Genomic DNA, 52,993 nt, shown 5'->3' on the forward strand with positions numbered 1-52,993 from the left:
GTCCAGTGCTACATGCTTAAATAATGATCAAAATAAAGCCATAGTATTATGGTAAATCCCAGTTCTACCTGATGAGGGAGACAGACACCATAAAAAGTGTGTGATTCTGTCATGAAATTAGTATAGCAACTTATATCAATAGATGTAGGCGTATATGTTCATCGATAAATAATTTCACGTAATTTGTATTTTTTCACTCAATTTTAATTACTTTTTAATTGAGAATACATCCTTTTTTAAATAAATACACGTAATTGACTTGTAAATCATTGACTTGATGTAATACCAAAGTCTTATTGCATAGCCACTGAGTGGCGGCATAAAAGTGTGGAATGCGTTTTAAAACACTCAAACTCTAATCTCAGCACTATAGCCTAGTTTACACTGACTGAAACTAATATCAGACTGTGGGCCTGTGAAACACCTGGTTATTTTGTAGGTCTCTGGGGCACTGGACATCTCAATCCCGTTGACCAGTATCACATAGACCTAGCTATAGAAAAAGTATTTCATATTTTATTGTCTTGCGCCGTATGACATAGCATACATGACAGTCAGAAATATAGACAACATAAGACATACTGACAAAGCACAACATACACAATATATGGGTACTATGTATGACTCAACTGTAATGACATTGTCCTAAAACGCGCTATAGTATGAGCAACCAGTACCGCGTGCTAAGCGCGTCGAGCAGGTGCTTATTGGAGCAAAGTCGCATGCGCGCTGTGATGGAGATGGTGTTAACATGGACACGGGAGAACTTCGCCCAAGCTGTCAGGTGCTTGAGTAATGGAGCTGTTTTATTGTAAAGGATACTCTTCCAAGGTCTGACCCCATTCGCAGAGAATTGAAAATGATATCCCAGGTCAATTGCCTCGAATAAATACAATGGATCCACATGAATAGATGTTTGGTACACTTCTACTTTGCTGTGGAAGATTATGCTGCTATTTGCACTGCATGCGCCTAATATTGAAAATATAAACACCTATCTCTCTCTCTGTGTGTTTGTGTTTGAGAGAGAGAGAGAGAGAGAGAGAGAGAGAGAGAGAGAGAGAGAGAGAGAGAGAGAGAGAGAGAGAGAGAGAGAGAGAGAGAGAAAAGTGAGAGGGAATGACAAAAATAGGGTTAAGTCGGGGTGGATACTGCAGTTGCCTATATCATTTTGTGAAATGCACCTCCTAGGCTTTCACCTTAGTCCGATTTCTCGAGATATAGGTCCAAAATCCAAATGTAGAACCTAACACTGCAATCGATTCAGTTTATGACCAATATTGGACAATGAAACGAAGCGAGGTAGGCGTAACATGAATTAGGTGTTTGGAGGCTTCTAAATGAATGACAAATTAAGCATGACGCATGCGTAAAAAGCGCAGTAGGCCGACATTCATCCTCTCCTCTAATTTTCTACGGTAAAAGGCATAAGCAAAGCATTAAGTGTGACATATTTTATATTATATATGATTACTATAAACACACTGTAATTACATTAATATGCCAATTCTCCATTCTTGTAGGCCTGTTGTGTTGTATTTGTTTTGGTTGTGCCCGTTCTCTCTCCATTTCCAGAAAACCACACATCTAGCAATGGTCTGGTTAATCTCAGGTGTCAAAAAGGTTGCCGTAACTATTCTCCACTCACATGTTCCATATCTGGTTGAATAATATCGTCACCGTACACCAAGGTAGGCTTCATCAGGTCAGAGTCCACAGTATACAAAAGGTCAGTGCTATCCGAGGTTCTTGGGACGTCTCTACCCCCCCACTGAAGTTGAAATTAAAAATCTTTAAGGTAAGGGTTAAGGTTTGGTAAGGGTTAACGTTATGTTAAGGGTAGAGTTACGGTTAGGTTGAGGACTTAGACTTTGGACGTCCCAATGATCCCCAATAGCATTGACACTGTTCAAAGTAATCATCCTGCAGTACTTTGTCATGTAGTTGTGTAGTTTGTGTAGTGTTCACTAGGTGGCGTTACGTCTTGCATATCAACGTAAGAATCCTGTTCAACATTAGCCTATAGCAGACGCACTGCCGCCTTCCGTGCAATAAAATCCATTAAAGATATCGAAGGCGCCAGGTGAGCAATAGACAGAGCAATTGAGATTCTGTGTCATGTTTACTCATATTCCCTAGCGCCACTGTCGTTACTTATTAACCATACAATTTACAAATAAAGATATGAAGTTAATAAACTCATGATTCTAGGAGCAATGGAGAGCGCAATCAAGTTATTTTACATTCTTTAGGGTTCACGTTGGCCGAAATAAACAATTAGTCAATAGGCTACTCAGCAGGCCCATAAAACACACGCGCACAATGACTCGCTCTGGCGCGGTCTTGCGTCCAGGAAGGAATTCCAGGTATCATAGCTGAGGTTGAGAGTATCCCAGTGCCTTCTCTCAGGTTATCTTAATAACATTTTTCAACTCTTTGATCATTGTCTCGACGCCTCTATCCCTAAATGCTAAAGTGAACCAAGTGTGGAAAGAGAAAGACTGGCTATGCCAGACTGCATGATAGAGAAGGAGCAACACAAATTTAGTTTGAGCAATTACATCACTTTATATTTATCCACAGAGTTTACATCATGGTTTAAATAATAGCATGTAGGCCTAAAGAAACGGACACACGGAAGCGTATCGAGACTGCATTTTACTATTTTATTGACACTTTCAAGAACACATCGTTGGTGTTGTAGACTAGACAAAAACCGAATACAACATAACCCAATGACAACTTTAGAAACACAAAAGGAACCTTCATATTTCAATAAGATGCAGCATTTTTACTATCAGGCCGCAAAGCATTTTTAAACAGAGAATTCGTCCAATTTGACACACACCTAGACGAATGTTTTTTTTTTCTTTTCAGAAAGCTGTTGATGTGTGCTCTCGCTGTCATTCGTCTGAACAGTAGCACTTAACACACAGAGACAACAGGTAGGCTAGAGGTACAATGGCACATGTGTGTCCGCTAAAACAACTAGCTCTGTGGATATTTGAGGTACAGGTAAATCCGTATTCAGGGGGATATAAAATGCAGATGGAAAAACAAGGGTAATAGCCCACGAACTATCTTTACACAGGTATCGACAATAAATTAAGGACAGATCCCTAAAATCAAACTACTCCGTTGTATTTACACGCAATATCAATATGAAATAATTACATAAATATTTGTATATATCACTATTTACATTTATAATCAACATTACCTTTTCAATTGTATTTCAGATTCCCTTTGCCAGTTGAATACTTATGTTGGATTCGGCATGCGAAATTAGGACAGTCTCAACCACTCGCACATGAAGTTTATAACCTCGGTTCTGTTTTGGCATACTTCAAACAAGTGCCAGCATATGGATTTTCGCAGCATAATCCTGCGTTTATAATTTGACAAACAGAGACATTCGTTCGTAAAATCAATAACCGAAGACCAATTGATTGATTCCTTAGAAAAAAAGGGAGGGAGCAATTTTTTCTCTCTCTCCTCCAGATTGGTTTTAAGATCAGCCTGAAGCATTCCTTTAGCCTTATTCGTAATCATTTGAATTTGGTCGTGAAAATAAATCATAACAACAAACTGACAGTCATAAAATAGACATGTAGCGTTTTGTAGGGCATGCAAAGTGTCACCTACCCCCGATAAGCATAATGATATGCTTCAAATAGTTATGCAGTTAATACATCAAACACAGCAGTCTTTATAAGATAAAGAGAAGTGAATTCAAATCATTATAACCAATTCAGAGTGCACGTTAAATCAAACAAATGTCGTTACCTCAGCAACTCGACGTAAAACAAACGTATACATAGGACATCACACAGCAGCAACTTATCAAAGATCTGTGAGTATTATCCATGTCAACCTTTCAGTTTCAATACTTGTATGGTATTCAAATAACAGGAACATTTCAAACGTGTTGTTTAATTTAACAAAAGAGAAATAGACATATGAGATGTGTATTTAACCAAAGTGCATTTCAAAATCTAAACTGTTCAATAGGTCAGTTTTCTAAACCCGCATTCGCTAGAAGGGTGTCGTCATACTCATCCTCATCGTCCTTATATGATCATCATAACAACAACAAAAACAACAACACTAAAATCTAAGGGGACACGCTTCGTGACCTGTCCTGTATGGAATCAAGTCCGCTGACCAAACGCTGAATGCTCTGCAACTCGTTCATGGAATCTTTCCCAGAGCACATTTTTGGGGACAGGGAGACCGAGCCGGATGACCTGCTGGTGACCTCCGAGGTGGAGTCCAGGGTGGCGGAGACGGGGCTCGTGGCCATGCCGTCCCCTTTCAGCTCCGCCGCACTGCTCGCCATGGAGGGGATGGCTGTGGTGAGCAGACTGCTGTCCGGAACGCTCATAGGGATGGAGTAAGGGCTGTACCTGAGACGGGGGCGCACTGCGTTCAGGAAGGGGTGTCGGTGAACAGAGGAGGCTGCGGAGTTGGCTGCCGCGGCTGCTGCCATGTACGTGTAAGGGTAAGGGAACAGGCCCCCAAATGGAGACATGGCCAGGCCCTGGGGAGAGAGGAGGGGAATGATATGAATAGAACTATGCACAAATTTAACAGGCGCTAGTCACCATAATAACACAGCAAAACAGGAAAAATATGCTACATTTAAATTGTTCACAATGGACACTTAAATTGTTCACAATGTACACTGTCTATGTAGGCCTATATATTGAATTGAGGTCATGTAGTGACGGAGTGTGAATAATGAATTCAGCAGACACGTGAGCTTCACGGGAAATGTTATGTGGCTGTGTAAACCTCCTTTCACTTTTCTCATAAAGCGATTTTCATGATTATGCTTTTCTGTGTCTATGCGTACTGATTTTATACATAGATGGGTGTAAACCCATTACCAATACATTTTCTTGAATTTAGCCTTAAATATGGAATATATAACGATATCCACGCGTAAAACCATGAAAACATTACGAGAATCAAATTGACAAAATATTTAGATTTTTTTTGTGTTGTCGGGTTTTGTGTAGCTTTGCAAATAGTTAATGAATTGTGAATGCAAATAAACATTCTTTATATATGATGTTGCTCATAAAATAGCAATTTAAAAGAAACTATTTCTGCAACACATGTGTTTTGAAACTAGATGGAAACAGCAAATCTGTTATGTATTTAGGAGAAGTTGTTTTCCCTCCCAGAACCAGTGAAGAACTAAGCACATCTCATTCGCCATGTTCCTCTAAAACACAGACTTAATTAATGAGTTCATATCAACACTAGCCTAAAACTTTTGTTGTAAGGCCTAGGTGGTCTCTGCCTAAATCCCAGCATATGCTGTAAACAATTCAGTCAAATAATATCCACACCTTCCTAAAATCTAAATAAAACTTGAATCCATGTAAAACACATTCGGTTATTATTTAGGCTATAACACAACTGTCTACAATAGGCTATGCTCGCCCCTGTTGTGGTTTTGAACACTATAAGGAATAAACTAGGCTATTAAAACTAAATGGAAATTATACTATTTTTCTTCTACACCATGTTGACATTTCCACATAAAGTAATGGGGACAAGGACACCTAAGATGAAATAGGCCACAGTCCAGTATATGCGTCAAAATGTAACGAAAAACTCAGGAGCACATAGCATGTGTTTTACACAGGCATTAATGTACTGCTGGTGGTAATAAAACAGGTTTTACCTGTGATGCCAAGACATGTTGCTGCAGATGAAAAGGCAGTCCATGAGCTCCCGTCAGGCTTTGCGAGGGTGACGCCATACTGGCCGTGTCCATGGTACTAACCCCTGCAGAGGACACCGCTGCCAGTAAGGGGCCCATGCCCGCGGCCATATTCGAGAACGCGCCTCCCATGTTGAACTGACTGGGGTGCAAAAGAAAGGGATGCGCGCCCCCCAAGTGATTGAAAAACTGTTGTCCCGCGAAACCCGGTGGAAATCCAAAATGATGCATATGACTCTGACTTAAGTGCGGACTGCTTTCAGTTTGAACAGTCAAAGGCATATAGTTCTCCTTGCTTAAAGACCTGCACTCGTCCGCTTTGGGCTGGTCCCGGTTTGGACTCTTGAAGTCTTCTCCGGACCGAGTCGTGCTGGAGATCACCGTGATGGGGCTCTGTCGTGAGTCCGCTTGGCTTTTCTCAGTCCTCCGGGCGCTTTCCCGAGACTGGCCGTTAGAATCACTGCCACCAAATTGATGGCCTTTAGTCTGGCTTGCCCCACGATCCTTCCCATCCTCCGTAGTGGTTGAGATCTTACTGGAGTCCGGCCCATCCTTTAGGTTTCCATTGCTTTCATCGTCGCTGTCTTCATCACTCTCGCAGAAATCTATCAGGAATGAGTCAAAAGTTAGTGATACATGATAAATTATGATCAAAGTTAATCAGGAATCATTTAGTTTTTGGTTTTATTCTCCTAAATTCTCATATAGCCAACTTTATTACATTTTCTTCATGACTTTCGATGCCATATTAATAAAAAAATGAAAATAAACATGTACAACTAGATATATAATCAGTATCGTCAAAATTATGTCTCATATAAATAAATATGCCAAGATTTGAATCCATGCTCGTTTGGAGGATCGCTGTCAATGAGATGTAATTATCTGTAGGATACTGTACGCTAATCATGGTAAGAAGGACTAGGCCTAAATGCTTTAGGCTACGTAGGCTAGTGTTCATAATGTATTGAGAAACATTGAAATCCATAGGCTACAGATGTATTTTTAGTTTTAAATTAACCTTCAGCATATGATCAAGTCCTTCAAATTTTCCTCATTTTAACCGATGGCATGTTTTCACAATTCTAACGATTTTTGTAATTCAGTTAACTGACTACGCCTACATCTCGAAAGTTTATTTTATAATAAATAAAATAAAATAAAATATATCCAGTATATCATTCTGGCAGTTGTATGATTCATTTTATTGCTAAATGCTTAGCACGAGAGACCCATCATGTGAATGGGAATGACAAGAATGAGCCTACATAAAAGTTAGGCTACATAGTTTGTATGTTAATGTTGGTGCTGGACAAAATTATATAATTTGTCGTGCAATTATTCAACACAACAGGTCTACTGATATCCAAAGACATCCAACTGAATTCAAACTGAATCCAAAATGTAGCAAATTGGAAAATATTTCACAGCACACTTTTTTTTTTTTTTACAAGCATAGGTTATTGTAGGTGTCTATGCTATGTGGGTCTGTGGGATGCGGAACGTGTAGGCCTAGTTCTGAATCTTAACCCAAGCAGAGGCTGTGGGCTCCATTACCTTTCAGGTTGGGAGGCCCCACGGTAGACACTGCGGGAGACGAGGCCTGGTCGAAACATTTTAATGAGGCCTGCTCGCCGGAGGAGTCGTCGGATGTTCCGTTCTCTTTTTTCTGCTGCTCCTCATATGAGCGAATTGACTGCAGGGCCAGCTGTTTCCTACATTATACAGACAGGTTATTGGTCATCACTACTATTATTTTGTAATAAAAAAACGATCTATAAGAAAACGGATCATTTATTCAAGGCATAGGACATGGCTTGCCTATAAATCAATATATATGTCTGTTCGAATAAATCATGCTATTCAAACCCACTGTAGACCACTAATAACCCACCACCCAAACCATTTTCTTGTATTATGTTGTCAAAACGGTAAAGAAAAGCTTTTGAAGAGCTAACTATCAATAACTCCACACTATTTCTAAAGTAGGAGTTTCAAAATTGTATTTTGCTCTTTAGACCTCTGCACTCGTAGAACCATAACAATGTAAATACAACATGATAAGCTATGTATATTACCTCTGCCAACTCATTAATAAAACGTGAACTTACATAGCATACTTTTAGGTTGAAGGGGTTGTGCAATTGCAAAGACAGTCGTACCGCTTTTTGGAATTCACTAAGATCACTGTCAGCCATTGCTTCTATAAAATCCGACATCAGAAATCGTCAAATGTTTGTTGCGCAGTTAGGGAATAGTTTAAAATTATCCTTACCTCTTCTCTCGTCTTCCATTGCCAGTGTCACGGAATCCTTTGGCAAAGGGATTATGGTCGATTTTCAATTGTGTAATCTGAAAGAAATCAAAGTTATAAATATTTGTAGGTAGCTGCCGGTAACCTAGTGGTTAGAGCGTTGGGCCAGTAACCGAAAGGTTACGAGATCGAATCCCCGAGCTGACAAGGTCAAATCTGTCGTTCTGCCCCTGAACAAGGCAATTAACCCACTAGGCCGTCATTTTAAATAAGCATTTCTTCTTAACTGACCTGCCTAATTAAATATATAATAAATGTTTGTAGACGTGGGTAAATTTAGTGACATTTATCCTCGATTTCTATTCTTAAAGTTCAACAGTTAACCCTAATTGTTGCTGCATCTCAGTGCAATCATTTTTTTAAATTTAGAAATTGTATATTTGAGCCATCATCTGAATGGTTGGAAATTCGTTGATAATTGATTCTCAAACTTGTGACGAGCTTAAGGTCTGATGCTATTAGAGACCATTTTATTTTCCACACACACACACACACACACACACACACACACACACACACACACACACACACACACACACACACACACACACACACACACACACACACACACACACACACACACACACACACACACACACGCACGCACGCACGCACGCACGCACGCACGCACGCACACACGCACGTGCAATGCATACTGGATGTCAACCTCGCAGAGCGCATTATTTCCCCCCACTCACTTCCTCTCGCTTTCCACCCCTCCCAAGTGCACATTTTGGCACGATTGACAATATTCCTCAACTCATGTGGCTGCCAAACATTAACTGCATTTTTGCTTGACCCAAGTGCCCAGAGGTAACACTTAGCTAACATTTCTCCCTTATATCAAAGAGCCAACATAAGAGATGATTTTGATTAGCGGTGTATCACATGTGGAATTAAATGTTACCACCAGCGCAGCCTGTTAAAATCAAAATGCTCTTTTCTCTGAGTAACTGCACATTCTGTTCCCCTCTCTTTCTCTTTCTCACACTCTACCTCCCCCATTCTCCGAATGTCTCGCAAACACACACACACACACACACACACACACACACACACACACACACACACACACACACACACACACACACACACACACACACACACACACACACACACACACACACACACACACACACACACACACACACACACACACACACACACACACACACACACACACAGTCTGGGTCGTTGCCAAATCCTTTCCATGTGATTAAATATAATGAAGTATTATGTATTACATACATTCCTGAGAATTCTGACCCAATTGCTTTTGTAGGAAACACGGCATGAGATGAGGTTTACATTTATCTAACACGATAGCTTGTAAGCCCAACACTCAAACAAGATGAAACAAATCTTTCATATTTTATGATGGCAAATGACACAGTGCTAGCATTGGCTATGTATAAACTGTTTGACTAAAAATTGATGAAAAATAAATATCCAACAAATTTCATGAAAATAAACGAAGAAAGTGTGTTTCTGCCTACCTTGTCATTTTGATAGGCAGTTACAGCAATGAAATCCGTTTCTGGGAAAACGTAAGTCCTGAACGTGCTATAGGGCAGTTTGAGAATGTCGTTGGCTCTCACGATGTGAAATCTGGGCTGATATTTGTGCATGGAATTCAGGATGGTCTGGAACAGGAAAGAATTCTGGATTTAAAAAAAGATAAGCACACACGGATTTCTAACTTTTGATGAAGATTAGCCATTTTTGTAGCTTACTCAATCGTAGTTCAGGCCTAGCCTAATTGATGCAATGGGCTGTATTGGAAAGTTCTCATTTATATAGGCCGAAGCAGTTGGGGAAAAAGTTGGAGAAACATGTTGCAGTGAAAATATTAAAACCTCATTCATGATGGACACAAACCTATTCAATTGAAATTAGGCCTGTATATTTTGGTGAAGCCTTTTCAGCCCTGGACTCCATATGACCACAGAGAGTCAACGTTAACGGGCTTATTAATATTAGGCTACTAATAATAATACCTCTGATAATACTAATAACAATCATGATAACAACAATACATGCTAAAAATGTCGAGAAGCATGCAAATAAGAAAAAAACATACATTAGATGAACTTACAAATCCATGCTTGTCGGAGATGTTATTCGTTAGCTTGAGTTTGTGAAAATTGACGACTTTTGACATCCACTGCTCGCCAGTAGCCGGACTGTCCGGGTGAATGTACATCCTCTTTGGCATTTCGGGGTCGGCCTTCCCTGCCACCATCCAACGCGAGTTGTGAAATTTATACCTGCAGTCATCGGCTGCAACAATATCCATCAACAGAATGTACTTTGCTTTCTTGTCCAAGCCTGTGCATCTCACTTTGAACGGAGGGAACATTCGCCTGTGAAATGGAATGAGAAAATCACTTAAAAACAGTGGCCTACCTTACACTGTGACTGAATATTGTCAACCTATGTTCATACATACATATGGAGCAGCTATCTTTACATTGCTATTATACTGGTTATGATAATGAAAATGTAACACTGCCAATACTCAAATATTGCACATTTTACATTTACTTGTAAGCCTTTACGTATATGCGTCAGCCATACGATTTAGTGCATGAAGAAATTATTAATCTAACAGAGGCTGTGCGAGAACATAAAACACCCACAAACATCTGCCACCTAGAAATCATTTTTAAAAATCGCATAATATGTACAGCATGCATTGTGTAAATGTATTTGTACGGCCTACTATTTGTTTGGTGTGATAATAACATTTGTTATTACACTTTGGTATAATAGGCATATAGACATACATGTTTCCGTTTCATAGCCTAGTATTGTGGGCTGATTTTAGATTTACAAACGTGGACAAATTGTTTTATAGAGTACATTTTAGAATTGCTCACAGTTGTATTGTGTCATAAGAAGTTAAAATGTAACAGCCTTTTGTGTTGTATATTTTTATAGTTTGGGTTGGGTTTTATTTTATCTCGTGTTGAGATTACATGACCATGCAATGTGGCCATACAGATTCTGTCGATAGGACAAAGTTAGGCTATTCTATTCAGTAGCCTACACGTAGCCTATAACCCCCCTAGTTTGAAATCAAAACGTTGGCCACCATTCGCGGAGGTCCAGTTCCAAGCACCCATCATTAAATCAATTCACTCGAGAGGCATGCCATCGTATTGATGATCAGAATGATCTCCATAATAACAAGATGCATACTGATGTATTTCGACTGCAGAATACAAATATGTCTTATTCGAACACATCAAAGTTGAGCTCACCTTCCGGATTTCGTGATAACCATTTCAGTGCCTCGCTTGTGGAACGTTTCCCAAAGTTCCTTTGCTTCCAGGTGAACTTTCGGATCGTCTTCGACCTCTTCTTCAGGCTCCAGAGTCTTCAGAGGCCTCAGATGGGCTGCGGCTGCCTGGTGCCCCAGCGAGGAGAAGTGGAGGCCGGACTCGGCGGCGCCCATCAGCTGGTCCATGATAGGCTTCCCCAGGGCGCCCGGGAGAGAGAGGGAGCCGTTGTGAGGTAGCGCCAGGGCCGGGAAAAATGGAGGATGGTGACCCAACATTGCACTCATGGCAAATTCCGGACCCCGGTGAGGTAAAAACGGATGGTATGCCATACTCGTTCCTTGTATGACTGGATCTCTCATCAGGAAGCTCATCCAAGTCCAGGCAGGTACCAAATATATGGATGTATTTAGTTGAATACTATAGTCAGTCTATGCAGATTTCTTGACGAGCAAAACTGTCTCAAATGGAGAAGTCTTGAGAAGTCCACTGTCACCACTGCAGAAATAAGCATCCACTTGTGTTCGGCTGGATGGTATGAATGATCTTTACTGTCGTTCTATGAGTTCCAACAAAGTGTCTGCAATGAGAAATGAACAAATGCACTCCATTAGTCTTCAATTGTGTTGAGATAAAGATTTTCTTCCGAGATTGACGGGCGTTGAGCACTTTGCTATGCGTTGTCTTGCGAACAATTTTCGAATTAAACCAACACGGGTGAGTAACTATGCTTTAATTGACTGCTGCCTTATTTTCTTGCTGTTGTCTAGGCTACAATATCGGCATTCCTCTTCAAATGAATTCGCTTTCATTGGCTTCAGTCCTCCTGCAAAAGCGATGTGTTGAAATATTTCGATAGCGCAGAATAATTCCTCTGTCTTTACTTGTTCCAGACATGCACCCTCACACGCACGCACACTATTTCTTCGTCTCTCTTTCACGCACACACACATTTCAGTAAAGACTTATGCAGAGAAAGGAGTCGTTTGACGGCAGAGAGGTGGTAAGGTCCCAGCACCAAGATATTCCTAGCGCTTCTGTGTCCCATAGGCTTCAAACTGTATGGATGTGTTGCATGTTACGAGAAGCTGGGCTCTGTTGATTGGCTCTTTCACGCTTTTGGACCAATTGTGTGGCTTCGTAGGCGTGGTTTTAACAGGTCGGGTGGAGGGGACAGACTTCAGACTTATAAAAAGGTGTTTGGAAACTCAAATGCTGCTGTGAAAAACCACTGCCTAAGTCAATATTGTGTGAATATGTCAACATCATTAGAACTAGTGCGATCACTCGGTCTGTGGGACCCTGCAAAGGAAAAGTAGCCAGTCTCAGTTGCTTTGTCCGTAAGATAGTACTGTCTTGTGTGCAGTCAGAGCGGCAGGGTTGGCCCCGTCATCAAAATATTGACTGACAAAATGTTTGTGCGAAGTCGTGGACGCTTTATTTAGACTATATGGAGTGAATGAATATACATAATTTATCGTCGCTGATTTGATCATTTGGAATTGATTTGATGAACAGAAATCGTCCGTTGTCCGTTGTTCTTCGTTGTAGCGATCTACAACACCGGAAAGGAATGTTTGAGCAACACGACAAGCTACCATTATCAGCACCATATTTATGAAATATTATAGTGAATTTTGACCGGTTGTCGCGCGATGACCCGATGTCCAGTTAGCATAGGCTATACAATGTTAATAATATGACAATACGTTACATAAACGATCATGTTCATGTTTGCTGACACTTCATTGCATATAATATTTATTGTTGATTCAATCTGTCACATTGGCCTACAGTGATGCGTTTGATAGTCAATTTTGTCATCATTAAGCATCACTCGACATTAACTCTCCGAATTGCAGTATTCATTTTACCTTGAATGTGAAGAGATGACAGGGTCATTCCGTGTGCTGAATGCATGGCGCCGGTAGTGTGTGGTTTTGTCTGTGCTTTACACACTTTAAGGCATGAATAAAGCGTGAATAAAACTCTCTCTCTCTTTCGCGCACACACACACACACACACACACACACACACACACACACACACACACACACACACACACACACACACACACACACACACACACACACACACACACACACACACACACACACACACACACACACACACACACACACACACACACACACACTGATATAACAATATTTCGAAAATAAAACCCACTGAAAACGTTGTTGGTGGTGATAATATGTTGGTGATATTGGATCACTTATCAAGACGGGTTGGTTTTATCTGGTCATTCAAGAGACATTAAGCACATTAAGCGCAAGTCTAGACAGCTGCACCAGCCAAATATTTAAGGATTCATTTACAAGTAAACTACAGAGGGAGTGGCAGTGGTCAGCCATATTGACCGAACATTGACCAAATAACATCCCATCCAATCGTAGGCCTACAAGGTTGAACTATAGGGACTTGCCAATCTTCTGAGCTATGATTTTGAACTAGTACTATCCAATATTTCATGAACGTTCTTTATCCTTTAACCAAACGATTGTTAGTGGGGAAACGCACTTATTTATACTGTCAATTTGACTGAGCAATCTAAGACAGAGGCTGGTGACATGGTCCTTTGAGTAGACTATTTGATGGTATGAGTGCATGGGTAGTTAGTTGCATGAGGCATAGTGTATTGCGTGTCTGAATGCCCCCCATACCCAATAGTCTTACCAGCACTTGGTGACAGGAGAGTTGTGGTCCCTACAATGTAAAGGGACTGCCATGAATTTGACAGTAATTTACAGGCAGCTCAGTGGCAAGTACAGTTATGTATTTTACAGTACAGTACACCCGCTGTATAATACATACAGTATCAAAGCAAGCACTGTGTAATGACACATAGTACAATACCATCAAATTGACTGTACTATACTGTAAAAAAGTAAATGCTACTGTAATCGGAATTGGGTATGGAAAGGGATTGGTGCAAGCAGATTGGCTGCTAGGTAAAGTGTTAAAACACATTACAGCACATGAATTCATATTTGGTGTTTTATATCACTTGCACTTCTAGAGGCCTAAACAAAAGGCTTCCAAACTGACGACAGCTACAGGGCAAAACAGACCAAAATGACATGGCAAAATGTTAAACCATTTAAAGATTTGCTGCCACATCCTGTCCCCTATACATTATATTTGATGCTGCACTATAACCACATAAGAGATAAATTGGTGCAACAAATATAGCCTCTTACAAGGTGTGCCACAGAATATGTTAATGAGCCAGAAACAACAATACCATGCACCCACTAGTGGTCAATAGGTTTTTGGCGCTCTAAAGATAGGGTACGGTACTGTATTCTGTGGGGTTGAATTACAGTACCATTTGAAATCCAGCAATATTCCCACAATTCACCATCATCTACAGTATGCTGCAGTAAAACGTTTCAGAATGTTTGACTGTTGATGATACCTAAAATGACTGTATAAATTACAGTTTTCTGCAACAGTGTAGGGTTATCCTCATTTTCAGTTTGTAAATAGTTTCCTTGTGTTGTATTTATGAAGTTAATCTTAAACATTTGAATGCAATTATTAGGGACAACCAGTTTGCAGTTTCGCTGTCCAGTTCTTCATACTTTATGTGTGAGTGTAGCTTAGTTATTGCCAATGAATATTTATTTTGTCAGCTGCTATGTCAGAGCAGGGAAACTGTCCCCAAGCTATCCTTTGTGTCTCTATGACTAATTAGGGGAGGGCAGCATATATTGTGTATTGTAAGGTGTCAATATTTATTGATATTTGCTGGACTAACTAATGAGATAACTGCTGACACAATAGGCCTAAATACAATTTAGCATTGATCAAACTATAGGCCTATGGTTACTAAGCTATGGCAAACTCTTCCCTCCAGTCATCTTAGCCTGAACATGCTGTTCACTTATTAAAAGGGCACATACAGTAGGTCTATAGTCCTCTTTGTGTTTGTGAGGTCAGGCCTGTGCCGATTACATGCTTATTCTTCTATATCCTCTACAGGATCAGAGTCCCCCCTGCGGGATGGTTGAGCTAACGTAGGCTAATGTGATTAGCATGAGGTTGTAAGTAACAAGAACATTTCCCGGGACATAGACATATCTGATATTTACAGAAAGCTTACATTCTTGTTAATCTAATTACACTGTCCAATTTACAGTAGCTATTACATTGAAAGAATACCATGTTGTTGTTTGAGAAGAGTGCACAGTTATGAACTTGAAAATGTATCAATAAACCAATTAGGCATATTTGGGCAGACTTGATACAACATTTTGAATAGAAATACAATGATTCATTGGATCAGTCTAGAACTTTGCACATATACTGCTGCCATCTAGTGGTCAAAATTGAAATTGTGCATAACCTGGAATAATAAATTGTGAAATTTCTCTTGCATTTCAAAGATGATCGGAAAAAAAACACTTTTTTTTCTTTGTAATATCTTTTGCCAGATCTAATGTGTTATATTCTCCTACATTCATTTCACATTTCCACAAACTTCAAAGTGTTTCCTTTCAAATGGTATCAAGAATGTGCATATCCTTGCTTCAGGTCCTGAGCTACAGGCAGTTAGATTTGGCTATGTCATTTTAACGAAAATTGAAAAAAAGGGTCCAGTCCCTAAGAGGTCACTCACCCCTATTAGCAGCACATTTCAATTTAGTGTAAGATGTCACCAAATAGGAAGCATTGTTGACAGAGTGGCACCCTTTCATTCTTTGTGGCCACCAGGCTTAATTAGCTAAGCAGCCCTGAGAGAGCGGTCAATACACTATATAAAGTTTTACAGGGTTAGGGCTATTAGGGACTCCCAAGTGTCAATACAAATGCATACCTAACACAACTGATTGATGAGGTGGTGTTGTCAATGTTTTCATATCTAGAGTGATAATGTATATCACAATCAAAAAGTTATATATTTGTTTAATAGGCTCCGAAATCCCATTCTGTTTGTTTCCGGTCTGTGTAGTAGACAAGGGATACTAAGTAGTTTGGGCCTATTAAATACAAAGGTGACTTGTTTATATGCCCTACTGTTGATCAATAGTGTGTTTGTTATAGTATAGGCATAGACAATGTTGTTTTAAGAAATAATATTTAGAGAAAATAACTGTTTTTGTTTCGAGAGACGAGTCAATGAATCATGTATATCTATTTATCAATGTTTATAATTAATGTTATCTATGCTGGACAAAACCAGAAATTTTGTTGGTACAAGTAATGCCCACAAACTATCAAGTAGTGTTTTCTCTCACTTGATACACACTGTCCTTTCCCTAGGTGTTCTGTACAGTCAGAAAAACTAAAGACTGGATATATGTCAGTAATACCTACAGAGACTAAAGCTATAGCTCACTGGAGCAATGTAATGTATATTGTTTGTATGTTTATCAAGTCAAACTTTTTAGTCTTTCTGAGAATTGATTATGGGGGTCCCGTGTTTCATGTTTTCCATCTTTATTTGCAGATTGTAAATGATAAATGGGATGAGACTTTATGGCACTACCTGAGAGTGGAGTATGTCAAATCAAATCAAATCACATTTTATTGGTCACATGCACATATTTAGCAGATGTTATTGCAGGTGTAGTGAAATGCTTGTGTTCCTCGCTCCAACGGTGAATAAAATATCTAACAATTCACAACAATACACACAAATCTAAAAGTAAAATAATGGAATTAAGAAATATATAAATATTAGGACGAGCAATGTTGGAGTGGCATTGACTAAAATACAGTAGAGTACAGTATATACATATGAAATGAGTAAAACAGTATGTAAACATTATCAAAGTAACTAGTATTCCATTATTAAAGTCACCAGTGATTCCATTCCTCTAAGGTGCAGGGTTGAGTAATGACAACGTTGTTGTTCTTTTGGAACATTTAGACACAACTTCACATGATAGGGACAAGTTTAGTCAATTAAGTTGTGCAATGCTTGAAGTTAATATGTGGCAATATACATTTGTCGTACCTGTTCTTTAGGTATTTCAATGACACCATAGTTAACATGTATTATTTACCCCAAAGGTGTAAGTAATATCACTGTTTTCAAATTGATTCATGTGGACCATTGATCCAAATGCAGAGGTTGCGAAATGCCCTTTCCAAAATCAGCACCATACTCAGTCAATTTTCTTGAAACATGATAAGCTCTCACCTGTCGATGATTCTGGCCTGTCACTCATTTTTATGCAAGTCAACCCTTGCTCTCTTCTATTATTGCAGGAACTTGTTACCGATTTTGATGAAAAACATTTGAGTTAATTAGGGGGATGTGTTTAATGACTGCATGTCAAAGTAATGGATTTACTTCAGTTCAGAGAGCAATAGAAAATGGCACTGGGAATACCTGTGCTCTTCTGACTGATGACGTCCATCTGCAGTGAGCTTTACTCTTAACCTTGACTTACAACTTCATATTTACTAAATGTTGTAAATTCGCCAATGTAAGTCAAGTCAAATATGAGATAAAACACATTTCTGTCCAGCTACTGAAGTATGAGAGGTTGTAGTTGAAATGTCTGGCAGCATTTACTGATATTGAGGCAATATTACGAGAGCATGAACTCACTAACTGCTTACTAAACCGCTTATCTTCAGGTAATAAGTACCACAAAACATTACACATGCCCTTTGAATCCTTGGCTAATGTTTGCAAAACAGCAATGGATGCTGGTTTCTGACTGAATGGTTTGCAGTAATAGTGAAATATACTTTAAGTAGTGAAAATAGTATGTTAGTAGGCTATACTCCACTGTAGCTGTGCAGTACATTCCAGTGGTAAATGACTCAGATGTGGGCCATTCATGTGAAACACCTTATTTTGTCTTATTTGCCACCTTTTCTACTGAAAAGGTTGCTCCTGTTGATAGAATCACATTCAGTATTACAAACAATCCACAATAAGAGAGTGTATAAAAGACAGCAATCCGCAGGTCATTTGCCCGCTTTAGAAATAACATCTATTTCTCACCACAGGTTTTTATTACTGATCAATTCATTGATACATTTATAAGTAGTAGGATGTGTTATCTGTTCTGACAAACCTTTTCTATTTTTGTACGTATGTATTGTATATAGTTTGTTTGCGGTGTGGTTTTCATATAAGCCCTTGGGCTTGTAAATAATATAGAACTATGTTTCTAGACAAGAGGAACAAGAGGAACATTTGCACAGACTAAGCTTTTTTTTGTTGATGGGGAGTGCATTGTTTTTGAGTATGGTTCCCTGCTGCTGCATGGGACAAGGAAGGCCTATTGGGGATATCTTCTGTCCATTTAGTTCTCTGCCATGGCAATAGGCATTGCACATGATTGTGTGGCTTTATAGTACCTCTGGACCCTACAGGGCCCTTCCATTGAATATTTAACCAAGACTCTCTGTCTTTAGGTTGAGGGCGGCATAAAGCTTGCAATCCTACAGAAATAATCTTACGATTGGGTTAGGGTGGGTACTCTCAACAGGTTAAGTGGGATAAGAGTGTGGCTCATGTCAAAACGCTGGCCCCCCCATAGTTCTGGAAAATGTGCAATGGGGTCAGATTGTATTACATTGTTTTGGAATTTACATGGAGATAGAGACCTTTGAAATGGAAAACAATAGGCAGAAAGGCAAGCACCATGTAGTCTGAGGGGCTAAGGGGACTATAGCGGATTTCCATGGTTTGCTTGAATATAGTAGAATAGGTCTTCATGCTCTGGAATCAACCATTCTGAGTAATGAATATTTACTTGAGTATTGAGTTCTCTCCCTGTCGTTGGGTAGATATCAAGTACATTGCTGAGCATTAAATCCAATCCAGTGCCTTAAACATGCATCCTAGTGGTCACAATTTCCCTCCTGAAACACCAGACAGCTCTTTTACTAACTCATGTATTCAGTAATCACTTACTAACATGATTACTGTTTTTTTGATCTAGAACCCACTATCTTGTCAGCCTTAAAAGGTTGTGGAGAGGACTTTGTCGTCCCACCCAGGAGCTTTGGGTTGAGTCTAGCCGTCCAGGAGCTTTGGGTTGAGTCTAGCCGTCCAGGAGCTTTGGGTTGAGTCTAGCCGTCCAGGAGCTTTGGGTTGAGTCTAGCCGTCCAGGAGCTTTGGGTTGAGTCTAGCCGTCCAGGAGCTTTGGGTTGAGTCTAGCCGTCAAGGAGCTTTGGGTTGAGTCTAGACGTCCAGGAGCTTTGGGCTGAGTCTAGACGTCCCTGAGTCTAGTCGTCCAGGAGCTTTGGGTTGAGTCTAGCGGTCCATGTCTCCGGTGCACTATGCATACCTTCTCAGAGGGTTTTTCTGCTTCATTATGAGGAGAATTCTCCTGTAGCTCCCCAGGCTGTTGGGCTGAGCCCCTTAATCCATCCCATTCAACATGGGCTTCAGGGGCAACTGGATGAACTCAAAATGGCTACAATAGCTGTTGTTTTTTTGGTCTGAAAATTGTGATTTATTTTAGGTGTACAGCAGAGCAGAGTTCTTGGGAATATGTGCTGTTGGATATCATCCAAGCAAGGCCAAATGGATGACAATATGAAGGATACACTTTTTTTTAATTTTTAGGAAACTATGTGGATTTAAGAATATTGTATTCTAGAATGAATACTGTGGTTTAACTTTCTGATTTATGAGTATGTTATAAATTATTTGGTGACAGGCTCAAGTGTAAGATATTTTCAAATGTATTATGAGATGAAATGGTTGATTAACTATGTTATGACACAAAATGAGCAATGGTGAGCTGTAGAGTAATTTTAAGACATTATATGTTTTTCCCCAGAGAAATAGATGCAATCTTACATCAAATGTGTTCCAAATCTGTGTTTTTATACAATTCAACTGTCTATTTTATTTCATTTAAAAAAGTGGGAATCACCACGATGTTTATTTTTCTGATATAGCCTAACATAGGCTTACCTACATCACCGCGATTCAAAATCGATAAAAACTAAATATTGACGAAGTCCTCACGAAATGAAAGGCTGAACTAGAGAGTCTATAAAACATTTAATAACACAATATTTTTGATCTAATGGCATAAACACATTTTGGAGGAAAAAGTTAATTCATTTCAACAAGTTTTAGTTATTTTTGTATTTAGAGTGTAGTAGGCTAATTTTAAATAACTAAATTACCTGTTGGAAAAACTTGCTGTGAAGCAAGTCCTTTATGTTTTTAATGTTTTAAAGCTTCGTCAGAAAAAAGGGTGAAAACCTATGGGCTTACATCTCGTGCTTTTAGTGTGAGTTTTAGTGTTCATTGCGCATTCAACCGTTTGCAGTGGGGCTCTCTCTCCCCAACACCCACCAACCGTAAAGGATATAGGCTCCAACACACGTTATTCATTTAGGATATTTATATTAAAAAACAATAATGTAGGGACATGATTGGCTAGACGTGATTTTGAGTAGAGAGTTTGCAGTTTAATCCAAATGTTTTGGAAGTTGCCTGCCAGTTCCCTTGCCTCTGCTACAAGGTGAATTAACGGGTTTGGCAGCAGCGGGAACAACATTCTAAACTACACGGCGAACTAAAACGGTTGAGTGCGGTCAATTGAATCTATCACTTGCTCCTCTGTGATTTGGATAGATTCCTCTCCAAACCATTCAGCCAAAATGCCTTCTGGATGTTTATTGGTAATTCCTCTGGGCATCCCGCCTCAGGTTAGGCCTATATCACCCAAGAACAAACATACCGTTTATATTCTCACCCTTTATATTCTCATTCTTCCTATTTTAGCAACATCTATGAATTTGTATAGCCTAAATTGGCTAACAGTGGTTCAATACCCAATACTGAAAAATACTCAATACTCAATACTGAAAAATGCTATATATGATGGGTTTTAATAAAAGCGTTATGCTCATCTTAATAATGAAGAAGCCTAATAAAAGAAAGCATATGCTACACGCCTGTACTCATATCTCTATCTGTATAAGGAACTCAGAACCTTATGCCACATATAGATTCAAGTTATGGAAGCGCTTTAAAGTTTTTGAAGCGCTGCTGGCATGCAGGGTTAATTCCTGTGCTTATAAAACTTTTGAAAACGTAAACTATCTAGCAGTCTTTACATGCTTTCGTTTATGTGTTTGCCATATCTTCAGTAATTTAAGCGACAGTTACTTCCACTTGAGATGATAATCTTTTTTGACATTTACAAACAGCAACTCACAAGTTATAATTGAATAATATACCTATCTAGGCCTATTGAATGTGTTTACATTTCATTTAGAATTCGGTCTATGTTAGTGCAAACACTGACATGACTCGTGTACAATTTGGGGATTTGGGGATTTGAGTGACATGATCCTAAAGTCAGATTCATACACCACTTTAGTGACTATATGTCCATGCATGCTTCATGCTAACAATCCACCCCCCCCGACAAACATAACTGTTTAAACACGTACAATTCTTCCATAAATAACACCATTTATTTTACAATCAAAATGGTTGTTTTCTCGTTTGTATCCTAAAATGGCCTAATGATTTGTTCGTTTCAAGTCATAGAACATTACTTTAATAAAAGTCACATTGCAGCCGGATTTTCCATTGGCTCCCTGCATATTATAGGCTATTTTTACTTGGTGTTTCCACATTTAAAGTTGTCAGAGTCTTGTGACATTTGAAACATGCGGCTGGCCATATTTACAAAGGCAGACAATACAACTGAACGATAAGTAGGATGCGATCAGAAGTTGTGCTTTGCCTTATTGAAGTACCCACAGATGTTTTGCATAAAGACATTTTTGGTGTAATGAGGGGGAGTGTTTGAACGTCAACTGAACCTGGTTGGACGAGCATCTACTGTAACATCAAATAGAATAGGAGGGGTAGGGTCTCCATTAACTGTTGCAAAGGTTGAAAAAAAAGATTGGCTGGGGGAAAAATGTGACTGAATTTTAAGTGAACTGTTATGGTGATATCATTGGTTGTCATGCACACCTAAACAGTTAATAACAACGTGATTACAAAATACACATTCAAAAGTTATACTTGGGCACACAATTGCAAGCATGCATTAACACCACGTGCTTACAAGCATGCACATTCCTTAACAATTTAAGCAATTGCCATTGTCAGATAAGTTTAAGCCACTATAGGCTATTTAAAACAAGGATAGAAAAGTATTGTAAATACAACTATGGGCCTACTTTAACACCTGTTGTAGGCCTCCTGTCCTGTTCCAATTTGATAGTGAAACCTGTAACGTTCCCAGGCCTTTGTATTTGTGTGCTGTTGTGCAGATAAGCAAACATTCAGTTCTGTGCTAAAATGTCAGTGTGTGTATTCTGATGCATACAAGACACATGCACACAAACCATTCAACCAACCAATTAAAATCCGTTTAGGAAAAATCTTAGGTTTCAAACCGTGGCACTAAAAAGCCTGTAACCTTTACGCACCAGGGTCATCCGCCTAATAAGATCCATAGCCCATAGTGAAGCCACAGGCCTTCACAAATGTTCCTGGCGACCTACTTGGGCCCCTTGGACCTTTGACATAAATCGCAAATTAATTGGTCACTGTATTAAGAATAAGGTGGGATTCCAGTTAATTAGTCGAGAAATGAGGAAGATTGAACTTTAGGCCTATATGATTTGTTCCCTGCCCCTCGTTTGTTAGTAGGGATTTGGGGTGGATCAGCTTTTGTGCGCAACAAATTAGAAGTGAGTAGCTTGGTGCCGATGTACAGTGTCGTTTAGTGAACTGGCGACAGCTCGGATTCATGGGAAAAACTTAAAGGAGACCCGCATTATCAGGACCTCATTATCTCATGTCTGAAACCATCTTTTGGGAACAATCCCTAATCAAGAGTGGCACAGACCTACTTTGCTGAGCACTGGGTGAAATGGGGCTTTTCTCTCTCTCCTCTCTCTCTCTCTCTCTCTCTCTCTCTCTCTCTCTCTCTCTCTCTCTCTCTCTCTCTCTCTCTCTCTCTCTCTCTCTCTCTCTCTCTCTCTCTCTCTCTCTCTCAATTCAAGGGGCTTCTCTCTCTCTCTCTCAATTCAAGGGGCTTTATTGGCATGGGAAACATATGTTTACATTGCCAAAGCAAGTGAAATGGATAAACACAAGTCAAATAAACAATAAAACGTGAACAGTAAATATTACACTAACTCAAGTTCCTCTCTCTGCCCATGGTGCAACAATATAAAGAAGGTTGCAGTTAGAAGATCAACACTTTTGAGCCAAGCATTAAAAGTAACACAATTGAATGATCATGCTTTATCAGCCTGGTCTCATAGACATAACATAGTAAATGTAAATCCGGGACACTCAATTACTATGATATGTTACATTTGGTAAGGTTACATGAGACAGAAGGTTACTTATGGCAAAAACGAAAGTAGGGGGGCTTTGAGATTATGTGGGTGGATAACGTGAATGTCCAGCAACCTAATGGTTGCGTGTTCAAATCTCATCACAGACAACTTTAGCATTTTAACTACTTACAACTTTTTAAAATCTACTTTGCAACTACTTTGCATGTTACCTAACCCTTCCCATTACCCTAACCTTAACCTAAATACTTACCATAACCTTAAACCTAACCTATCCTAGCTAACGTCAGCCACCTAGCTAATGTTAGTGTTTTCCAACTAGCTAACATTAGCCACAACAAATTGGAATTCAGAACATATCATACGTTTTGCAAATTCGGAACATATTGTATGAATTGCAATTCCTTACATTTGTAAATCGTAACATATCATACAAAATGGATGATGGACATTAATACATACCATACGAAACATAACATCTCATACTGATTAGAGGGCCCGGATTTACATTTACTATGTTTTGTCTACCCCTGAGTCCAGGTTGGCTTTATTCATGTGTCGTGTTTGTGTTTGAGTGCTAGAGTTATCATCAAGGGTGAGATATAATGTAGCAACAACAATGTTATGCCCTAAAGTGGAGCCATTTGCAGATGTTTATTTAACTCTTAGTTTATTTATTTACATATTCACTTATTATATTACTGTGGAGATTGGTCTAATCACCCTTGAATGGGGAGACTCATTTTGTAGATGGTGGTTTAAATAATAGAAAACTATTTTGCAAGTTACCATTTCTCTCCAAATTTCCAAACGAATAGTTGTTGGTCCATAATAAATTCCCGTGGAACTGATTGTGCTTGTTTAGGCTTATATGAACTTTAATAAACTTTGCTCATGGACAATACATCGCTAATAAAATATCAATTGGCTTGCTAATGTCTATGTTATCAAGATAACAACCATAAATATTAGTTTGAAGCAGCTATGCAGTGAATACTCCAACTTAAAAAATCAATAACTCCCAACACGTCTGAAAAATTATGAACTTCCAAGTATGCAGTATCATGTTGTCCTTCTTGGTACAGGGAAAGAAAGGTGGTTCATTTGATTGGCCATAAATCATTTCGTTACCTTCAGGTGAGTGTCACAGGGAGTGTAAAGTAAAGATTGGCAGAGAGATTTACACCATGTCTCCTCAAATAGACAGCCATATAGCCTATAGAGATGGCCGGTGGAGCCAGGTTGTCTGGGCTCTGCAAGACACCTCCCCTCGAGTCTGGATTAAACGTCACCATAAAAAATGACTATCAACGCGCGCACTGTAAACCAATGATTATGCTGGGTGCCTGGCGCTCCACTACCATGTTTAAAGGCAAGTTATTTAAATGGAGCAGCACAAATCGCAGAGCGCCGGCGACCAGTGTTCTCTCTTCCTTGTGCTTGTCGGTCCACCCCACCGCTGACATGTGTGCACTAACCTTCTCTCATTTTGCTGGGCAGCGGCCGGCTCGCCCTGCTGCGGTGTAAATAGTAGAGAGTGTTTGATGTTATAGCTATGGGTTTAGGAGTCTCCAGTCTGTTGCGGGTCACTTTTTTCAATAGAAATCTCTGCGAGACAGAGTAACTTCTTGACAAACCTGTTATTTCTGGGCTTTTAACTTCGCAAAGCAGCTTTCTGATATGAAAAGTAATAGCCATGTTCAGCTGTTGAATATTCATAAATAATCTAATAACTAAACTCGTATAACTAAACTCGTACGGGCCAGTACATCATTGGGGCCAAGCTTCCTGTCATCCAGGACTCCTATACCAGGTGTTGTCAGAGGAAGGCCCTAAAAATGGTCAGAATCCAGCCACGCGTGTCATAGACTGTTCTCTCTGCTACCGCATGGCAAGCGGTACCGGAGCGCCAAGTCTAGGTCCAAGAGGCTCCTGAATAGCTTCTACCCCCAAGCCATAAGACTCCTGAACAGCTAATCAAATGGCTACCCAGACTATTTGCACCCCCCTACCTACATGTACATATTACCTCAATTACATCGACACCGGTGCCCCCTGTATATAGCTCCGCTATTGTTATTTACTGCTGCTCTTTAATTATTTGTTATTCTTATCTCTTACTTCTATTTTTAATTGTTTTAGGTATTTTCTTAAAACTGCATTATTGGTTAAGGGCTTGTAAGTAAGCATTTCACTGTAAGGTCTACTACACCTGTTGTATTCAGCGCACGTGACAAATACAATTTGATCTGATTTATTTGATTTGTATCGGCATTAACATACATCTTAACGGGTAGTAACCTAACTGAGAGGAATCAATGCCATTTCATTTAGAATCATTTTGGTTCATCAGACATAGGCCAACACACAGCAACAGTTATTGGGTGACACATTTTCAGCAAAAAAAATGAATTTTGCATCATCATGAAATTTATCCCGTGAGACTAATACCTCAATCATCCGGGCATAGGTTAGAGCCTAACAGGAGAATAAATGTATCAGGGTATTTTGGTGGAATCGACAATATAGGCTATCACTGCAGGATGACGAACTAATAGGCTACTCGAGATTACACGTTTCTCTCTAAAAAACGTCGAAAATACATATACATAATATGTATATAAATATATGTCGTAGGCCTATAGGTAGCGTTATAATTTGTAACTCAAAGTCATCTAGCCCAGTCAGCATTTCACTTACGTTTGTCCACAGTTTTACCTATTTAGCCTACTTTATGTCCTCACTGACATAAATGATGAATCCCTGCACATAGGGTCTAGGCTCTGGACTAATATGTATGTAGGCTAGGGATGTTACAACATGTTAGTGCATCCTACCATGACTACAAAATGGTTGTAACGCCTCCCTTACGATTTCTTTTCAGGAGGTAAATGCTCCGTGCAGGGGCGGCTCCCAAATCCTTCAACCTGGTGAAAACAATTAGCGGGATTATAGAGGACGTGGCTTGATCATTAGGTCATTACGATGCCCTGATGTTAATCCTTAGGGAGATCACTATTTGCTAACACTACACATTTAGTCACAGCCCTCATACACCCACACAGAAGCGTCCCAAGGCTCAACCCTCACACACAAACACAAGCGCCCCAATGCTCAAATGTTCTGGCTTTTCTTTGAGTATAATGTTTCACTGTAAATTACGTGATCACCATCATTAATTCATAAGAATACATGATTATAATGAATTGAAATTGAAATAATTATTAATCAATACTGTTGTTACAATGCAGTTATTCTAAAGGATGTGGATGTTATTCTAAAGATCAACCTTTTGGGGCCAATCTTACTTTAGTCTGTAGGCCTACATCATGACTGATGACTCATGACTTTTGTCTGTAGGTCTACATCATGACTGATGACTCATGACTTTTGTCTGTAGGTCTACATCATGACTGATGACTCATTACTTTTGTCTGTAGGTCTACATCATGACTGATGACTCATGACTTTTGTCTGTAGGTCTACATCATGACTGATGACTCATTACTTTTGTCTGTAGGTCTACATCATGACTGATGACTCATGACTTTTGTCTGTAGACCGACATCATGACTGATGACACATTACTTTTGTCTGTAGGTCTACATCATGACTGATGACTCATGACTTTTGTCTGTAGGCCTACATCATGACTGATGACTCATGACTTTTGTCTGTAGGTCTACATCATGACTGATGACTCATGACTTTTGTCTGTAGGCCGACATCATGACTGATGACTCATGACTTTTGTCTGTAGGCCGACATCATGACTGATGACTCATGACTTTTGTCTGTAGGCCGACATCATGACTGATGACTCATGACTTTTGTCTGTAGGTCTACTGATGGATCGCAGGTTCAGGCCCCAGTTTTTTGACCTTGTTGGAGATCTGACGACGTGCCCTTGAGCAGGGCGTCGACGTGCCCTTGAGCAGAGTGTTGATCCTGGTTGCTTCTGTGTGTCAGTGATAGCATCATACTTTGAGAATGTTTTTCAGATTGGGAGACTAGTCAGGATCGAGGGAATGATGAACGGAGCAAAGTACAGAGAGATCCTTGATGAAAACCGGCTCTAGAGCGCTCAGGACCTCAGACTGGGGCGAAGGTTCACCTTCCAACAGGAGAACAACCCTAAGCACACAGCCAAGACAACGCAGGAGTTTCTTTTGGACAAGTCTCTGAATGTCCTTTAGTGGTCCAGCCAGAGGCCGGACTTGAACCCAACCTAACATCTTTGGAGGTCTGGCAGTTGGGAACTTGGGCTGGTGGCTGATGGATCGCTGGTTCAGGTCCCAGTTTTTTGACCTTGTTGGAGATCTGACGACGTGCCCTTGAGCAGGGCGTCGACGTGCCCTTGAGCAGAGTGTTGACCCTGGTTGCTTCTGTGTGTCGCTCTGGATGGGAGGCTGTTAGATGACTAATGTGATGTAGTTGTTGAGCGGCTTCACTACAAGTGTATTGTATATTTTAAACATTTAATTAAAAGAAAGAAAACGTCTCTGGAGAGACCTGAACATAGCTGTACAGTGACGCTCCCCATCCAACTTGACAGAGCTTGAGAGGATCTGGAGAGAAGAATGGGAGAAACTCCCCAAATACAGGCGTGACAAGCTTGTGGCGTCATACCCAAGAAGACTTGAGGCTGTAATCACTGCCAAAGGTGCTTCAACAATGTTCTGAATAAAGGGTCTGAAAACCTTTGTGAATACTTATGTGATATTGCCGTTTTTAAATAAATACATTTGCAAACATTTCTAAAAAAACGATTTTTGCTTTATAATTATGGGCTATTGTGTGTAGATTGATGAGAAAAAAGTTACAATTGAATCCATTTTAGAATAAGGCTGTAACTTAACAAAATTGGGAAATAGTCAAGGGGTTTGAATACTTTCTGAATGTACTGCAGGCTCTAGGATATAGGAAAATCAATGTTTTTTTTTTTTGTGGTTTTTACTATGTTTTACGACTTTGAATGGATTAGTGTTTTTAGCTGACCCATTTATTGATGTCGTTCAATGATATCGTTGACTCATAGACTTTCCCTGCGTGTGTGATAGTGTCATAGTCTGCTTATGCTGTTAAGGTTCCAGTCCAAACCTGTATTCATTGAAGTTATATCCATCCATATGTCAGTCATGTGCATTTGTATTTGTATTTTGTATAAAATCACACTCATGTATGCATCACAGAGCTTTATGTAGTTTGTTTAGTTTAAAAAAGAGTTAAACATGATCTTTTTTTCTATGCATTCGCAGTGGTCCTGCTATTTCATTCTTATTTTATACACTCTTAAGTGCATGTTTTGACATGCTGAGAAAATTATTGATAGGGTTGCTGATTTAGTAGATCCACAATTATCAGTCATTATTGATAATGGAAGAGTTTTTAGTTGAACATGCATTTTGTGGCATAGCTAATTCATGTAAAGTCAGGGCATGTAAATTCTGCAGACTCCAACATGTATTCTATTTTGAAATGCTGAGAGAATGACTAAAATGATCTAAAAACGTCAGCCATAATTTGATTCACTCTGAGAGGTTTTCTTACCGTCATTCATTCATTCATTTCCCCTTTTCCTTTCTCTGCCATAGGGGGATTTGTATACATAACTGGGAAATTACAAAAGGAAGTGTTCCATCTAGGGCAGCCCATCAGGGAATACAGACAAGGAGACTGAGAGGGAGCACAAAGAGAGCAGTGATTTCCAAAATGGTTCTGCCGTTGAATGACAATGGCCAGGCCCTTCTGCTGCAGATAAAAACATTCAGAAAAAGGGGAGAAATCAGCCAATTTGATTTGTTGTTGAATCTGACAGGGAGGGACATCAATACTAAATACATTTTGGCTTGTCAGATTTCGAGGCCTTCACGTATTCTATTATGGCCGAAGGCAGAGATAGAGAAAGAGAGCGAAGACATCTTATCAAGAGTGTCCTGCAATCACTGGACCTCCACTAAGGAATCTTAGGTCCAAGACACTGTGAATATATGCACTGCAGCTTATCATATTTGTTTCATACAGAAGACATATTTCAAATTTCTTAAGGATGTACTGACAGAGTATATTGCGCTTTAACAAGTGGGAAAGTTAAAAAAAACTGTGACACGTGTAAAGTTAGAGAACTGATAAAGCAGTTATAGATTATATATGAACTAAATCAGAAACATTTGGAGTCTCTTTTATCCATAAGAGTCACTTACACCCACTTCCTAAATAAGACATGATTGTGTGTGTGTGTGTTTGTTATGTCAATACTCCTAATCTTCAGTTCTCCTCATAATGGATGATAGGCCTACATTCTATTTTAATTGGCAAATGAATGCAATAGATTTGATCAGTTAAAGGATTTGTTTTGTGCTTCCCCTTGAAATTAGTATTTTCTTTCTACAACACAGACATGGTCGGCTTGACAGGCCCTTTTCATTATGTGTATCGCATATTTATTAAGCTTGCTGGGTGATCTGGCCTCATAGGCCTACATTACACCAATATAATAGAAGAGGTTTGCAATGAGATGACCGTAATCTAAACGTATAACATTTACATTTTCTATAATTCATTGATGTCGAAGGTGTTCTTCACATCGATGTTCGTGACATCCTGTCAAAATCTACCCTAACCTATACTTTCCCCTCATCTATCTCGGACGGGAGGATTTCTATAAATAATTCTCCACTGATAGCCAGCACTGATGCCTACACGAACAAATCTCTCAGTTACAGCCATCTTGGGAGAAAGCCAGGTCAAAAGCATACTTACATAATAAACAAATACAGGGTTTGACTTGTTCCAGTTTCAGAGAGGAATGTATTTGGAAGCAGGCAGTGAAACGGCATCGCTATAGTAGGTTGTACTATAGTCTTGAGGTCAGGGGTAGGCAGGGGCAGACTGGGACCAGAAATCGACCCTGGCATTTCTAACACACTGGCCCATTTTCTCCTCGAGGTCCCCACACCGGCACATTGTTTTCCTTGAGGCCTCCTTGCCTGACGACTCACCCTGAATTGAATTCAGGTGCTCTATTGATTGCTACATACATTCAGTCTGAAACTGCTACGCTAGAAGTTGTTTGTGTGACTTCGAATTGAGGGGTGTTGTACAAAACAAATGAATCAGTGACTGGATCATCTCTAATAAATATAACCAACCAGAGTATCAACGTTGATAACATCATCATGTATGCCGGCTCTGGCCCAACCCATTGGTTTCTGGGACCAATCAGAATAGTCAGAATGTGTTTGCATTCTAGAAATCGTCAGAAAGGGAAGAAAATCCAGAATCTTTGTGGAGAAGAAATGTCAGTTGGCTGGAGCAATGTGGATGGGTAGCCAGGCAAGAGGCCCAATCATTAGCCAGATAACGATCAAGTTAGACAGGCCCACTAGGCTAAAAATGAACAAGCCCATATGGCATTTGCCTGAAATGCAAGATGGCCTGTCGGCTCCTGGGGGTAAGTTATTCACTTCTTGCATTGAGTAATATTTGAATGTAGCATGTATGTGGGTGGATGGTCTTTCCCATACCATCTTTGCGTAATTTCAATAGTTACTGTACTTAGTTTGTCTGGTTATATCCTGGCTTCTCTGAAATTATTTGTTTTTTATTTTATAGCATTTAGTTGGCAAATTCTGTTACATTTTCAAATATGTGGGACATAGTTTTGTGTATGTAAGGAACAGGGTGTCATATTGAAAATATTAGAAAGAAAAACATTTGGAAACCAAAAACCCCCTTTCATGTGATTGCTGTCATTTTGTGTTATTTTTATGCACACATCTATCAGAAAGATGAACAACATTTGAACTGAACAAAAGGATCTTGAATTTGTATCAATGATATCAATGATATCTTAAAACCATGTGGTTTGTAGCCTTAAGCCTAAACCACTGTATAGAAACTATAATCTCTGGTAAATTTAAGACATTACTTTGTTTTTAATATATGGGACATGTGGATGTTCTGGTCTGGTGCATCTTAACAGATGTTTCAGTGTTAGAGTGTTACATAAACCACATGGTCAGTGTGACCAGAAATCTGATCCAGACATGATTCTTCTGGCGTGGCCCTTGGGGTGAAGTGGCTGGGTGGGTGTGTGCTGTCTGTGTGGATGAGTGGGGGTTACGGACATGGTCGTTTGCCATTTATCTCCTCTGTGTGTCTGCTGTAAGACCAGCTACATGAAATATTCAAGGTCCAGTGAAAATTGATCCTCTGATATGGAGTCAGGTTTTTTTTCTTCTCTATCTCTCTCCGGCCATCTCCCCCCCGGAGCCTTCCAGGAGCTGCCAGTAGAAGCTAAAGATATCACAGGATGACCAAGTTCAGGGCCCTCCAGGAGAATTGATCTCTGCTGTGGTTGTGAGCAATGGGATATCAAGGCCCACAGCAACATATTAAAGCCACTCTCTGATTGGATACTGCATAGACATTCTGACCACCAACCCAGAGCGTTCTAGCCTCTTTTCTCCTGATTGAAACATGTAAATAAATACATGTAAACATAGAGACCTTAGGGAAATTTCCACATCCTACCTTTTGGTGATTATTGTAGTCCTGTGTAGCTCAGTTGGTAGAGCATGGCGCTTGTAACACCAGGGTAGTGGGTTCGATCCCCGGGACCATCCCATACGTAGAATGTATGCACACATGACTGTAAGTTGCTTTGGATAAAAGCGTCTGCTAAATGGCATATATTATTATATTATTATTATTATTAATAATATCAATTGTTTGCCATGTGCAACTGTTTTGAATTTCTAGCAACATATGGCATAGACATATTTACTTTGACAATTCTTTATACCTACATTTTGTCATCTTTATAGCTCTCTTTTGTCAAATGTTTGTAATCTTCTTAGGTATAATTTGTTTCATATATATATATTTTTTAAAGTTACTGTATATTATTGTGATATTTGATTTTTTCCTTCTTGTCCAGTTCTGACACGATACACAACACAGCATTTGACCCAAAGGCTCAGAGCCACAGGCCGTCATGCAAGTATATATATATACACACACACACCAAACTCATACAAACCATGCACACACACGCACGCACGCACGCACGCACGCACGCACCACACACACACACACACACACACACACACACACACACACACACACACACACACACACACACACACACACACACACACACACACACACACACACACACACACACACACACACACACACACACACACACACACACACACACACACACACACACACACACAGTCATCACTTCAGGTAACACCTCACCTCTAATCAAAGGTCTACAAAGGTCTACAGTACACACACCCCACTCTCATTAAAAACAACACACACAGGCACACACATTGTATCAGCAAACCACCCGAATACCATTGTGTCACCTACCCAGAGCGCAGTTGTTAGGTGCTCCCCTAAATGTCTGCAGCACTTCACCTCACCTTCTGAATGTGCGAGGCACTGCACCCTGACTAAATGAAAACCAATCTGAGGAAACCAGGAACAATCATAGGCAGGCTCCAGCGGGCTGCCATAAAAAAGGGCTGCTCCTCGCCTTCAGCCCACTCTATGGATCAATGGGCGGACTGGGAAGCCTCTACAGTATACCCTCCACTGCACCACTGCACCAGGAAACAAGCCAATAACAAAAGATGGGAAAACCCTCACACACTGTACAGAGGATATTTGAACGGTAATGGCAATTTTTTATTACTCACTCATACAAACTGGGCAAGGATGCAAGCAAGGCTTACATTTTTGGGATGATTAATGTTTCCATACCGTGGATCATACTCCAAACTATCTTTAACCCCCACTCCCCAGCCCTGCAGCCACTCTCCAAGCAGCCCCTGGATGGGAGCAGGGGGACGTATGGGCTGGGCTGTGATCGGTGCAAACATGCAGCAGCAGACAAACAAATCATGTTACATCTCTGCTGCCGCTGCTGGCAGCGAGCTCAAAGGAGCTCCAGAGCTTCGCCAGGGAGGAGGGCGCACTGAGTCTTCCCAGGGAGGGGGTAGGGCAGACTGCGTATGGCTCTTCCACGGACACCTCTGCCCCTCCTGGAAGGAATGCAACACAGCCTCCTGTGGGAGGGAGAGCTAGAGAGAGTGAGAGGGGAGGAAGGAGGAGGGGGTGAGAGGGAGGAGGGGGTGTGAGGGAGGAAGAGAAGTAAAGTGAGAGAAGGAGAGTGAGAAAGAGGAAGAGGGAGCAAGGCAGAAAGAGAGGGAGAGAGAGACCTGCCCCTCTCAGGGAGGGAGTGTCTCAAAACAACCCCCCTAGAAGGCCTAATCCTGCCACTCATCAGCCTCTCAACGTGCTGAGAGCACCACAGGGGATTACACAGGAAAAACAAACAAAGCATTATGAGTGTTAAATACCACTCTTGCTGTGCTACTGTGGTTATCTTAATTACATTGATTAATCTAATTTTTAACCCTGTGTCTGTCACTGATGATCGCATCGAAGGGATCAGACTGAGGGTCTTGCGGTAGTGGTTACAGATGTGTTGAGTAAGGTTGTCAGAAGGTTGTGCTGCAGCTGTTGGACTTGTGAAGTAGGCAATGGAAGTTTAAAAGATCTAGTATCTGGTTGGGGGTTAGTATATATCCTTTTTATAGGGTCTTGTTCAATGTATCACAGAGCACTTGTTTTGATGGTACTACTCTGTTCTTTGCACTGTAAAGAACATGAACGAAGACACTCCTGAATTGTCACTAATTTCTCTCATGAGAGCCTGAGTCTCCAGTATCATGTCTATTGATATTTCCTGTAAACATAAAGACATAATGTCGGACAGTGAATAATCCTCACAAAAGGGGCTGTATAATATTTCTATAGCACCTCCTCTCGGGAAGGCAATATTATTTTGTGAAGCCCGTTGAGAGGCATCTCTAATCTGTAGATTACATTCCTGTGTGCTTGCTACAAGCTTTTTATGGCTATATATCAGGCTGAGGACAGATTTTGTTAGGTGGAGATTGGGGTTCAGGAGTTCATTCACAGTTCATGCCGGGGCATTCCATGCAATCTTTACATTTCCATTCTTCATCCTCACTCTTCCCTCTTATATACTGTACTTTTAGACAAGGAGTTGCTACTAACGTAACTTTTCAGAGCGAGTGTAAAAGCTTCAGCTGATACACCTGCACTGTTATGTTTGCAAATTGAAATACTTGGTAAAGCCATGATTTAGACACGACTCACTATGTATTGTGTGTATCTGATATTAGATGAAACAGGTGTGAGTCTAAGACCACTGGGTGTGAAGCATGTGTGATGAAGCTTAAGGATTGACAGTTCCAATGCTTCCCTGCCCTTCAACCATACTGGCTAATGTCAGTTTTTCAATATTAGTCATCCATTCATTTCACTTTGAATTATAGTAATTTAAGTGACAATCTGAGAGTTAGTATTTCAGGTTAAACTAACATGAAGTAGGCTGTAATGTGTCTTTTATTTAACTGGTCAAGACAGTTAGAACATATTCTTATTTAAAATGATGGCCTAGGGGGTAGAACGACAGATTTGTACCTTGTCAGCTCAGGGATTCGATCTTGCAACTTTTCGGTTACTAGTCTAACGTTCTAACCAGTAGGCTAGCTGCCACCCTTAGTCTAACGTTCTAACCAGTAGGCTAGCTGCCACCCTTAGTCTAACGTTCTAACCAGTAGGCTAGCTGCCACCCTTAGTCTAACGTTCTAACCAGTAGGCTAGCTGCCACCCTTAGTCTAACGTTCTAACCAGTAGGCTAGCTGCCACCCTTAGTCTAACGTTCTAACCAGTAGGCTAGCTGCCACCCTTAGTCTAACGTTCTAACCAGTAGGCTAGCTGCCACCCTTAGTCTAACGTTCTAACCAGTAGGCTAGCTGCCACCCTTAGTCATTTCAATCTCACCAAGCCATCCTTACCAATGGCTTATTTCATGTTGGCTTATAACTTGTTAAATTATATATATTTATAACAAGTATAAGACAGACAAGTTTATTAATTATCCATACAAACCTCACATTTGTCACAGGTGATGAGACAAATGCCTACATCAGACAACTAGACTGCAATAACAATTTGAGTAATATTTATTTTGGAGGCAAAAAATAAACCATTTTATTATTTGGCTTATTTACTTAAAAAAAACACAACCTTGCAGAAGTTTCATGATCATTCAGCCAGACATCTCTTTCTTTAAAAACACAACCTTGCAGAAGTTTCATGATCATGCAGCCAGACATGTCTTTCTTTAAAAACACAACCTTGCAGAAGTTTCATGATCATGCAGCCAGACATCTCTTTCTTTAAAAACACAACCTTGCAGAAGTTTCATGATCATGCAGCCAGACATCTCTTTCTTTAAAAACACAACCTTGCAGAAGTTTCATGATCATGCAGCCAGACATCTCTTTCTTTAAAAACACAACCTTGCAGAGGTTTCATGATCATGCAGTCAGACATCTCTTTCTTTTTCTTGCCGGGTAAATAATTGAGAACACATTGAGAACACATTGTCTTTTTACTTCCACGACCTGTTTGGAAAAAGGTTGAACAAAGGTGATTATGCAATTAAGACTGTACAACTCATCATTTAAGAATATGGAAAATATAATTGAAAAATAGTTATCCTAGAATAGACAGCAGGAGAAAAATAACACAAATCTTTCAGGAGATTTTCAGTTCTTCTTTCAGACATTTGATGGTTCACCATAGCATGCTTTCAGAATATTACATTGCAGGCAGTGGTAAAAATTGCTGTCTGACTATTTCAGATCCGATTGGATGATTGCGATGATATTGGCTTCATATAGCTCAGGTAAAGAACAGGCAAAAGTTCAAGCCTTTGTAATTTCATCCTAGCAATTACAGGATAATTATTTCAGATGACGCTTAATGTTCTCTTTCTCTGTCTTGAGATGGCAACGGAGGATGTCTAGAATGTAAGGGAGGATTCTCAACAATAGACCCAGCTAAAAGGCCGATTCATGGGCTCCACTGAAAATACAAGGCAATTACACTGGCAACAGCCCTGACATACAGTGGGGGGGGGGGAAGTATTTCGTCAGCCACCAATTGTGCAAGTTCTTCCACTTAAAAAGATGAGGCCTGTAATTTTCATCATAGGTACACTTCAACTATGACAGACAAAATTAGAAAAATGTCCAGAAAATCACATTGTAGGATTTTTAATGAATTTATTTGCAAATTATGGTGGAAAATAAGTATTTGGTCACCTACAAACAAGCAAGACTTCTGTCTCTCACAGACCTGTAACTTCTTCTTTAAGAGGCTCCTCTGTCCTCCACTCGTTACCTGTATTAATGGCACCTGTTTGAACTTGTTATCAGTATAAAAGACACCTGTCCACAACTTCAAACAGTCACACTCCAAACTCCACTATGGCCAAGACCAAAGAGCTGTCAAAGGACACCAGAAACAAAATTGTAGACCTGCACCAGGCTGGGAAGACTGAATCTGCAATAGGTAGGCAGCTTGGTTTGAAGAAATCAACTGTGGGAGCAATTATTAGGAAATGAAAGACATAAAAGACCATTGATAATCTCCCTCGATCTGGGGCTCCACGCAAGATCTCACCCCGTGGGGTCAAAATGATCACAAGAACGGTGAGCAAAAATCCCAAAACCACATGGGGGGACCTAGTGAATGACCTGCAGAGAGCTGGGACCAAAGTAACAAAGCCTACCATCAGTAACACACTACGCCAGGGACTCAAATCCTGCAGTGCCAGACGTGTCTCCCTGCTTAAGCCAGTACATTACCAGGCCCGTCTGAAGTTTGCTAGAGAGCATTTGGATGATCCAGAAGAAGATTGGGAGAATGTCATATGGTCAGATCAAACCAAAATATAACTTTTTGGTAGAAACTCAATTTGTCGTGTTTGGAGGACAAAGAATGCTGAGTTGCATTCAAAGAACACCATACCTACTGTGAAGCATGGGGGTGGAAACATCATGCTTTGGGGCTGTTTTTCTGCAAAGGGACCTGGACAACTGATCCGTGTAAAGGAAAGAATGAATGGGGCCATGTATCGTGAGATTTTGAGTGAAAACCTCCTTCCATCAGCAAGAGCATTGAAGATGAAACGTGGCTGGGTCTTTCAGCATGACAATGATCCCAAACACACCACCAGGGCAACGAAGGAGTGGCTTCGTAAGAAGCATTTCAAGGTCCTGGAGTGGCCTAGCCAGTCTCCAGATCTCAACCCCATAGAAAATCTTTGGACGGAGTTGAAAGCCCGTGTTGCCCAGCAACAGCCCCAAAACATCACTGCTCTAGAGGAGATCTGCATGGAGGAATGGGCCAAAATACCAGGAACAGTGTGTGAAAACCTTGTGAAGACTTACAGAAAACATTTGACCTCTACCATTGCCAACAAAGGGTATATAACAAAGTATTGAGATAAACTTTTGTTATTGACCAAATACTTATTTTCCACCATAATTTGCAAATTAAAAATCCCACAATGTGATTTTCTGGATTTTTTTTCTCATTTTGTCTGTCATAGTTGAAGTGTACCTATGATGAAAATTACAGGCCTCTCTCATCTTTTAAGTGGGAGAACTTGCACAATTGGTGGCTGACTAAATACTTTTTTTGCCCCACTGTACATACTTGATGAACTTAATCATTACAGCACAGGCTACAAGTATACTTAATGGCTGTACCAATGATGTTCTATCAGTCACAAACAAGTCCTACTGAAGTCAAGCTCAAACTTAAAGTAGTCCATCTTTATCTCTGGCCCACTGCAGCTCTGTCTAGCCTGTAAGGCTTGTTGATGTTTACAAAATGGAAATGGAGAGGAATTTCAGTGCATAAAACCTGGAAGTTGTCATTAGGGATAATCAGGAATATTCAAAACATGACCATTAATTTATATATAATATTATGTACACTCTCCATCAAAGAGTTACAATTGTTTTGATCTTTGGCAGGTCCATGTCATGTGTATCAACATAGGCCTAGTTGTTACTGAGTGATTGTGAAGTAACCTCACTTTTATCTGAATTCGTTACATTATTGCTTCTACACTCTTAGAAAAAAGATGCTGTCTAGAACCTAAAAGGGTTATTCTTCTGTCCATAAAGGAGAACCCTTTGAAGAACCCCTTTTGGTTCCTGGTTGAACCCTTTTGAGTTCCAGGAAGAACCCTTTCCAAAAGAGTTCTACCTGGAACCCAAAAAGGGTTCTCCTATGGGGATAGCTGAAGAACACTTTTAGAATCCTTTTTTCTAAGTGTGTATGGTTAAAGTTTAACCCCCCCCCTTTAGCTTCGCTTTCAGCTCTCAGTTAAAGCAAGCTTAATCCAGGCCATCTGTTAACCTAACTAAGGTGGCAAGGCTAGCTTATGGCTAACACATGTGACCGGGTGAGTGTCTGTATGTGCCATGGCCTATCATAGTACATCTCCTTCCCTATCAGATCCACAGATGAAGACCCAGCCTCATTAATGCAGGCCCACGGCCTCCTCTTGTCCTGGCGTTTGGGACAGGAAGAAAAGTAGCAAACATCTGGGTTATTTTTTATGTTGTGGGCCTTTTTTCTGGTTCTCTCTGGTTCCATGAAAGAGGTAACACACAAACACACGCTCTGAGCTCCAGAGGAAGAAGTGCTGCCTGTGCTGTTCTGTTGTGGCTGTGGAACTTCAAAGTGGGGTGAAGTGTTAGTCATCCCAGAGCAGGAGGTACAGAACCTGGTCAATGGCAGGGATTTGTCCACTAACAGCTCCTCTGGGGGAACATTGGCCCAGGTTGAATGGTGGTGAAAGTACAAGGGCTTTATATAGTAGGTAGGCCTGAGGTTAGGTTGAATGGTGGTGAAAGTACTAGGGCTTTATATAGTAGGTAGGCCTGAGGTTAGTCTGTGCCCTGCTAACGATGAGCCTTGTCTGGACAAACCTAAAAGTTCAATGGTGGTGAAAGTACTAGGGCTTTATATATTAGGTAGGCCTGAGGTTAGGGTTGAATGGTGGTGAAAGTACTAGGGCTTTATATATTAGGTAGGCCTGAGGTTAGGGTTGAATGGTGGTGAAAGTACTAGGGCTTTATATATTAGGTAGGCCTGAGGTTAGGGTTGAATGGTGGTGAAAGTACTAGGGCTTTATATAGTAGGTAGGCCTGAGGTTAGGGTTGAATGGTGGTGATAGTACTAGGGCTTTATATAGTAGGTAGGCCTGAGGTTAGGTTGAATGGTGGTGAAAGTACTAGGGCTTTATATAGTAGGTAGGCCTGGTGTTATGTTTAAATGGTGGTGAAAGTACTAGGGCTTTATATAGTAGGTAGGCCTGAGGTTAGGTTGAATGGTGGTGAAAGTACTAGGGCTTTATATAGTAGGTAGGCCTGGTGTTATGTTTAAATGGTGGTGAAAGTACTAGGGCTTTATATAGTAGGTAGGCCTGGTGTTATGTTTGAATGGTGGTGAAAGTACTAGGGCTTTATATAGAAGGTACAGTTGAAGTTGGATGTTTACATACACCTTAGCCAAATACATTTAAACTCAGTTTTTCACAATTCCTGACGTTTAATCGTAGTAAAAATGCCCTGTCTTAGGTCAGTTAGGATCACCACTTTATTTTAAGAATGTGAAATGTCAGAATAATAGTAGAGAGAATGATTTATTTCAGCTTTTATTTCTTTCATCACATTCCCAGTGGGTCAGAAGTTTACCTACATTCAATTAGTATTTGGTAGCATCGCCTTTAAATGGTTTAACTTGGGTCAAACATTTCAGGTAGCCTTTCACAAGCTTCCCACATTAAGTTAGGTGAATTTTGGCCCATTCCTTCTGACAGCGCTGGTGTAACTGAGTCAGGTTTGTAGGCCTCTTTGCTCGCACACACTTTTTCAGTTCTGCCGACAAATTGTCTATGGGATTGAGGTCAGGGCATTGTATTGGCCACTCCAATACCTTGAATTTGTTGTCCTTAAGCCATTTTGCCACAACTTTGGAAGTATGTGTCACGCCCTGACCGTAGATTGCTTTGTATGTTTCTATTTTTAGTTTGGTCAGCGTGTGAGGTGGGTGGGTATTCTTTCTTTTTCTATGTGTTTGGCCTGGTATGGTTCTCAATCAGAGGCAGCTGTCTATCGTTGTCTCTGATTGAGAGCCATACTTAGGTAGCCTGTTTTCCCATTTTGAGTTGTGGGTGATTATTTTCTGGTTAGTGTTTGTTGCCCCTGTCAGAACTGTTCTTTTATCGTTTTGTTTGTGTATTCATTCTTGATGAAAATGATTATGGATACATACGACGCTGCACTGTGGTCCTCCTCTCCTTCTCCCGATGACAATCGTGACATTATGCTTGGGGACATTGTCCGTTTGGAAGACCCATTTGTGACCAAGCTTTAACTTCCTGACTGATATCTTGAGATGTTGCTTCAATATATCCACATAATTTTCCTACCTCATGATTCCATCTATTTTGTGAAGTGCACCAGTCCCTCCTATGGCGGTTTTGGAGAAGTGGGTTCTTCCTTGCTGAGCGGCCTTTCAGGTTATGTTGATATAGGACTTGTTTTACTGTGGATATAGATATTTTTGTACCTGTTTCCTCCAGCATCTTCACAAGGTCCGTTGCTGTTGTTCTGGGATTGATTTGCACTTTTCGCACTAAAGTATGTTCAACTCTAGGAGACAGAACACATCTCCTTCCTGAGCAGTTTCCTGTTTATACTTGCGTACTCTTGTTTGTACAAATGAACGTGGTACCTTCAGGCATTTTGAAATTGCTCCCAAGGATGAACCAGACTTGTGGAGGTCTACAATTGTTTTTCTGAGGTCTTGGCTGATTTCTTTTGATTTTCCCATGGTGTGAAGCAAAGAGGCACTGAGTTTCAAGGTAGGCCTTGAAATCTATCCACAGGTACACCTCCAATTGACTCAAATGATGTCAATTAGCCTATCAGAAGCTTCTAAAGCCATTACATTATTTTCTTGAATTTTCCAAGCTGTTTAAAGGCACAGTCAACTTAGTGTATGTAAACTTCTGACCTACTGGAATTGTGATGGAGTGAATTATAAGTTAAATAAACTGTGTGTAAACAATTGTTGGAAGAATTACTTGTGTCATGCACAAAGTAGATGTCCTAACAGACTTGCCAAAACTATGGTTTGTTAACAAGAAATTTGCGGAGTGGTTGAAAAATGAGTTTTAATGACTCCAACCTAAGTGTATGTAAACTTATGTCTTCAACTGTAGGTCTGAGGTCCCCACACTAAGTTAAATGTTATAAGGATGTTAGGATGAATTGGGTATATGGACTCTGATCAAGGGACTCTGATTCATGTCAATATTGAATGATTTATTTGGGGAGTAATAAAACTGTTTTCTGTTGATTTTAGCAACGATATTTTCAACAAAGCATGTTTGAATTAATATGCAAATCATTGTATTTTTGTTGCACTGCAACATTGTTTGGATTTAATATATTTATTTGGAAACCAGTTGATTGAGTTTGTGTGAATAGAGTGCTTCGTGAAATTAAACAGTCTCTATGACTACTATATACGGCATCCTGGTTTGTACACTGTTACAGTGAATTTCCCAAGGCTTAATACAGCCCACTGTTAACCTTTTACTGCAGTGGGCTAAATCAGTGTCACACAGAGGATTTATTGGCAGCCTTAAACACATCTGTTTTGAAACAAAACACCTCACACACATGGTTATGGGTTTAAAAAAAGAAGACACCTGTACGATCTACATTTATATTTATGTCAGATGTAGAGTTAAAATGTATTCAAATTTGAGTTTGCATCCCAATATTACACTTTATATACATCACAGACAGTTGCAAAATAACTAAACAGTTTGACATAGAAATACAGGATTTTCGGTGGGTTTTCTGAAATATTTTCTTTTAATTATGAAATTATATACAGATTTTTTAATAACATTCCACCCATGAGGTCACTAGAGGACGATTCGGTAATTTGCCTGCAGGAAAGGGGTTCACTTGCATATTGATCTTTTCCTCCTCTTGTCTCGCCATCAGCAATATATTTAATTGACACATTCTGCCCTTATTCAGCAGGCGGAGGACAAATAGCGAGGTAAATATGTCAACAATAGAGCAGAAAGGTTTACCCGTCTAGGGTACAGGAGCTGGATGTTACAGGTAGGACCACATACACATGATTAAAGTGGAGTGGAATAGTGACATTCATTTTGTCCTCATCAGCCTTTTCAGATTTACAAACTGGACAAGATTTAGTCTGAGAATTTGAAAATGTCCGTTGCTTGTCAAGGGTCTATTTGGTGACTTGAGGGGGTTGTCAGTCATGATGTAGTTTATACTAAATACTCCTTTAATAGCTTGATCCATTGTGATTGGAGTGGTTAATTGATGATCTGCTCATAAATCTGAGACTTACGGGTGTCTCTATTTTCCCTCATTCACCCCACCCCTTTCTCTCTCTCTCTCTCTCTCTCTCTCTCTCTCTCTCTCTCTCTCTCTCTCTCTCTCTCTCTCTCTCTCTCTCTCTCTCTCTCTCTCTCTCTCTCTCTCTCTCTCACACTCTCTTTCTCTCTCATTCCCTTTAAATGTTTCCTTCCTCTCCTTCTCCTTCTCACTCTCCCTTTCTCTTGACCTTTTCTTCCTCCCTCTCTCTTCTTCCTATTTTCCTTCATCTCTCTCTCTCTCTCTCTCTCTCTCTCTCTCTCTCTCTCTCTCTCTCTCTCTCTCTCTCTCTCTCTCTCTCTCTCTCTCTCTCTCTCTCTCTCTCTCTCTCTCTCTCTCTCTCTCTCTCTCTCTCTCTCTCTCTCTCTCTCTCTCTCTCTCTCTCTCTCTCTCTCTCTCTCTCTCTCACCTCTCCCTTTCTCTTGACATTTTCTTCCTCCCTCTCTCTTCTTCCTATTTTCCTTCATCTCTCTCTCTCTCTTGCTCATTCAGGCATGTCTAATTGCAGATCCCGCCATGCGGAAACTATTCTCCACGACCATTTCAAAGCCTCGGCAATACAGTAGGTGTCACTGCAAGGTTAAGCCAACTTTAAAATGGAAGCCCTGCTTCCATTCCCACTGACAAATAGATTGTGTGGCGTTGATTCCGTATCCTCCGATATGTAGGGCAAGAGAGGGAGAGTAGTAGTTTATTTAAAGGGACCATGCAATTAAAACAGTGAATTATGATGTTTGCTCCAGAGTTAGCACATCTTATTTTCCTTCTCAGTCCCTAACTAAATATAACTAAATACATAAACATAGCTAAATACACATCACTCATACAGTAGTATAGTATGATTTAACAGATTAAAACAAATTAAGGAAACATGAAATACAACAAATGAGTGCATTAAGAATTAGTCAATGTAAGAAGGCTTGATATGCCTTGATCCCCAGTTTGACCTCCATGGAGAAGGATTGATATGCCTTGATCCCCAGTTTGACCTCCATGGAGAAGGATTGATATGCCTTGATCCCCAGTTTGACCTCCATGGAGAAGGATTGATATGCCTTGATCCCCAGTTTGACCTCCATGGAGAAGGATTGATATGCCTTGATCCCCAGTTTGACCTCCATGGAGAAGGATTTAAAGTCACTAGTGCTTCTTAAGGTAGAGGGGAGGGAATTCCATTTCCCAAGGCCTAAGGTGGAGAATGCTGACTGCCCAAAGGTGTTTTTACGTTTCGGAATGACGCAGTCTCCTCTTGTGGAGGTCCGGGTGACGGCTGTGTTAAGAGATTAAAGGGCTAATACAAACCGAACCACTAATTCCATTAAATAACAGCATTGCATAGTGTTAAATAACACTAATATGTGAAAGCAATCCATTTTGTGAAGAAATTTTTATTTTGTCATTATATCAAGTTTGGTTTTTGGAAATCTGTGGCAGCTCAAGTCTACTACAAAACCCACAATGCAATGCTCTCTCTCTTTTGGTTGGCAGGCTAGCTATCTAGGTAGCTAACTAGCTAGAAAACATATTTACACACAATAATACCAAAGTTTATTTTTTAAATTTTATTTCACCTTTATTTAACCAGATAGGCAAGTTGAGAACAAGTTCTCATTTACAATTGCGACCTGGCCAAGATAAAGCAAAGCAGTTCGACAGATACAACGACACAAAGTTACACATGGAGTAAAACAAACATACAGTCAATAATACATTTTAAACAAGTCTATATACAATGTGAGCAAATGAGGTGAGAAGGGAGGTAAAGGCAAAAAAGGCAATGGTGGCAAAGTAAATACAATATAGCAAGTAAAACACTGGAATGGTAGTTTTGCAATGGAAGAATGTGCAAAGTAGAAATACAAATAATGGGGTGCAAAGGAGCAAAATAAATAAATAAATTAAATACAGTTGGGAAAGAGGTAGTTGTTTGGGCTAAATTATAGGTGGGCTATGTACAGGTGCAGTAATCTGTGAGCTTCTCTGACAGTTGGTGCTTAAAGCTAGTGAGGGAGATAAGTGTTTCCAGTTTCAGAGAAAAAAAAAATCAAAGTCAATATCAGCATGTGAAGTAGCAAGCTTGCTGTAATATTGCCTAAACAAACTGCACTATCAATTTAGAAGTCTTACTCACTGAGTTCACTTTGCAAATCGTCTCTGCTACTAAGCTATAAACGGCGTCTCTGCACCAGAGCGCGAGTAGAGTAACGTTGGTTTCTCACAGACATACTTTTGAGGAGATCGGAAAATCCATTAGAATCGTTTTTTGACCCATTGTGTACTTTGCCCATAAGTTGTCAATGGGCCACGCACTGCATTCTAGGCGATTCTGGGACAAGGAGAGCTCTCCTTCAAGGAGTGAATGTGAGTCAATTGGGCTCTAGCTCAAATACCTAACATTAGCATGAATTAAGTGAACAAGGAATACAACTTGCAAATATTTTCCAAGATGTGAGATAATTAACTTCTTCTCTGTAGCTTTGGAATCATTACGTGCTTTTGAGGAAAATAGGCAGGTTCTCGATTTATACTCTGACTTTGAGAAGGGATTGCATGAGAATTGAGACAATGTGAGTTGAGTGGGGCGTTTCTCCATTGATTGCCCAAAGGGATTCCTATCTCCTCCTTTCTTATCTCTGTTTCCCACAGACACAGGGCGCATTGAGATATGATGCTTGAAGGAGAAACGGAGTTGAATAATTTGGTACACTGTTTAGATTGAACACATCTAAGCAAAATATATACTTTGTCAGGACGATATAAACGGATGTATGTGTTCTAGATAAGTGTGCCCATACCGTCTATTGGCTGATTTGGCGATCTGGAGTGCAGGTAATTGTTTTAAAAGCATTATGAAATGTGATAGTGTGTTATCCCCTATCTCCAGTGCTGAGAATTATAAAACTATGACGTGTTCCTACATGATTTAATTCATGGGACCATTTTTTATTTGACCCACTGACAGAACAGAGGCTTTCACCATGCTAACAGGAGTTTTATGATTTGTATTCCTCGGGGTGGATTATCCCTTTAATATGGCAAAATATTTCAGAGGTATGGGTGCAACATTGTTAATAATCTTATAAACTAGACAGACATTTGAGAAAAACAAAGTTGTCAAAATTGAGCAGATCTTCAGTGCCTGTTTATATAGAGATCGAAGGGGTTTAATTGAAGTTTCATTGGCTTTAGCCAACCTTTATTCTGACTGGAAAAGGCCATGTCAAGACTGGTGACCTAAAACTGAAGGTTGACGGAAGTCTCCAAGACAAACACTCCGTAATCTCTACCACTTTCAATAACTACTTCCTTGATTTAATTGTGGAGTTTGGCCGACAATTTCCATAAGAGCCCGGACTATCACCCCTTGCAGCAACTGTCATCAGGTTTTTAACCTAGTGATGACAAATAGAGAGAATGTTCACTACTAATTGAACGGTAAGGGATGACCATAGAGATCCTGGCTGACATCACAATGTCAGAATCTTATTCTGGTTGGGTGTTCACAGTGTGTTTGACCTTTTGCTGCAGTGGGCTAAATCATGGTCAAACAGAGTGTTTCTTGGTAGTCTTCAATAAATCTACATACACCTCACACACATGGTTATAACTTGTAAAAAACGAAGACACCTGTACCATGTCATATATACAGTTGAAGTTGGAAGTCATTAAAACTCGTTCTTCAACCACTCCACAAATTTCTTGTTAATAAACCATAGTTTTGGCAAGTCGGTTAGGACATCTACTTTGTGCATGACACAAGTAACTTTCCAACAATTGTTTATAGACAGATTATTTCACTTATAATTCACTCTATCACAATTCCAGTGGGTCAGAAGTTCACTTACACTAAGTTGAATGTGCCTTCAAACAGCTTGGAAAATTCCAGAAAATGATGTCATGGCTTTAGAAGCTTCTGATAGAATATTTGACATCATTTGAGTCTATTGGAGGATGTATTTCAAGGCCTACCTTCAAACTTAATGCCTCTTTGCTTGACATCATGGAAAAATAAAAGAAATCAGTCAAGACCTCAGAAATAATTTGTAGACCTCCACAAGTCTAGTTCATCCTTGGGAGCAATTTCCAAATGCCTGTAGTTACCACGTTCATCTGTACAAACAATAGTACGCAAGTATAAACAGCCATCATACCGCTCCGTCATACCACACATGAAGGAGACGCGTTCTGTCTCCTAGAGATGAATGAACTTTAGTGCGAAAAGTGCAAATCAATCCCAGAACAACAGCAAAGGACCTTGTGAAAATGCTGGAGAAAACAGGTACAAAAGTATCTATATACACAGTAAAACGAGTCCTATATCGACATAACCTGAAAGGCCTCTCAGCAAGGAAGAAGCCACTGCTCCAAAACCGCCATAAAAAAAGCCAGACTACGGTTTGCAACTGCACATGGGGACAGAGATCGACTTTTTGGAGAAATGTCCTCTGGTCTGATGAAACAAAAATGGAATTGTTTGGCCATAATGACCATCGTTATGTTTGGAGGAAAAGGTGGAGGCTTGCAAGCCGAAGAACACCATCCCACCTGTGAATCACGGGGGTGGAAGCTTCATGTTGCTGGGGGTGCTTTGCTGCACGAGGGACTTCACAAAATAGATGGAAACATGAGGTAGGAAAATTATGTGGATATATTGAAGCAACATCTCAAGACATCAGTAAAGTAAAGCTTGGTCGCAAATTGGTCTTCCAAATGCACAATGACCCCAAGCATACTTCCAAAGTTGTGGCAAAATGGCTTAAGGACAACAAATTCAAGATATTGGAGTGGCCATCACAAAGCCCTGACCTCAATCCCATAGACAATTTGTGGACAGAACTGAAAAAGCGTGTGCGTGCAAGGAGGCCTACAAACCTGACTCAGTTACACCAGCTCTGTCAGCAGGAATGGGCCAAAATTCACCCAACTTATTGTGGGTAGCTTGTGGAAGGCTACCTGAAATGTTGACCCAATTTAAATAATTTAAAGGCAGTGCTACTAAATACTAATTGAAATTATGTAAACTTCTGACCCACTGAGAATGTGATGAAAGAAATAAAAGCTGAAGTAACCCAGCGCACCTACTCTGGACCCTGATCTTTCTTTTGACGAACATATCAAGAATATTTCAAGGACATCATTTTTCCATCTTCGTAACATTGCAAAAATCAGAAACATTCAGAAACCTTCTGTCCAAAAATGATGCAGAAAAGTTTATCCATGCTTTTGTCACTTCTAGGTTAGACTACTGCGATGCTCTACTTTCCGGCTACCCGGATAAAGCACTAAATAGACTTCAGTTAGTGCTAAACATGCTAGAATCTTGACAAGAACCAAAAATGAGATCATATTACTCCAGTGCTAGCCTCTCTACACTGGCTTCCTGTTAAGTGTAGGGCTGATTTCAAGGTTTAGCTGCTAACCTACAAAACATTACATGGGCTTGCTCCTACCTATGTCTGATTTGGTCCTGCTGTACATACCTACACGTAAGCTACGGTCACAAGACGCTGGCCTCCTTATTGTCCCTAGAATTTCTAAGCATACCACTGGAGGCAGAGTTTTCTCTTATAGAGCTCCATTTTTATGGAATGGTCTCAACCTTTGTCTTTATTGAAAGCTTGTCTCTTCAGTAGGTCCTATGATTGAGTGTAGTCTGGCTCAGGGGGGTGAAGGGGAACGCAAAGGCAACGGAGCGACGAACCGCCCTTGCTGTATCTGCCTGGCCGGTTCCCCTCTCTCAACTGGGATTATCTGCATCTAAAACCTATAACGGGGGCTGAGTCACAGGCTTACTGGTGCTCTTCAATGCCGTCCCGAGGAGGGGCTCACTGAAGTGATCTTCCTGTCCTGGTTTGGAGCCCCCTCGGGAACGTGCCTGTGGGGAGATCTTCGTGGGCTATACACAGCTTTGTCTCAGGGAACTATCCTGTCTTATCCTATGCCCTGTGTGAATTTAAGTATGCTCCCTCTAATTCTCTCTCTCCCTCTCCCTCCCCTCTCTGAGGACCTAAGCCCTGGGACCATGCCTCAGGACTACCTGGCCTGACGACTCCTAGCTGTCCCCAGTCCACCTGGTTGTGCTGGTGCTCCAGTTTGCCTGGTCTGCCTGCAGCTATGGAACCCTGACCTGTTCACTGAACGTGCTACCTTGTCCCGTACCTGCTGTTTTTGACTCTATTTCTCTATGGCACCTGCTGTCTCTAACTCTGAAAGCTCAGCTTTGAAAAGCCAACTGAAATTTACTCCTGAGGCTCTGACCTGTTGCACCCTTTACAACCACTGTGATAATTATTATTTGACCCTGCTGGTCATCTATGAACGTTTGAACATCTTGGCCATGTACTGTTATAATCTCCACCCGGCACAGCCAGAAGAGGACTGGCCACCCCTCAGAGTCTGGTTCCTCTCTTGGTTTCTTCCTAGGTTTCTGCATTTCTAGGAAGTTTTTCCTAGCCACCGTGCTTCTACATCTGCATTGCTTGCTGTTTGGGGTTTTAGGCTGGGTATCTGTATAGCCCTTTGTGATGTAACAAGGGCTTTATAAATAACATTTGATTGATTGATTTGGTAAGATACCAAGTCCATATTATGGCAAGAACAACTCAAATAAGCAAACAGAAACGACAGTTCATCATTACGTCAAGACATGAAGGTAAGGCAATACGGAACATTTCAAGAACTTTGAAAGTTTCTTCAAGTGCTGTCGCAAAAACCATCAAGCTCTATGATGAAACTGGCTCTCATGAGGCCCGCCACAGGAAAAGAAGACACAGAGTTACCTCTGCTGCAGTGGATAATTTCATTAGAGTTACCAGCCTCAGAAATTGCTGTCCAAATAAATGCTTCAGTAGATGTTCAAGTAACAGACACATCTCAACATCAACTGTTCAGAGGAGACTGCAAGAATCAGGCCTTCATGGTCAAATTGCTGCAAAGAAACCACGACTAAAGGACACCAATAAGAAGAAGAGACTTGCTTTGGCCAAGAACCAAGAGCAATAGACATTAGATGGTGGAAATCTATCCTTTGGTCTGATGAGTCCAAATTTGAGATTTTTAGTTCCAACCACTGTGTCTTTGTGAGACGCGGAGTAGGTGAACGGATGATCTCTGCATGTGTGGTTCCCACGTAAAGCATGGAGGAGGAGGTGTGATGATTTGTGGGTGCTTTGCTGGTGACACTGTCAGTGATTTATTTCGAATTCAAGGCACACTTAACCAGCATGGCTACCACATGAGTCTTCAGCGATACGCCAACTCATCTGGTTTGCGCTTAGTGGGACTATTATTTGATTTTCAACAGGACAATGACCCAACATTGTCCTGTTGGTGTGCTGCGTTAGATGACCTGGCCTCCACAATCACCCGACCTCAACCCAGTTGAGATGGTTTGGGATGAGTTGGACCGCAGAGTGAAGGACAAGCAGCCAACAAGTGCTCAGCATATGTGGGAACTTCAAGACTGTTGGAAAAGCATTACAGGTGAAGATGGTTGAGAGAATGCCAAGAGTGTGCAAAGCTATCATCAAGGCAAAGGGTGGCTACTTAATCTCAAATATAAAATATATTTTGATTTGTTTAACACTTTATTGGTTACTACATGAATCCATATGTGTTATTTCATAGTTGTGATGTTCTGACAATTATTCTACAATGTAGAAAATAGAAAAAATAAAGAAAAAACTTTGAATGAGTAGGTTTGTCCAAACTTTTGACTGATACTGTATATATTTTCTATATTATTACATTTTTCTTTTTTCAGGTCAACCTCATAAATAAATTGTACATATATTTAAGTAAAAAATGTGACAAGGTAACTTAAAACCAAAACAAAATATTTACAGTTAACAACAGCATACAAAAGCAATAAGAAATATACATTCACTTTCAGTTCTCTGATTTTAAATCAAATGTATTTATATAGTCCTTCTTACATCAGCTGATATATCAAAATGCTGTACAGAAGCCCAGCCTAAAACCCCAAACAGCAAGCAATGTAGGTGTAGAAACACGGTGGCTAGGAAAAACTCCCTAGAAAGGCAAAAACCTAGGAAGAAACCTAGAAAGGAAACAGGCTCTGAGGGGTAGCCAGTCCTCTTCTGGCTGTGCCGGGTGGAGATTATAACAGAACATGGACAAGATGTTCAAATGTTCATAAATGACCAGCATGGTCAAATAATAAAAATCAGAGTAGTTGTCGAAAGTGCAACAAGTCAGCACCTCAGTAGTAAATGTCAGTTGGCTTTTCATAGCCGATCATTGAGAGTATCTCTACTGCTCCTGCTGTCTCTAGAGTGTTGAAAACAGGAGGTCTGGGACATAGTGAACCGGTGAACAGGTCAGGGTTGCATAGCCGCAGGCAGAACAGTTGAAACTGGACAGCAGCAAGGCCAGGTGGACTGGGGACAGCAAGGAGTCATCATGCCAGGTAGTCCTGAGGCATGGTCCTAGGGCTCAGGTCCTCCGAGAGAGAGAAAAAAAGAAAGAGAGAAAGAGAGAATTAAAGACATGCTTAAATTCACACAGGACACCAGATAAGACAGGAGAAATACTCCAGATATAACAGACTGACCCTAGCCCCCCGACACATAAACTACTGCAGCATAAATACTGGAGTCCGAGACAGGAGGGGTCAGGAGACACTGTGGCCCCACCCGATGATAGCCCCGGACAGGGCCAAACAGGCAGGATATAATCCCACCCACTTTGCCAAAGCACAGCCCCCACACCACTAGAGGGATATCTTCAACCACCTATTTACCATCTGAGGCAGAGTATAGCCTTTAAATTGTTCATTATACCTACCCATTTTAATTTCCTTATATGCCTTTAATAATTTGACTGTTGCAAAATGTGTGGCTGTAAAATACAAAATACCCCTAACAGAGTATAGAGGCCCTACAGCTATACAACCAAATCATTTTTCATACAAGAAAGTGACCGGGGTCCAGTTGACCCATAGATTCATATAATTTTTACATTGACACTTCTTAGGGTAACTGCAAGATTAGGTGGACGAGATAGCAAAAAGTGATCCCATATTGTATATAAATCTCCAGTGGTAAGACTTTAAAGATCTCACAGTACCACAATGGCACCGACAGAGAGGGCTGCTTTGCTTCTAGTCCTTAGGAATCTTTGCAGTATTTTGTTTTTTTATGTATTATTTGTTACATTGTTAGCCGAGAAAATCTTAAGTGTTATTACATACAGCCGGGAAGAACTGTTGAATATCAGAGCGGCGTCAACTTACCAGCACTACTACCAAGAATATGACTTTCCCAATGCAGATCCTTTGTCTGCACCACCCAGGGCATTTGAACTGATTCCAGAGGCCGACCCAAAACAACGCCGCCGAAGGAGAGGGAGTCGTAGTGGTCTTCTACACCTGCATTGCTTGCTGTTTGTGGTTTTAGGCTGGGTTTCTGTACAGCACTTTGAGATATCAGCTGATGTACGAAGGTCTATATAAATACATTTGATTTGATTTGATTCTAGGCAGACTTCGGAGACGTGCACACCACCCACCGCTTCCGAATAGATTATTCACTAATGTCCAGTATCTAGATAAAAAAGTTGACGAAATCAGGGCAATGGTTGCTTTCCAGAGAGACATCAGGGATTGTAACATACTATGTTTCACGGAAACATGGCTCTCTCTGTCAGAGTCGGTACAGCCACCTGGATTCTCAGTGCATTGCGCCAACAGGAATAAAAATCTCTCCGGGAAGAAAAAGGGCGGTGGAGTATGTTTCATGATTAACAACTCAAGGTGTAATTGTAACAACTTACAGGAACTCAAGTCTTTTTGTTCACCTGACCTAGAATTCCTCACAATCAAATGCCTACATTATTATCTCCCAAATGAATTCTCTTCGGTTTTTGTTGCAGCCGTGGATATCCCTCCCTCAAGCCGATACCACGACGGCCGTCAAGGAACTTCACTGGACTTTATGAAAACTAGAATGTTATGCTG

At 40.4% G+C, this 52,993-nt stretch overlaps 1 protein-coding gene across 5 annotated transcripts; it reads right to left on the reverse strand.

Annotated features, from left to right (window-relative positions):
• Positions 1–2,647: 2,647 nt before the first annotated feature.
• On the reverse strand, positions 2,648–33,075 carry LOC124048967 (T-box transcription factor TBX3-like). Of its 5 annotated transcripts, none has more exons than XM_046370202.1 (7): positions 32,996–33,075; positions 10,129–10,411; positions 9,545–9,709; positions 8,010–8,086; positions 7,292–7,449; positions 5,696–6,339; positions 2,648–4,540 (listed from the first exon to the last, which is right to left on the reverse strand). In XM_046370202.1, exons 2-7 carry the CDS (start codon positions 10,405–10,407, stop codon positions 4,115–4,117), a joined length of 1,749 nt encoding a protein of 582 aa, XP_046226158.1. In that variant the 5' UTR covers positions 10,408–10,411; positions 32,996–33,075; the 3' UTR covers positions 2,648–4,114. The 5 variants fall into 5 exon arrangements, with proteins under 5 accessions (XP_046226158.1, XP_046226155.1, XP_046226156.1 ...); XM_046370199.1 differs by lacking the exon at positions 32,996–33,075 and adding an exon at positions 11,312–12,401 and having other exon boundaries at positions 10,144–10,411; XM_046370200.1 differs by lacking the exon at positions 32,996–33,075 and adding an exon at positions 11,312–12,401 and having other exon boundaries at positions 9,545–9,691.
• Positions 33,076–52,993: the final 19,918 nt, after the last annotated feature.

The sequence above is a fragment of the Oncorhynchus gorbuscha genome, linkage group LG11 (genome assembly GCF_021184085.1).
Source record: "Oncorhynchus gorbuscha isolate QuinsamMale2020 ecotype Even-year linkage group LG11, OgorEven_v1.0, whole genome shotgun sequence".
In the NCBI taxonomy this organism is placed as follows: Eukaryota; Metazoa; Chordata; class Actinopteri; order Salmoniformes; family Salmonidae; genus Oncorhynchus; species Oncorhynchus gorbuscha.

Excerpts from the sequence above, each read along its gene's own strand:
- LOC124048967 (XM_046370198.1), bottom strand. The coding sequence starts at position 11,703 with ATGAGCTTCCTGATGAGAGATCCAGTCATACAAGGAACGAGTATGGCA. Across the intron at positions 9,710-10,128 it reads GATTTGTAAGTTCATCTAAT|AATTCTTTCCTGTTCCAGAC; the intron begins GTATGTTTTTTT and ends TTTTAAATCCAG. Across the intron at positions 6,340-7,291 it reads GGGGCCTCCCAACCTGAAAG|ATTTCTGCGAGAGTGATGAA; the intron begins GTAATGGAGCCC and ends CATTCCTGATAG.